Genomic DNA, 60,948 nt, shown 5'->3' on the forward strand with positions numbered 1-60,948 from the left:
ACGAATGATATTAATAAGTTTATTTCTGATATTTTTTTTTTCTCGTTACTGGCAAGTCTAATTTGGCAAAATATTTTGAAACATTTATTCTTTTTTTTTAATTAATCTTAAAATTTTGTTGGTAACCCACAGTTTTCTATTTCTTCTTCTCCTTTTTTGTTGTTGAAGAGGAAAATTGTTATCATAAAGTTTGATGAAAATTTTCATGAATAAATTATGAGATTTGTCAGCATCGATACATGCTAGTACTTCACTCCAGTCAACATTATACAGTTAACAAAAAACTATTGATCATTGATTCATTGATTTTCCTGGAAATGTAATATTGGGATGAATGATTCTTAAGAATTGCTTTCTTCTAACAAAAAATTGGCATGTGATCAGTTTTTGGAGAATAAAGCACACCCGAGATAATATCACTTTCATATGTTAATATATTGTCAATAATAGATTGAGATGTATTAGTTACACGAGTTGGCAAGTTAATTTTGATATAAAAGCAATATTGTGCAATTGTATTCATTAAATTAATAGTGTTATTTGAAGTCATATTCAATAAATTAATATTATAATCTCCAAGTAGATATATTTGTTTGTTTTCTTTTGAAAGTTTTTGCAATAAATCGGAAAAATATTCAGCGTATTGACGATGATTAGATTTCGGGGGCCTATAGATTATTCCAACTATAATACTTTTAACCCTAGGTATATTGATTTCAATGAAAATAGATTCACACGAAGAAGATGTCGGATTTAGATCATTGCGTAATTGATAGAGTAGTCGTTCATCTAAATATACTCCAACGCCTCCTCCTCTACCGTCTTTTCTATTATTATTGACAAAGTTATAACCATCCAATATGAACCGATTTTCGTTTTCTGTGTTTAACCAAGTCTCAGTTATACCTATCACAGTAAAATTGAAAGAAAGACTGCTCAAGTACGCAGAAATTTGATCGAATTTGTTCCTCGAGTTAAAGTGGATAGCACTGAACTGTACCAAATTAGGATCAACAGATTCCTTGAAGTCATCGTCGGAATAGTATTTGCAATCATTTACATATTGTTGATCAAATTCTAAATCGAGAATAGGAGCAGAATCATTTAGTCTTATATCTTCACTTACATCTTCAGGCATGCGACAGTTTCGATTTGATATCCATCTTTCCCCATATAATCCCTGATTTGGTTCCCTTACCGATGAGGTCCATGTGTTGGCAAATATGTTTGTATCCACAAAGATCGTGTGTACGTAGCATACTTACCCCAAGTTTCTGGTAGGTCTGTTGTCATCATGACAATCCCCGAAACTGTCCTCAATATTAAATGTTGATAGCCTCAAAACAAGGAGTCTGTATTTGACAGTAAATGCAGGGAGATGTAAACTGTACTATTATTTGTGGGCTCCGTCCATATGGGCTTCTCATTTGGATGAATCCTGAGAAATATCAAAATTCAGCTTGGTTTCATGGAGCAATTGATAATCAAGTGTATATCAGCACGACCGGTATGACGTATGTGTATAACTGTACTAAATAATTTGCAAATCATTGAATATACACGTATTACTCATCGTCATACCGTTACCATGCATTCCTCGGATGTCATAAACCAGGTGAGATGTTTTGTGGATTTTGACGGAAGATAATCCATCAGTTCTAATCAACAACAACTATTAATTACGTCAATTGTATATACTACGATATGATTGTCTTGTTCATACATTCAATATGTCGTGAACGTTAATCTCTCTGCCGCTCTAATCCATCCTCAATTAAGAATTGGCGCCACATGAGATCATAGTTTATCATACAGTGAAGTTCCCAATACAAAAAAGATTTATTTGATACATTATTCATACATGAATAATTTGGGGAGCTCAGAATGATGTACCAATTATCGAAACGATTTGTATTACTAGCTTTTATTACTTTGCATTTACTACTACATGCCACTCATGATTCAATATGAGGCGTTGTGTTCGTCAATTTCAGCATTTTCGATCAACCAAATTGTACTCGATTGCTTCCATATTTGAAGCACTATGAATTTTTAGTCAGTGAGGATTCAGAAAGCTTAACTTGTGAAACCTATATGAATACGCCAGCTTAATTTAATCAAAACTTTAACGTAGACTTTTACTATGATTCTTAGTCAAAGTTTAATGATTTGATGGTCAGATGATCATCAAATCATTAGAAATTGATTAGACAATGTGATAAACCTTTGACACAGTTACAATCGGACAAGATAAGGAGATTTAATAGGTTTAAATTCATTAGAACTCAAAATTCATCCTTAAATGAGGTATGTGTAAAATTTGATTAAACTTGAGCTTTTATTTAATAATGTCTTAATTGTCCCTTCGTTAGTTGTATATATTCCCATTTTATTATTTTTTTTTTCGAAACCCCCAAACACATCATACATCCAAATAAAAGTTTCAGCCTCCAAATATTGAGGTGGGGCTGTAAAGGATACTAGGCTGTTCATTTTCCATTTAAGATAACATGTTTAACATAAAATATATATAGATTTATAACGAGTTAATGAGAGAGATAGCTTTATAAACATGATTAAGGTGAATCTGTACGACGCTAATGGAGTAGACTGTTCCTGATTTTTTGGTCCGACTGGTCTGGTTACCTGAAGCCGAAGAGCATTTTTCGTCAGCTTGTATTCGTAGATATCAACTCGTGGGATGAGCATAGGCATAGCAGCTCGCATACATAAATCATTGTTCACAGCAAACGTTTGGCAGTTTGATTTACCTAAGCAACTGTTATATAATATATATATAAATATATATATAAATATATTACGAATCAGATGCCTCAGTCCAGGTGATAGGTTACTCAACTTTTGAATCCTTTACACAAGCATTGTAAAAATATTACAAGAAGAATGTTAATAACCATGTTATCAGTTATCAGAGGAATCATTCTGGATAGAAAATATGTGGACGTAAAAACAAGGGAAATAAGACACATCGACTTTGAGTATATGGGAATGAGACGTGTGACTAGGAGTGCAAATTTGTGAGAAATGAGATAAAACTAATTGATATAATTTGAATAGTTGTTGATGATAGTGAATGTCACATGAAATATTTTCCCTCCGAAAAAATGGCATTCGGTATCCAAAAATAGTCTACTAGATATTCTTCGTTTGGGCAACAGCTAACGACCATATTCCAAATATTAATGCGACTGAACTCTCGTACATTTCGCCTGAAAACACAGGCGAATACTCACAATAGTACATCGTAATAAGAATAAGGAAATAACATCTGAACTTAGTAATCACGTATAAGTGTAAAAAGGGAGAATATGTTGATGATAACAACTACTTATTTCGTAAGCACTTCATCCGGGCTTTTTATTCTTTGTTTTAAAAACGTGGTAATATGAATAAGGAAATAGTAGTAAGTAGAAACACGTTAGATAAACAAAAACGAAAATGAATAACGACTCTAATCATTAACTTGTTACAAATGTAAACCAAATTATGGTATGCAAACACCCCCAACCCCCCCCCCCCCCCCCCCATGTAACGATATATAACGCCATCAACAAAATAGGGAGGAAGTTATTTTCTGCAAAATTTGAAGAAAAGAAAGTTTCAGTATATTTTTGTTACACTGTATTTATTATCTCACTTAAGTTCCATTCTAATTAACTAATGATCCTCCTACTGCGTGTATTTTATTTTACACAATCAGTTACATTACGCTAAGCGTTTTGTTACGCGGGTTTCTTTTATCATTATCTTTATAGAACACCAACTATTTTGGCGACGCACACAATTGCTAAATTGACATTAAACAAAGTCAAGAAATCAAATTCGACGTTACAAAATGTTCAATAGGCATTATAAGAATTTCCCGCCAAAGAAATGACCGGAAGTACTTGAATCTTTGGCAATAGTCATCCCAGGACATTGAAGAGTGTAGTTTTGTATTACTCCTCTTTATATGAATGACAAGTACTCTTACGCTGACATTGTAGTGTTTGTTGGAGGGTAGCAGGAGACAGATCAAAGCATATGATACCAACTTCAACTCTTTAACAATAAAATTTGGCACGTAAAATTAGCTGGCTCTGAAAATTATGTGCATAGTATGTCTCACAAGAATCAGATTGAAATGATGAATTGTAGTTGATTCGAATTTGAAAAAGAAAATGTCTGTTTCGACAACCGAAAATGCCCACGACTTAATGGTGTTCTAAAAGTTTTGTTTTTTAAAATATGTTTCGGTTGCCAATTAGGCATATCATTCGATATTAGAATGTATAGCTTTCTTTCAGATCACCAAGTGAAATAAGCCTCGGTTATTCGTCTGACTGATTATCAGTCCAATTGCATCATTGTTCTCCAAACAATTAAGTTCACAATACAAACTGCTTTAAAAGTCCCATCACTGAAACGAACTTTTTTAATAAAAACGAGGTAAACACAAAGTGAAAAATGACACATTGCTCATATGATAAAATACTGTAGCTGCCTGTCTTTAACCATAAACGAATAGAAGAAATGTTGACCGCTTCCACATATCCACGGACAATTTGGGAATATAACAAGAGGAAATTTTCGTTTAAGGCAGCTCAGCCAGTATGACCAAAGTGCGGAACTGCGCTTATGAGTTTTGGAATTAATTTGATGTCCTGATTTGATATTAATACATAGGTATTGCATCGGATGCCACAAACTAGGTGAGACGTTTTAACGTATAAACGACCTAAAATATAAGAGCGAATGAAGGATGCTAAACAGTCACTGTGCGTCCCGCAAAAAAAGGAAACCCGTTTGCAAAGATAGATTACCCCATTCTTAAACATGTTTTTACTATGAATTTGATACTTATGGTAAGAGTTGAATTTCATCTTTAATCTGAGATGAACACCTTAGCAGAACATCCACGCATGGCATATTACAAATAATGAATATTGAGACAGCAACTCACGTATCAATATGAATCGACTCTCATTTCAGGGATAAGTGACAGATCCTCAACAAAGCATACAAAAGAAATGATATTGAGCGAATCGTCGAATAAGCTCGGTTGTCGTTTCACGAACCAACCTTGGCCATTATGTTGTTTTTTGCGCAACCTGATTTTGACATTAAAATTTCGAATTGGTCTTGCTCATTGATGGGTGACGTATTCGTCACATATTCGGTATCAAAATGTAGAGAAATAACTAAAGGGTGTAATAATGTAAATGAAACCTCATAATCAATTTGCGTCTGAAAAAAAGGATGTGGGAATCCCTGTTTTTTTTTTCTGGGACGCACTGTCTATATATATATATATATATATATATATATATATATATATATATATATATATATATATATATATATATATATATATATATATATATATATATAAATATAATTGTGATGAGCAAGGACCTAAACATTGCGTGGGTGCTTCAGTGAGTAATATATTGGCGAAGAAGCTCAAAAAGCATTGAAGCAAGAGACGTAGCCTGGATTTTTCAACTTTTATTAGTACAAGCTTTCGGCCATTTAGTAGGGCCCTCTTCAGGTATCGTCAAGTTTCACTGTAAGTGCTTAACCAGGTGGGTGATGTGTGGGTTCTCTTGCTTGGTCTGACCAAGCAAGACCAAGCAACTGAACATTGTAAAAAAAAATCAATTTCCGAGCCTCTAATTTCTAGCATAAGTTATTTAAGTGAAGGAATTCATTTAGTTGGCCCCCAAAAACAAATAAATTAAATAAATTAAAGTTCAATTACTTTCATGAAAGAGGACTTAGCTACTAACATAGCAAGATAATACCGCACCTGCAAATTGCCATTTCCATTTGGCAATCGGGTACAACATAAAATATATCGCAGCCCTGTGAAAAAGGTGAGTAGTACGGCAATGAGTGTTGTTACAACTAATGAAAAGGTTGTCATCTCAATACAAATTTTAATATTTAACGCATTTATTCCAATAAGTAGATCTACTCATCGGCCATTTTAATATTTTTTTTGTGGGGGCAATTTATTTCAAAATTCCGGTTTGAAGTATAATTATACTTGTAATGCTTATTCTGCGAGGACATAGTTTAATACTGAAGTAACTTTCGATCATTTACATGCAGTAAAGAGCAGAAATTGCAACTTTCGACGTTTTGAGACTGAAGTAGATTTTAGTGTATATTCAGGAACTATAATCAAAACCATACAAATTTTCATAAAAAAGTAAGAAAACGTGTCCACACATCGCAAATACACACGAGTCAGCAAGTAGACATGTACAAGGGGGAGTGGCAGTTTAAACGTCGCATGTTTCGATTTCTGGCAGTTATCTGGCTGAAGGCCCCCTCACACCTAACCGAATTGCCTGAAATATGCTTTGCGATGGCTGGCGAAAGGCACTTTTTTTTTAATCGTTTTCAATGGTAACTAATAGTAAATCATGTTTACCCTCCGTGTTTGGGTTCGTACAACTTTTGAACTAACAGCTGTGATTATTCAAATTCGCGCGGAAATTTTGATCATGTTTAAAATTTCCCGACGAATTGAAAAATCGTTGGTCATCTGTTTGAATTCGCATCTCTTATCTAGTCTGCGGTAATCGTTCGTTTATCGTTCGTGTGTTATTGTCGCGCATAGTTCCTCATCGCGCTTTTGCGAAAGTGGACCGATATCTAAAGAACCCTTAACGAACCAACACGATGACAAAAACATTAGTTACACCCCGATGAGCGCATATAAACGCACAAGAACGCACGATCTATCCCCTCGTATTTGTTTCTAATCGCACGCCATATCAAACCATTGCTTACTGTTCGTTCTTCTTATTGGGTTTATCAATCCTTCGCTCGCCTTCGGCTGCAATTTACTCAAAGAGGTGAACCAAAAAATCGATATCCTTCGCATGTCATATTTATCCTTCGCTTGCCGTTCGTTGATAAAATTTGACAATTGTTACTGATCGCATGATTTGACGGAAGTTTTATTTGAATTCGTTGAATTCACGTGCCTTTCGTGCATTTTTCCCATTCGTCACCCTTCGTCATCCTACATTCGGTCAGGTGTGAGGGGGCTTTATAGCCTTTAAAAACTAAATGACGTTTTAATATGCTTTAATTTACCCAATTAAAGCTTAACTTTTGGTATCCTCTAACAGGTTACTCCGATTGCGTGGGCGATATCTTCATCGATAAAATATGTTCCGTTCGTGTGGTTAATATGACAAACATTTAATTATTTTATACAATAATACAAACTGTGTTGAGTATGTTATTAAGGAAATCTAAATTTGTAGATGACATAGGGCCATTCAGTGAGGATTTCGAGATAAAAGCAATACAAAATTAAAAAAAAGGGTAGGTCATTATATTTTCTACTAGCAAATGATATTACAATGTCGATGATAACATTTAGTAAGACAATGTTCAAATCAAGTCAATCTTGCAAATGGCAGTTGGGGCAAACTGTACTATTTCATTTAGACTGAATTAATTGCAATGCATTGCTAACCCAAGCCAACATATAAAGTCGAGTTACTGTAACATTTCACGTCTCAAATTAGCAGCACGTTCACTATGACCATAGTGGAGCGTTGCGCTTAAATAATTGCTGAAACTCCAATATCTGCTCGTATTCTACAATCACAAATTATATACTAAGCAGTCGTCGGATGCCACAAACCAGGTGAGACGTTTAACAATGAAATAAATATTTGCATTGCTCGACACACTTAAAATAAAATGTTCAGTACTTAGTAAACCGACATCAATTTATATGTGTGAAAATCGAGTTAGAAGATATTAGTTGAGCAGCTTAAAAAATATCAAAGTTCCCTGCAGCTGCCTTACCATTAAAAGAAGTTGTCAACGTTTAAGAAATATATCTGTTCGGAATAAAACGTAGGTATTTAGCTCTGAGCACTAAAGCATTAACCGTTTTACAATGGAAACAGGCCAGTTATTCAGGCGACTGCGAATGTCTGTACGGATAAGTTAACACACACACAAAAAAAAAATTGACATCCGATCACAAAATTACTTTTGGTATAAGAAGAGAGCATCCTACATTGCTCTACGTATCTAAATCTAAAGTCCATTCGAATACACATTGCCTGTCTGCCACTGCTACGTGCATGACGAATGTGTTGCCTTTCTGGGTTCGGGCTTGACTATCCCTACTGGCAAGTCTTCGAGAAACCCCAACTAAATACTATTCAAGTACCATCTTTGTCTTCTTATCATGTATATTGCAACTCTAGAAGGGAGGAAGCGAAGTCTGTTTTGTACAATCACATATAGTGTGTGTAACCCAATCTCATGCATTTTTGGGGCGGTTTTTTTTTTTTTTTTTTCGGGGGAGGAGTGATTATTTGTTGTTTTTTGTGTGTTTTTTTTTTTCTCTCTCTCTATTATATAATAATAGACTCCGCACAGGAAAAATCGATAAAGGTGAAGAGCGACACAAAAGAATGGGTGAAAAGAGAGAAAAACTCGACATCCATTCTTGGAAAGTTGCAGCACCAAATATGAGTCTTAAAAATAACCCGTCGTTTACACACGTTGTATAGTTTCTATTCAGGGACCAGTGACAAATGATTTCATTCGAATTGATAGTAAGCTTGGTATAAGTAAACGTATTGATATTGAAAACGGCCAAGCAATGGCAGGGTAATGTATTGAATTTCACAATATTTACCCATCCTACTTTGTTTTTGGAAGCATTTTCAATTCATCTTTGATAAGCTCTCATGATCAAATTTCACCCCCCAAAATAATCGTAGTCTTGACCCTCTAAACACTGAGCTATTCCGACGCCTTAGAAGACAGGATGTGGGCTGATTCTGCCCCACCCCTAATGATCTCGGCATAGGATAGTGACGAAAATTGGCACTCGCGCTACCCATGGCATAACTTACAAAACTGTAAAATCTAATACCTAGAAACTTGTCATTGTTAATTAATTTTGAGAATTTATGCGTGAAAGTTTTCTCTATCTAACTGAATAAGGCCCCTTTTTTAATTACTATTTACTGACTCTATCAGATTGTGATTTAATGTACTTAAAAAAATATATTTGATGATTATTTTCTGATGTATTTAATTGTTTTTTTTTATTTCTCATGTCTTTCTATGTGTTTCGATTTTTTTATGGGAATTGTGGGGTTATTTATTCTGATCGTAATCAAAATTAAATTTATAGAGTTAAATCAGTCAAAGGTGAAATAATGAGTTATTGTTTGAAACGCTAAATTGCATTGGAGTTAAACACGAATTCGTGCTCTTTGGCAATTTGGGGTTTGTGCACTTGCGAAAGGTTGCTTGATGTCGAAACCTCGTACACGGGGGTCGCAAAGTTGAACTCAAAATTTTCGCGAGACATACAAATAAAAAGTCAGCGAAAGCGCAGTCAAACAAGAAAAATCGCAGAGAATCTATTTTGAGGGGATGATACAACCCTGCTGTATTATAAGGATTGACACCAAGATCAGTGTGACCGAAGTGTTCAATTGCGTTTACATGGTTTAATACAATATAGCCAAGCAAAACTGCACGTATCGTTCAGTGTCACAAAGATATCAAGCTTTCATCGCATGCCACAAATCAGGTGAGACGTTAAAGATTATACCAACATCTTTGTTTTTGTTTTGAACACCAAGGGTGTTTTCATTTTGTCAAATTATTTTTACCATGATTTGTCGTTGATTAAGTGTGAGAACTTGTAATGAGCGGCTGCTTGTGGTATTCCCGCGCGAAAGACGCGGTTCTGACTTTTGACAAGGTTCCCTGTAAAACTGTGGTGTTAAAACTGACATCAGTTGTATATAGAGGACTACACCATGAGGTGTTAAAATTACACCCTAGAGATTGAACATAGCACCAAATAGCGTAAATGTAACAACCAAATGTGTAGTAATAACACTGTCACCGGAGTAAATTAACGTGTGTGGTCCTCTATGAACACAGGATAACACCACAGTTTTTGCTGTGTACCCTAGGCTCGAGCATGGACGGCTCACAACCTGAATATAACAGTCATAAAACTAATAACCCCACCCCTAAAAGAGACTAAATTTGATGACTAATTTCATGTAAATCTTATTCTCTCTGCTCAAAAATAGGAACATGCAATTATTATACAGTATGATTATATATTTGTATCAATCAATCTGGAAATTAAAAAAATATTGGAAAAGTAATGTATTTAATGCATTGGCGATACCCTAGCAAGCATGATGGACACAACATTATATACCAACTCCCTTGACTGATGATTATAAAGGTAATTCGACTGTATACGTGTCGAATACACTACATTGCACAAGACGCATGAATAATGAATACGTCGATAGTACGGTTTTAAGAACTTTGTTGGACTTTTTGTGGACTCAACAGAGTTACAATTGTTGGTGTATTCACCGAGGCTGTTCCACATTGAGGAGCGTGCATGCACATTGGATCTTACGCCAATGACTATTTTGCTAAAAATTGGAACGGGGAGAATTCGTTTTGAGGGAAAATATAACAGTAACATCTGCAGCCCTTCGAAGACATCACATTAACTTCACATATATGTTTCTAAATTTCTTGTAAATATAAAACTGTGAAGCAAATCATTAATACATAGGTACATCCCAGCTCAAACAGTCTGACCAAAGTGACCACTTGCGCTTACAGGATTGCGGACAACTCAAAGCTGCACGTTCACTTCACTGTCAAACAGATTCCAACATTTGCATCAAATGCCATAAACCAAGTGAGACGTTTGCACTATTAAAATAATATGAACTTCACATGAATGGAATTTAATAATAACTGCCATATAACAATTTGGGATATTTGAGCCGATTATGTAAATCTACCCCAAATAGATGACTATCCAATCAACGAAGTCTAGTTTTCTTTTCTTTTTTTCTTGTCAACAAGTTTACAAGGTTACAACAAATCAAGCCATTCATCATTACCATATTACCCATCATCACCCAGTTGTAACTCGGTAAGATATGGGTTCCATCGGGATGATAACAGTAATTTTTTGGACTTTGAAAATATCGCTGGGATTGCTGTAAGATTGTTGTTATCACTAAAGTTTGCAATGTTATAACCAATCAAAGTCATTCAACATTACCCTTATTACCCATCATTACTCTGTTGTAACTAAGTAACTGTCGGTTTCATCAGGGTAATAACAATAACAAGTAGCAACAGGAATTATAATTTTGGTAATAGAGTGGTAATAACGGTAACATTTTGAGTTACTCAAATTTCCGGGTGATATTACCGGTAATATCCGGTAAAATTGGTAATTGGTTACAATTTGCCCAGTGGGTCCTTAGAAATGTATGTTAAAAAGCAACCTAATTTCTTTCATGTGGATGTGATCATAGAATATGGTAGGTCTACTTGAATTCCAGGTGTCTTCAAATTTCATGAGTTTTCTAACCTGACAGTAAAGTTTTTCGTTATCAATTTTCAATTTTCATGGATTTTGAAAATAAAGCTGAAAGTGAGAGTTAAAACTGAAAACCTGTTTGCTTTTTAGCCGAGCATCTTTTGAACTTTCATCGTAAATGTCGTTTGGAAATCACTGTTGATGAAGCCCTTTTTCAATATGCCAGCGCGTTCAGTATGACCAAAGCGACTAATTGCGCTTACGAAATATGGCATCTGCACGTATGCTTCATTGACAACCAATTATATAGCATTCCTCGGATACCACAAACCAGGTGAGACGTTTCAATCAACACATATGTTACTGCAATAATTACTTTTACCCATGTCGTCCTTTTCTGTAAATTTTAGAATGTTCAGTCTCCTGTCCTTTCACCACCAAAGCACAAGGCTGCTGCTGTCTTTGTTTGTTTGTTGTTGTTTTTTATATTGGTGGGCTCCCCTGTTCCCAAGTCAACGCATACGAAGGTTATCTATTGGCTTACGGGAAAAATAAAGTAATAAATACTATATCTCATCTTCCCACTTTTTCTCTCCTCCGTCAAATTCGTTATTCATTTTAATTTTAATTTGGTATACCTTTAAACGTTGGTGGGGCAATAATCACCTTGGGGTGTTTTTATCATTCGTCCATGGTGGGGTCTGTATTAAAGGGGAATCCAGCCTTGGCCATTAAATGTTGTGTTCGGAAGGACAAACATAAATGAAAGTTTGAAAGAAATCGGACAAGCATTAAGAAAGTTATAGCTGCTTTAAAATTGAGATCACTAATAGTATGTAGATTTCAAATTGGCAACTGGGTAAGTAAATTATGACAATGGGCAAGGACAACTTTCCCATAGGCCATGTACTTTATTATCAGGGATTTGTGGTTTTCTCCTAAGTACCCATTCCCCTGGGGCAGTAATCTAAATATAACCCAGGTAGTATATTGTTTTATGTCCTCATGAAAGAAAAATATAATTTGAAATAAAACTTTTGGGAAAAATGACATTTTAGCCATAATATATATTGGAGTACATAGAAGAGTAGTCCTTGCCTTACATCACTATGACATCCCATATGCGGCCAATTTGAAGTCTCCATGGGTATAGTGATTAACAATATTTACAACTTTTACAAATTCATAACTTTCTTGTTGTTTGTCCAATATTGTTCAAACTTTCACCTATCAACTTGTCTTATTTATCTCTTTCTTATAAAAACAAGTTTTTATTTGGGTTGGATTCCCCTTTAAGACAATGTAGTACTCAAATTGAATCAAATAAATTAAAGCAATGTACTGGCTAACATTGACTAAGTTTGGTTTACATGGAGGGCTAATTTGCTCCTGAATCTTGTCCAATTTCGGGTAAATATGCTATCACGTGGGGGGGGGGGCGATAACCGCGCCGAGCCGCCGCTTGGCAAGGTTTTTTTAGTTTACAAATGTGGACCCCTCCCCATTCACGCAAGACATTCAACTTGCAAGCTTCTTTACACCCCCCCCCTTTCTATTTCTCTCTCTCTTTACCAAATGTATAAAGGCAGCACACCCAATCCAAATATTGAAATGTTTAAGCCGGATCCAAGCCGCTAATATATTAGCCTGGGCCACGTGGTCTACAGGTCTAATACTCCAAAATAAACATTTTTTTTCTAAAGAGCACTGCCAATAATAAGGCATTGTTTTATTTTGTGACGTCTCCCCGAAGAACTTAATTGATGTTTTTATTAAATTGATAGTCGGGGTCGTCTTCGTTCTAAAGGACTAATGAATTGTGAATCACACAATCATAGTCTTTCACTGCATTTTTTCACTTACCGTCTTCGGCACAATTCTATGCAATGATATTGCTTTATCTTGTTGCGTTTGTACTTGCGAGCATTGTCACTATGTAGTTTTAAATGTGGAAAATAAATAGATCAAACCGAATCAACCAAATACAAAGTATGTTTGTGACATAGACACAAATGAATGCCGAAATACATATATACATGTATATATTAATTTTCATTGACTAGTAAAATGTATTATCACAGACTGATGAATACACACACACACACACAGACAAAAACACTGAATAGAAATATGCAACGTCAGAATCTCTGTAGAACCCAGTGATAAACAAGAACAGCAACCAATGAACATATTTTAGAAAATGATAAACCCAATGAACCCGGAGATATTCCTGAACAATATGCAGGCTTCGTCAAGGTCAAGCTAAGAGTGGCAATTGAAAAATCATGGATATATTTATCATGTTCATGATGTTCATGGAATTCTACTAGTATCCGACGTAGTTGTCAATGCTAGAACTGTAGCACAATGGTTGGATCTTGACTCAAATATCCCAGCTCTGCCAGTATGACCAAAGTATCTAGGTGTGCTTACAAAATTGAGTGGCACCGAAGCTGCACGTATACTTCAAAGACAAAAATAGCATTTTTCGGATGCCACAAACCAGGTGAGACGTTTTTTTGCATCATTACGTATTAGTGGCGTTCAAGTGTCTTCTTCAGGAGAGCGAAAAAGCAAAGCCTGGAAATTGCATGTACTACTGTATATATGTCAAATTTTCTAATATTATGTACCTGCCACATACATGTAACAGATCTACACAGGTCATCACACAGTTTTCCCTTCGGAGCGATGATGTTTTTATTAATATTTTAGCTGATTAAATTGTAAACCACAACGTTTTATGTGCACCAGCGCACAACCAACTTGAACTGTCAAACGTACATGATAAATCAAAGTGTTTGTTTTCCTTCAGAGAGTCAAGCAAACTAAACTTTTTTTTTTTACCGAAACTCGTTATGTCTTCATTGTGAAATGCATAACATATTGGCCTCATTTCTGTTTTTTGTTAAGGGCATATTCAATTTCTTCATTAATTTGTTTCCGTATTTAATGCATTTTGTCTTAATTATATGTATCTGATGTGTTTCTGCTTTCCCTAAATCCCATAACCCATAAATTTGTACTTTCAATAGCATTGCTGTATAACCATATGTGCGATACATGTAAACTTACTGATATATATAAAGTGTGTTTATTTAGATATAATGATAAACAGATTCATCCTTTACACATTTGCTGTCTATCAATTGTCAAACGCGCAGAAAGTACTCCAAAACGCAAAATGATACCTAGCTCGTAAGTTAAGTTGCATCTAAATACATTAATATGCCAAGGACGACTTTTCACATTTTGTTATATTCGTTATAATATACATACTTTACTTTGAAGTTAATGTATTTGAGTATGTGAGTGTGTGTGCAGGTGTGTGTTAGTGGGTGTGGGTGCGATAGATGAAACCATGATTCAAGAGCTGTATTGACGAAATCGAGTGCATTCAGAACTCAATGATGCGAACTTATAGTGAGTATCAAGAAAATATCGCATACTATATAATCTGGAAAAGGGTGTTGGTTTTGAAAGTGCCACGTACCCTCTGACAGCCGTGGCGCAGTGCGTTAACATATTCCATAGCGACAGCTCAGGCAAAGGTGCACACTCGAATCACTATCAACGAAAATTCCAAGTGAACGTCGGATGAAATTTACAAGGTGAGACGTTTGACTGAGAAATTCAAAGTCTAGCATGGGATGCACTGACTGGCTGTTCGCACTCATCACACTAAAATCATGTGCTTCTTTAGAACGTAGCTTATCTGCAATATTTGTTATGCTATTGAAACTAGAGAAAAAAGATGATAACGTAACAACTAATGTTACGACGTGTTATCCAAAGTATGCTCACGATTTCTGAAACCATAGATGATCGCCACAACCAAATAAACGGCACCGACGCAGTGACAACAAGTCATTCACATATATGTGCACACCCACAAGAAAACACGCACACGTAACCCTACCTGCTTTCTTCTGGATAGTGCCTCTTGTCTTCCCCAGTAGGCTAAATGTCATGAGTTCCCTCGTCCCTCTTATCCATAATTTGCAGTTTGTGTAGGTATAATCTGATAATAGTCCAATCAATCCATCCCATATTCACTAATCTATGTGACGAAGACTGCCCCTGCCTCCTTACATAGAAGGCAACAGTTTGACTTGATGTTGAATACCATAATGATAAAGAAACCAACAACTCTAACATGTCTAAACAACATTTATGCCACAATTTGAAATGTAGGCAGAATTCACAGTATCCGTAATATGTATATTCTCGTACAGGTTTTCTTTTGAAGGCTTGAATTAAAATGAGTTGTTTTCAATTAAAAAAAAATAGCTACGACATGTATACATCTATAATAAAAATATATCCATTGGATAATAGAGTCCCACCATTTATTTAGATTTGTTTTTGCGTTTGATACCTTTTTTAACATTATAAGTTAGTGACAAGAAGGAGGATAATGTTTACTTCTTGTGTAGACTTGTTGTTCCTTTTCGCCCCCCCCCCCCGAAAAAAAAAAAATTCCATTTGCTCTATAACATGGGACTTTTTTCAACTTTCAAATAGTATGAGCTGGTCGGCTTCGTTGGCAGGCCTATATGTTTATAGTACGTGGCAGATGACATCCCAGTGGGTTTATTGTACAATTTGAGACTTGGATAACTTGCAATACCGTCGAATTCATTATAAATATACGGTGAAAAAATTGGCATATTATTTCTGTTTTAGCTTGGATTCTAGTACACTTCTCGTAACAATGAGCAGGCGGAGTTGCAAGAAATCGCAACGAAGAGAAGAGCGTTATCTCTTTCCAGCCAATGTGTTCATATGCCTTATTTGCCTTATCTGCTATAAAAGTCATTTGTCGTTATTTAATCTCCTAAGTATGCACAAGCTTCCAAAGACATGCTTCTCTGCACTTCTTTAGTATGTCAAAATTTGCCCTTTGGTGGAAAAATATCAATAGCAAATGCACAAAAATTGGCACCTTTCAGTTTATATTTCGTGATATGAAAATAACCATAATCACAATTTGTACTCCTCTTTAAACATTTATTATTCCAAGTGAAGTGCATTAAGGAATTACGACAAAATACAAACATATACATAATATATATATATATATATATGTATATATATATATAATGATAATTATGATATCTCGGGGGGAAATGTTGCAGAGAAGCATGTAGGAATGGTCTTGTGAAAAAAACGATACTATTATGATCCCCAGTAAATTATTCAATTATGTTCGCATTGCCAACGTTGTAACTTAAGTTTTCTTTTACAATGGGCAGGTCACCTCAACTGCAGTACACCATACGTTCCAAACCACGCCAGAATCCAGGATCCTCGCTTGAACTACCAATTCAGAGACAGAGTGACTGTGACTTGCGACGCCGACCAATCTAGCTTTACTCTGCAATGTCATAATAAAGGCTTGTGGAGTGGACCAGACGTATCTTGCCCAGTGCCTCCACCATCACCATCAAAAGGTAATCCATCCTTGATGATTTCCATGTTGTCATGCAAATGAATAGTTGTAATATATATAACACTATTTTTCATTGGTCTATAATATTGTTATGTAGTATGAATTTAAGTTCTTGTTCAGTCATTCACTTTCACTTGTTTACAAACTCCCCAATGTCATCTAAGAATTCCACAACTCCCAATACCCTTTAAATCCTAAACCTTGACCAGAACAGACAAACCCTCAGTGACGTCAGCTTACTTCAAGAAACAAAAGTTCTAAGAAGTATGACTCACATTTCCAGCCCCAGTCACTTGCACAGAACATCACCACACCCCTTAATACCAGAGAAAGTTTGATATACAGTTACCTGTAGATCAATCAGAACAAATTTAGATCACTCCCACCTTAAATTGTTACACCCCCAAAACTAATGATACAAATAAGATATCTTGATTACAGAGATAGAGGATAATACTAGACCCACACTCATCCATATAGACTGACTGACTTCAAGACTTAAACGTCCATCCAGTATTTACTTCACAATCTCAGTCTGTACTGATACTTCTAAATTATTTTATATTTATCGTCTCTTGTTATATCCGAATCTTCATGTACTTCGAACTGTAAACTAAACTGTAAATGATGATTAAATACCCAGTGATTTGAACTGTATAACTTTCTCCAAAGTTTATTCATTACTCTTCCCTTCTAAATTATAATTACCGATCACAACACGACAATATGTTGCACTAATCGCTTTGAACATTATCAAGGAAATGAAGAAAAATCAAGAGTATTATATATATATATATATATATATATATATATATATATATATATATATATATTGCAATGTAGTTGAATCAACACTTCAATAACAAGAGCAGTTAAGAATGTTACGCACATTGTGAAACCTTGTCAGGAAGCAGTGCTTTAATTTACAAAATGAGATCCCAGAAACAGACACTGTATATAAGCAGACTTTTGATATTATCAATGCATTTCAAGTTTATTGCATTATATTATAATTGAGGTATTGACTATTATGATTGTATCTTGTATCATGTGTTCCTCACTTCCGAATACGTCCTCTGGGAAATATGACTCGGCAGGATGATGAGGTTAGAAAATTGCGCGTGAATTTAAGTTTATATAGCGGATTTAAATACCGTGTTGGAAGCAATGTCAACATAAGTTTTGAGGAGGTCACTCCAAGGTTAAACGGCTTCGGGGAAAGAAGGATTGATAATGGCATTCAAGTAAAATAAAATAAGTTGACCATGTAGCCACTGAAATCATAATCCGTTGGTTAATCGAACCATCAACAATTTAATATTAAATGAATTACCCTATCCTTCGCTAGAAACACACTGATGCAAAGAGACAAAACTAACAATATAATTGATGAGCCTCTTGATACGCCATTTGTCTTTAATGCACCTATGTCTGAATCGTGGGCCACGACTAGCTAATGACTACAGTGGATTTTGGATTGTATGTTTTGTATGAATTATTTGTAATGATGTTGTACAGCCATATATACTTTGATGCTTATACAATTTTACCAAAACAGTGCTCTCCTGCAATGCCCCGGTAGTGCCTCCCTATGCCACCATTGGGAATTTTCGACTATCCTACAAGCCCGGGGACAGATTGAATGTCACGTGTGATATAAGGGGAGAACCGGTTACATTGGAATGTGATGATGGCTTATGGACAGGACAGAATGTAGTGTGTGATTCCCCCGCCCCAGGTAAGTTCTTACATGAAAATAAAACTATTTACTTGAAAATATTATGCACACACACCGAGACATACACACACACTTACGAACCTACACACAGAGGTGTTGTGGCTGAGTGAATACGACTACGGACTATCAACCAAGAGGTTTGGAGTGTGTGTATATATATGTGTGTGTATGTGTGTGTGTGGGTGAGAGGGTGTGTGTGTGTTTGTGTGTATGTATTTATATTACGTTTTGGCCCCTAATTGCTTAAGAATTACAAAAAATGGTATGTACGGCCTATCAGTTAAATGGCAAATTTACATTTATTTAATTCACAGCGTGCAGTCCGCCGAACATTCCTTCGATCTCATATATTGAAGCTGTTAAACCACGCTACAAGAATGGAGACCAAGTGAATATCACATGTAACGATAACTCTGAGCAGTTCGTCTGGGAATGCCAAGAAGATGGTTTGTGGCGAGGAAGGTACATCACATGTGCATTCAATGTAACACCTATTGCAGGTAATTACACACATAAAAACCAATGTCCACAGAATATTTCGAACTTTAGCAATAGTTTTGAAGAGCAGTTTAGTTATGACTATGGCAATGTGACAAGCATTCAACCTGATTACTTATTTTCTCTAAGTTATCTCCATTCTTCCTACAATTAAATTCATATTTCAATTACTAAGGAAATACCTGAATTCTTAGATTTAATCCCATGGGAAAAACAACGATATAAACTAGCAAACAGCACCGAAATTTAAGTAATAATTCTTGCTATACTGTATCTTAACAATCATTGCGAAAGAAATGAATGATAACTAATAAGTTGACTCTGGTTATTTAGTATATCTTAAAATGATTGCTATGAGTTGTTACAATCCGAAAAGAACAGGAATTGATGGGCTGTAAGAGGGGCTGCAGTGCATCTTGGAGGCACTATTGAACTTACCTAATGAAAGCTTGGAAAAGTAAATAATGTTGAAACGAATATTATAGAAGAGATGAAATGAGGGTTTTGCACAATCAAACTTAAAACCGTTCTTTAACATTGCTTGCATTAATAAATCCTGTATTTTGAATGTTTTTATCCTTAACATGTCATATTAATGTATTCGTTGCCGGTTTTTACCCTTTTAATAACTTTTGAGAGGGAAATGTTGTGTATTAATGCTGACTCATAGACATTTCGTTGGTAAATTCGTGAAAAGTTCAACATGTAGATTGCAAGATGCTAATATAATTTGTTACTTCGATTTTGCTTATTCTAACATGTATAGGTCCGAACCCAGGACCTCCTGCGCCAATAAGAAACCCACCAAAGGAAGTTAGTGGCAGAGAGTATTTTATCACCGGCCTACTTGTAGTAGCTGTCATTTTGTTCGTTCTGGTTTTAATGAGTTTGGCGATGTTCTTCATTTTCGTTAGGAAGTGAGTTTTTATCTTGTTGTTGTTGGTCTTCTTCTTCTTCTTATTCTTACTAAATCGAGTGACCAATGTATGAACCTTACCCTGATCTTGTTATCTGCGCACAATATGATATACAAATGAAAGAAAAAAATTATATATATATATATATATATATATATATATATATATATATATATATATATATATATATATACCGTATATACATGCATTATGTATGTGTATACATATGTATTGTTAATTGTTCATAATCTTAGATAACTTGTCTAAATCTTGGAAATGCAGTTGTTAGAGTGCCGAGTATGAAATATTAACATCGCTTTTTATAGAGTAATGTCTCTTATAGTATAAAGCTCTAGAATGTAGTTTATTTTTTTAGAATTGAATCATATGATATCATTAATGAATCCTTACGAATGAAAGTATTTTTCGTTTAGATAATTTATTATCTACGATTTCAAGAATAACAAGGAACTCTTATCTTACCTGAAGTATACACGTTATGTGCAATACGTAAAGACATCAAGGATGGTACATATTCGCCCTATATTTTTTTAAATACATGTAGCAGGTGTTAACTTTTCAGTGAACCCTTCATGCACTGGGGCTTCTGTAACTTGGGAATGATGTTGATTGTCATATAAGTCTTTCACGAATCTATTCATATGTTACGCAGGAATTTGAATACGACTGGTGACCACTTTTCGTGTCATGCATTATAAAACAAGACAACAAATTGTGTTTGATTAGAAATTTATAAGAGCTTGTATAGTAAATGAGTTAAACGTGATGATGTTCATCAGTTGGTTTAATCCACGTAGCTCCACACGTGTTTTTGGCTAGTGCTGCAAAAAAGTTTTCAAAAGCTCTGATGTATTACTTCCTCTATTTGCCGCAGTGCAAGATACCCTAAATTACCTTTTAAAATCAAAATTTTAGGGCACTTGCTCCCATTCCTGTCACGTTTCGAAAAAGAATAAATGATTCAAACATTTGTCTATTGCTAATGATAATTTTAATCCACAACGATCAGGTTTTACATTAAGCTGATATGGGAAAAATTTCAGAATCTGAATGAGAATATACGAAATTATCGCCAGCCGTCCAAAAATTCGTGCTTAACTTACAAGCAGTTTTATTATTTAAAAAAAATTCTTATTATCTCTATTTTTTTCTTTTAAATCGTATAATTCAGTCGTGGATACGGCTTGGCATCATCATCAAAAGAAGCTCTCAGTGAGAAAGCTCGGGGGCCTCTGCCAGATGTTCCGGAAGGATATGCGAATTATGTTGCTGGCGAACAATCCCTCTACGTTGAACCTTATCTCAAACAAAATGGAGATCCAAACCCCAGCTACGAAGTCTACGAAAAACCAGTTTGAAACAATTGACCGACCTTATCCTCTTGTTGAAAAATGTACAGAGACATTAGGCAGAATTCGATTTATGTTTATCAATAGAGGCGTTAAAGGAATCCCATCACTTTCAAATTATAATGTGAAGCGTGTGGGCTTTTTCGGTCTACAGTATGTTTCTTGTACAACTTATGATTTTTTTCCTTAGGAGTAAAGAATACGCTTGGTTGATGTGACAACGTCCATGTTGGTAATAACATATTGATCATCGTTTACGGTATTAGTAAAATCATTAAGAAATTTTGCTTGATTTATTTTCATTATTTAAGTTTCGTTTATGCGTGTTATCCTTGTAAGGAAAATGCTTTCAGGTAAATCCAATTTGTTGAAGGTTTTTTTTTTTGTTTACACCTCGCCGTATATTAGAAGTTGATGTGTATGGTATGTAGCATGTTAAAAGAAAATCGATTGCGAAGTTTACTTATATTCTTACAGTAATTGTTATGATATAAAAAAAAACAATTTTATAGCTTGCCAACCTTCTCTCATTATTTATTAAAACAATATTTTAAATACTACTTGGATGTGGAAACATGTCGTAATCGAAGACTCTCTGTATGCCTCTGAATATGGAAATATGATAGCACGAACAAGAAGCCTCCGGGTTACTTTTGGGATTTCATAGATTATTTGATTGACTGTCTTTGTATTAAAACGAAAAGATATGTTTGTGAGAACAAAATATAAATATATTCCAGAATAAATTTGAAATGTAAATTAGAAATGTGCAAGCTTGTTACCTGTCTGCAGTCCTAGTTCTTCATGTGTTGGAGTGAAACACGAATTCAACCATTCGTATACATACTGTAACTCATCAGTCAACATGGTCAAGTCGCTTGCCATCTTTCTGTGTTGTAATTAAAAAAAGAATAAATAAATAATAATAATAATGATATTAATAATATACATATATATATATATATATATATATGTATATATCCTCAAGCAGAGCACGTTCTTGGATGTTCCGAGGTACTTACGTTCGTATACATAGTTCTGCAAATTAAAGTTTCAGTACTCATCTATTTGATTGTTCGTTCATTTCAATTACCCTTTTATTAATTGTTTATGATTTCTTCTAGCCTTAGAATGATAAATGGCTAGAATAAAATAGAACCCACAATCGTAGTGATGCGAAGCGGGATACGAGTAGAGTAAATATGTTTGTTTAATAATATGTCACACCCCTTCAGTTTGAAAAGAAATGTCATTTCAAATTACCCTGCAACCAAGATTCAATTTGATAAAGCAAGCCATCAAAAAAAAAAATTGAAATGTCCTTCAATCTACAAGCTCTTTAAATGCAATAAATATATCAAATAATTCTGACTTTGTCAGGAAACAATATGAGCAAACCCTATAAAACTAACATCATACTTTTATGAAACTTCCTAGATCTCGAGCGACAAATTCGAGAGTCTTGTTTGGGCAATAGAGAGTTTTCGCTTTACAACGCACGACAAATTCAAGGCAATATAACATGTATTGCCAAATGCCCTTTATTACAATGGCAACAAAGAAGTCTTTGTCGAAAATTGGTCAATCAAAAACAAAAAAAAGTTTCATGTGGGACTCTGGACAAATTACATATTTGCAATTTTTAGTCAGCTACGAAACTTTGGACGAAACCGCTATTCTGGTTCACTAAATTTTCCACAAAGACCTCCCAGCTGTTTTTTGTCATTTGAGGGCGTTTCCAATACATTTAAAGTGTTATTGAATCTGTCGTGCGTCGCGGACTAAAAATTTCCTAGTAGCCGGATTTCGCTACAGGAGAGCCACATAATAACAACCATGAAAAATATAACAATACTGATCAACTAAATCGATATCCTTCCTGCACATGCAAGCAAGATACAATTCAATGTTCGTCTGTGAGTCAATGACGTCATTCAGACGAAACAGCGTTTGGTATTGTATGAAAACGAAACAAAACCCTTAACCTTGTATGTATGTGTATGTTCGACTGATTTGTATTACATATTTCATGAACCGTTTCGTATCATTGGCCCGAATTCACAAAGGTGGTTTTGAAAACCCACGTTTGAGTCCATGGTTTATGCAGATTTCCTGTATAAATTACGCTTAATTTAGCGCATATCTGGTGCGTGTATAAAAAATGTCAAATTCTGATGCGCGCTTTTGTCACAGTGCGCCAAATTGAAGCCTGTTACCATGGTTATATACGCTATTTTATTCATGAGTCCACTGTTTGAAGAGTGGACTCATGAATAAAAACAGTGGACTCATGAATAAAATAGCGTATCTTATCATGGTAACAGGCGTAAATTTGGCGCACTGTGACAAAAGCGCGCATCAGAATTGGACATTTTTTATTCACGCACCAGATACGCGCTAAATTAAGCGTAATTCATACAGGAAATCTGCATAAACCATTGACTCAACCTTTGGTTTTCAAAACCACCTTTGTGAATTCGGGCCATTAAGTCCCGATTGATTACCCTGAGATCTTTCATTTTTCCCTACTTGGCGAACTCGTGTTTTACCCCAAATATTGAGTTGCGAGGACTGGCTATTAATGGTGTAAGCAAATGGTTATAGATCTGATGATGATGTTCATAATGCTGACAAAGATGATGAGAGCGCTGGGTTTGTCATACTATTGGCGTGACGAAATATATAAATGTATATAGTATATATACATATATATGTATATACTGTATATACATATATATATATATATATATATATATATATAAATATATATATATATATATACAAACTAGACAACAACGGATAACGTGGTTACTTTGTACATTCCAATGGTACTGTCGCATAATAAAGTTCATACTAATAAAGTTGACAGTATATATCATAAAGATGTAAAGTAACAACTTATTATTGAAAATCTACTATAAACTCTTTTGATTCGATATAATATTAAGATAAGTGGTTCTAAACATATTCTCTGAACAATTATAGATAGTGGTTAGTAAATTTTCAAAATTGCTTTAGACAGGTTTAATTCATTCAGATAGGGTTAAATGTACTAGCGTAAACAAATTGCCTAAGAAAAGAAAGACAAAATTGATGAAACATTACTTATGGTGATTATAATTATGATTAAAATGATAACAGTAAACACAGCAATGAAACGATATATTAACCAAATTTCATTATAGGGAGTATAGGACTTCGTCACTGGTGTTGTATTTTTAACCTCATTATCATTCTTTGCTCTGACATGGTACCTACGACATCCGTATTAAACACAAAGCATTGTACGTTTTTCAATATGACATTCCTTATCAGAACTCAAAAGTTGTTTTTGTCATGCTTTTATTGTGGCACACTGTTCGAAAATCGTGTGTATTATACATGTATTTATGCTCAGATACTCAGATATATGGCAACATAGAGCAACGTAGTATGTTAGCTAAAAATGGAAAATGGCCCTATTAATAATTTTGTCACACTACATGAAGTTTATATAAAATAAATTGAATGCATATTAAAATCACTTTAATTCGTTACTTTCTTCTTTTTTCCGGTGTACATTAATGTATAGTATGTAGTAGCAGCAGCAGCGGCAGCAGCAGCAGTAGTAGTAGTAGTAGTAGTAGCAGAAGCAGCAGCAGCAGTAGCAGTAGAAGTAGTAGTAGTAGTAGTAGTAGTAGTAGTAGTAGTAGTAGTAGTAGTAGTACAGTATGCATGTAGTATCTATTCAAAACAAATCAAACACAAACAGTGGTACAAAGCATAACATCATAGAACTCAGAATGATAGGTTTGGGTCCCCAGTGAAGCACAGCTTGTTGACGGGGCCCCTTTACATAGTGGTATATCACAAAAAGTAACATATTTTCAATGAGTATAACTTAAGAACATATGATGTAAGAATATAATAATTGAGGGAGGTTATAACATTCTTATGTTTCTGTTTGCCCAGGGTCCCAGCCTTAATGAAGCAGGGCGTTCCCCGAGCATCCTACTACCTCATCAAAATGGGTCCAATATTGTGAATACATCAAAATTGCTCAGGAAAAGACGCCGCATCAAATAAGGAGGCGCCCTTAGGAAACCGAAGCACCATCCTTTTCTATTCCTGTATAGACAACCTTAATAATAAATGCACACATGTAATCCCCACCCCCTTTATTCACAGGTTACACACACAGACATGGAGACACTCATTGAAACTCATTGCAATCTACCTTATGATTTATGCAGTCATACCGGACTGCAATCTATCGAAAAGGGTGTTTTTTATACATTGTTTTTAATCGAAACAGAATCATGTTATTTCTAACGTCTACCCTTTTTACACACGCTAAAATTTCCTTAACCCCGTACTATAGGTGGGGCTAAATTGCTATTTAGCCCCACCTATAGTACGGGGTTAAGCTTAGCCCACTTTCTTTTTACACAGCATTTTTGCAAAGTGGGCTAACCCCACCTTTAGTACGGGATTATTTGGCCCTGCAAAAAAGCAGGGTTATCCCAGCAATTGCGGTGCTAAGAGCGAAAGTACGGGGTTAAGATCGCTAGTGTAAAACGAAAGTGGGCTAAGCTTAACCCCGTACTATAGGTGGGGCTAAATGGCAATTTAGCCCCACCTATAGTACGGGGTTAAGGAAATTTTAGCGTGTGTAAAAAGGTACGAGTGAACTACATAGGCGGATCCAGCTTTTGGCGAAAGGGGGGGCGCACTGCCGAGCGGCGCACATATTTTTGCACTTCACCGGCGCCATAAAAGAAAATGTTGAAAAAGGGGTAAAGTCTGACCCTGTCAAATGCTCTTTTCAAAATGTAGGTTTTCCAGTCATGCCATTTTGCATGACCACACGCAGATAATATTTCCGGGGGGGGGGGCAAGACTCGAAAATATGGTGCACATCTCACATTTGGAAATTTTTCATAGTTTTCATGAAATGTTAAGGAAAAAAATTGTTTTTCACAACAGCAGATCGCGAATGTGCCTTCCCCCTTGCTGCGTACGACCATTTCCTGAAGTCCACTTAAACATATCTCATTATAACAGAAAATATACATCAATTTAAACATATAATCTTTTTAAAACATATATAGAGAGAGATTGAAAAACTTATTAAAGAAAGAAACAAGCAAAAAGTCACACAAATTATGCATGTTATGTGCGATTTCAAAATCTCGTGCATTAACCCTTTTATTGCGATGAGGCCAATACTTTTGTATATCAATAGAGATACAAGTTTTTTTTAACTATATGTATATATATATATACACAGGGGCGTCGATCCTTTTTTAAGATTTGGGGGGCAAAATCATGAATCAACTTTCCAAAGGCGCTCGATATCACACAAAACAAACAAACTCACACAAACACACACACACATATGCATATATATATATATATATATATATATATATATATATATATGACTCATGATATAGAAACACATATCTCACCAACAAATTAATGCGAGCGCGAAGCGCGAGCTGAAATTTTTTAGTATACTGACATGAAAAAAGGTGCCTGTTTAGGACTGTTTGTAGTAACTCATGAGAAGGATACATATCTCACTACACAGATAATGCGAGTGCCGAGGGCGAGCTGAAATTTCTTTATATTCTGACCAGAAAGCTTGATATTCTATGCATTTTTGGTACCAATGATTAAGATGGGTATCTAAAAAAAAAAACAATAGATGCAAGCGCGAAGCGCGAGCTTAAAATTTTGATATTTCGATCTGAAAAAAAATGACAGTTTAATGGACGTTTGTAATAAAGAACAAGATTATATCCAGCAAAAGATTATTGCAAATCGAAGCGGGAATTCTTTTGACGTTTAGTCCTGAAAAAGGGAAATTCTATTCACCTATTTAATCATGAAAAGTATGGGGTTTTGCTACAGAAATGATGCGAGCGCGAAGCGCGAGCTGAAAATTTTTATATTCCAATCTGAGAAGCGGATAATTTAAGCACGATTTTAAATAAAGAACGAGTTGTGTAGCTCAATCTCAATATACGACTGGTTGCGTAATTATACACTCCCGGTACTAGCAACGGGTTTTAGCAAAGTTTTGGGCTAAAATATCGAATCATCTTCATAAAACACTATAGTAGCTGTCTTAAACTAAAGGCCATAGAGGTGGCACAATGTGGAATGTGTAAAGAAGAAAAGTGACTGACCTTCTTTTTATTAAAGCATTGAAAAATAAGATCAAAATTAAAGGATTTGCTTTTGCTTTTGTATGATTCTGGGATTTTTTTTAATTAATTAAAAATTTCATGACATCATTCATTCTGTGGGCAACTGCCCCGTCCAGTCCACTCTGTAAGGGCATGCGATAAGCTTTGTTATGACCATTCAACAATAAAATGTATAACCAGGTTCCGCTGATCATTCTTGACCGGCGCCGATCTAGATTTGGTTGGCAATAGGCCCTTCTCATTATTCTACCGGCGCCTATTTATTGGAACCAGGGGACGCTGATTATTCTTGACCGGCGCCGATTTAGAACAAGTAGTGCTGATTAATTTTACCGACGTCACGTAAGATTCAGGCAGCGGCAATTCATAATTGACTGGCGCCGATTTAGAACCAGGAGGCGCCGATTATTCTTGACTGGCGCCGATTTTTAACCAGGTGGTGCTGATTATTCTTGTCCGGCGCCGATTTAGATTTAGGTGGAGCTGATTACTCTTGATCGGCGCCGGTTAAGACTAGGCAGCGCCGATTAATAACAAGATGGTGCTGATTATTCTTGACCAGCCCCGATTTAGATATAGGTGGCGCTGATTATCCTTGATCGGCGCCGGTTACGAACTCAGGCAGCGCCGATTTTTCTTTACCGGCGCCGATTTATAACCAGATGGCGTCGTTTATTCTTGCCCGGCGCCGATTTAGATTTAGGTGGAGCGGATTATTCTTGACCGGCGCCAGTTATATGCAGGCAGCGCACTGCTGATTATTTTCAACCGGCGAAGTTATTGGGAAAAGGGTAGTTAAAAGAAAAGATAAGGAAGATGATATGATTGTGCTTTGCTGGGGGATAGTCTTTCCTTACTGTTGCTAATATTATATCAGTGTATAATTTTTTTAAGAGGCGCCTTTTCTTTTCTTTCCTTTATTTTTATTTTTTCAAGCAGCGCCTTTTCTTTCTTTTACTTTTTTTTTTTTTTTTTTAGCGGCGCCGCTCAAATATTAGGGGGGGCGCGCGCCCCCTGCGCCACCCCCCTGGATCCGCCACTGAACTACTTGTACTACGAATAATCGACAAAAACCACTAGTCCGGGGTTAGCGAGTTTCGTGTCTGAAAAGCAAGCATTCCTTATCCGGGGTTAGCAATAACAATTTGGCATGTGTGAAAAGGGAAAAAAAATAGTACGGGGTTAAGGATAGTACGGGGTTAGCGATAGTCCGGGGCTAAGAAAATCCTGTGTAAAAAGGGTAGACCATTCTTTAACATAATCTATTATAAATAAATTCAAAGCAGTATGGGTTTTTGCTAATGGCTGATGGATTAGGCATCCTTTTCATGAAATCATTCAAAAATATATTCCGCGAGCAGAATACATTTTCTAATCTAGAAAATGTATAGATCATGGATTCTGTTTGTTTGTTTTTACTAAGGGAAATAAAAACACATGCAGTCATTATCGTGAAAAATAAAGAGATTCAGCAACAAAGAGTAGAAATTATTTTTCTTATTTATTGTGAGATTCATGTAGGTGAAAATTCTTCACACTTTGGTCTCTGTGATAAAATCCGATCGAAATTTACGTAATGGAAAGCTAGGTTCTCGACAACAAGGCAGTGTTTCATTGCCAAAAATAGACAATTACAGCAAAGGGCATCGGTGTCCCGCTGAAAAAATTAAGGCCTTGATGGCTAGTACTTTTCAACATTATTAATCAAATAATTCAGGACATAAGACAGCAACTCCTCAGTTTGTTCCCGATAACGTATTTCTACCAATGGCAATAATTTTACTCTAGATACATTTTGAAAACAAGAAGAAAACAAAGAAAATAAGACATCGTGTACAAGTTCCTCTTTTTTCGGGGGGGAGGTTGGCCTCCAGTGGAAGTATATTAAGAAAGGCCTTACTCAGTGACAAAGACTTGGAATTGAATGGTGCATCAGTCAAAGATTGAGCTTACCTTTCCTTGGCAAAACATGGGATAATGACATTCGGGCTGTCTTCAACATCAATAAGTTTATAAATAAATTGTTTGAGGTAAAATTTACATTGCAATGAATAAGGTGGAAGGCTGCTTGCCCATATGTTGTGTTATTTAAATGTTGGTATGCAATAATACATCACCTCTCAATATTTTGTGTTTTTTAGATCGTTACTTATAATCACGAACCATCTTGGATACAGCCGAATCTTTGAGGTTAATGATTAATTTGTCTTTACCATTGTTATACACCGATAGTAGTTCCCAAATAAACAATTTCGCTTAGTAGGTACAACCCTATTCTACCACACCAACAATGTTTATATCACTTTCACAGTATTATCTTAAAATTAATTGATGCAGTATACTTTTTGTGTTTTTTTAACCGCACCAAGTAAAGCAGGCATTAAGCTCACCTACGGACCTGATAAGTATTCAGGCTGGGTACAGGTCAAGTTAACAATTGGCAATTGGATACGTTGTAATCATAATGATTGGTAATTTTTTTTTGTCTCTCATGGCTGTTCATCTGAGATAAATCTCAATCATTATAAATTTGATGTTATACATCTATATTTGGATGCACTGCATAATACAAAATAACTTATCGTCCATTCATGAACTTTTGATATAATTATCCAAAGCAACCTTGCAAGTTTCAAGTGAAATTGGTACCATAATAACATATAGACCTGATTAGTATTCAGACTGGTCCGTAGCAAGCTAGAAAATGGCAGTGAGACTACAATGGCACAATTACATCTTGCCAAGAAGTGCTTCGGACGAAAATGAGACCTAATTAAGATCTATTCAGTAAGCCAAGTGACGCAGGCATTAAACTCATCTACGGTCCTGATAAGTATTTAGGTTTGGTCCAGGTCAAGCTAACAAATGACAGTAAGGATATTTTATGATTGGTAATCACTTTTGCTTTTTCCTCCCTGTCTGCTTATCTGTGATAATTTTCTAGCACTAAATAATGTAAATTGATGCATCTGTCGTCACACTACAACATTATCTAGCGTCCGCTTAGGAAATTAGAAATTGCGATGCAAACCAAGGTTTAAAGGTCCAAATTAAAATGGTATCATACTCATCTACGGTCCTAATACATATCTAGGCTAGGTCCGGATCAAGCGAACAAATAGCAGTGATACTAAGATTATACAATTACATCGTGAAAAGGATTGTTTCGGATTAGTATAAGACCTAAGTTTAATGTGTTCAGTAAACCAAGTAAAGCAGGCATTAAACTCATCTACGGACCTGACAAGTATTCAGGCTTGCTCCGGGTCAACCTAACTAGTGACAATTAGGATACGTTATGATGGTTGGTGATATTTCTTTTCTTCTACCGTGTCTGTTTGTCTATTATAAGTCCAATAATCTAAGTTCAATTCATGAAATCGGAAATTAGCATGCAAACCAAACTATGCAAGTTCGAAGTGAAAACTGCGCCATATTCATCTAGAGACGTAATAAGTATTCAGGCTTGGTCTGGGTCAAGCAAACAGATGGCTGTGAGACTAAAATGACACAGTTACACGGAAGAGCTTCTGACCAGTGTGAGACCCAATTTGAATATGTTTGGTAACCAAGTGAAGCGGGCATTCAACTCGTCAACGGACCTGATAAGTATTCAGGCTGGGTCCAGGTCAAGCTAACAAATGATAATAAAAATACTTTATTATTGGTAATCAAGATTGTTTTCTTCTGTCATGTCCGTTTATCTGTGATAGTCATGATAATTGAGCATCTGAATATAAAAACGGCCCAAGTCCAATTTTTGGCGTAATTGGCCCTACCCACAAGTAACGTGAATATTGATGTTCATACAAATGTACACTTATTTTTTTTATGATGTTCTCTGATGTCTTTTGGCTCAATATACTTTTTATTGCGCTCATTTGAAAATATCCAGCTTTTTTCGATTTCCTCGACATAACTTTCTACGGACTTGCCTTTTTTACAGATACTCAATTCTCTGTCAGTCAATATCTTCATTTGATACATCTTACTTCAAAAATAGAAAACAAAAAATAAAATCAACGTTTAAAGGTCCAGGTAAAAATGGTACATACTTACTTATGGTCATGATAAACATTCAGACTAGGTCCGGTTGAAGCTAATTAATGGCAGTTAGTATAAGCTAATACAATTTTATTTTATCTGTGATAATTTCTTTCAGTGAATAATTTCATACTCATCTACGGTCATGGTAAGAATTCAGAAGTCCGGGTCAAGCTAATGTTCCCATCACTTCGTTTTGTGAAATAGGGAGAATTTTTGTGTGTGTATAAAAACAAAAGGGCATTAAAACTATTTAAAAATAGCAAAATCAAACGCAACCGCAAATACATCTCAAGAGCTTTACGTTTACCTGTGCATGGTTAAAATACATGGCTTTCTGGTATTGCTCATTGTTTTCATTGTCTAATAAATGCATATATGTGTGTATATATACATAATTTTTTCAATCGTGCGGTATTGTTCCTCCTATGAATATGTTTAGTAAATAAATAATGCGGGCATTAAACTCTCCAGCGGACCTGATGAGTATTCAGGCTGGGTGTACGTCAAGCTAACAAATGGCAGTTAGAATATTAATCACATTGGTCCATACTTCAACATGTTCAAGTTACCCGATCATACAAAATAAATTGTCGTCGTCAGGAATCTCTGCAATTCATAATTTTAGCAATGATCATTTTCATTTGTTTGCTTACTTTTTATTTAGGTATATGCCTCCCCCAAAAAAAGTAATAATAATAAGATAAGATAGATAAATAAAAATGAAAATGAAAAAAAAACATGACCAAGAAACAAGAGAGAAAATAAAAGAAAATGTAGTAGAGAAGGGTGACATACACTGTATAACTGTATAACAAAAAATCTGTCACAAAATTTGATATTTATATGAAACAATGTCGAAATTGTTGCTCTCTCGCTTTGCTCTCTCCCAACCTATTACTGATCTTTGAGCGATACGCCATATCTAGCCCCTCATTTTTTTTTTTTGGGGGGGGGGGCTCATTACGCCACTGCTGATGGTGTGTACGTTTATGTCTGTGTTTGTAAGGATTTTTGTCTTTTCATAAAATTGCAAACAACATTAACAAACAGTATTTCAATACCTCCATGACCGTATGCATAGTTTTCCCAGATTTGGTGGGTAAGGTTTGGGGTGGGGTAGCGGGGAATGGAATTCAAGAAAATATACAATTAGGGACAAACAACCGTGTTACGTATCAGTCGTGGTGTTTGTGTGTGTTTATGTGGGGATGGGGAGAGGTGTGTCTCCTGTTGCGTATGGAATCCCATTCGCCACGCGTTACTCGTGTAAAGCTTCTTTTCCAGACTCGTCTTCATTGTCTTAGGACCTAATCAGTGCGCATACTAGGTACAGGTCAAAATAGATAGTAATGAATATGATTGCATAATGTATCATGCATCAAGGTAATGACGTCAGTAGATTCTTAGTTGGGGTGTGTAGTTTGCATAAACGCTGGTTTCCAATGCCTCTAAAATTGAGATCATGATATCAGCTGTAATTTAGGGTAAATATTGTATTTGAATCAATTATGATAATACATTTTCATGTAAAACCATTCCAGAGCTATTTGACCTTTACGATATTCAAAATTCTGGCGTGAGAATAACTTCCAAATTCTGAAACTCTATTAAAACCTCATTTCAGTATGTACCCCATCCCCTGTATTAATATTATTGTTATTGTTTAATTTTAGATTTCAGATAAATGAACTGGAATGGAATTAATTATCCTCTTGAAACATGATAACGACTCAACCACGGACCTGGTTATTCTTTTTCGAGTTAAGCAAAAAGATATTGTAAGTGTCATAATTATCAGGAAGGAAATTGTAAAACTGACGTATATTCCAGACATAACATGAGAAGGATGTGAACGAGTCTTTTGACAGAAATTAATATTCTTATTTCCGGATCAGAAATCAATTTGATTTGTATATTGCCAAAGCAACGCCCCCCCCCCCACCACTCCATCCCTCAATAATGGGTCCCGGTAGTTTCACTAGATTGCGGCTCGTCGACGGACCTAATCATATTCAGGTTTCGTAAACGTATTTCAAATGGCAGTTGGGGTTGTTAGCATTGCTGATTTCCCTGATCTCAAAAGGGTAATGTCCGTTACTCTGGTTACATATCTTAGTCTCGGGGATCTCAGGTGGTGGGAACTTCTTAAATATAGCCGCACGTACACTATGACATTAGTGGAGAGTTGCGCTTATCGTTGCAATTCCAGAAAATGCTTTGTCACTTGTATCAACATCTTTGAATCATCGGATGCCACAAACCAGGTGAGACGTGTTTTAATATAAAATGAGAGGTTACTAAAGAGCGTTGACGGCTTGGGTTTGGTTTAAACATGACCAACTCTCCGTTAAATGTGCTGGTCTGACAAAGTGCGATTCGCAGGCAATCCAGTTATTGGGCATATAGATCTCAAGAATCCAAGAGTCCCCTGCTTGATGGCACAACTTCGTCTGGTTACTTTCCGATCTGCTGATCACACATGATAAATCTGAATCAATATCGCTGAATTGATGATGGCAGACATTGAATGTTGTTAGATTCAGCATCTAAATGCTTCTGACCAACGTGGTGAGATGAGACTGAAAATAGTAAAATTTTACTTTCTCTTCTTAATTTCCAAATATAATTTGAAAAAATAGCAGGGTCGACAAGATTGTTAGCCTGACTTTGCATTTTATTGGCAACATAGTTATCTCTCATATTGTAGGAAAAATCCGTTAAATCATTGATAAAATTTTTTTTATTAAAAACGTGTTCACATGTGATGAAAAGGGAAGCGTTCCATCACAGTTGGTTGTCCGACAATTACTATTCCCTGATTTTATTAGGCTGGCATGGCTGGGGTACACAATTCTTATAGGAACTCTGTGATAAACATACATACATTTCAGGTAAAACTTTCGATGTCCTCCAGAACGCTCTCAAAAACTCCCTGGGATCTGTATCAATTGAAACGTGTATGATATGCTACTGATAGTAAAACATTCAGCATCACGTATGACCCAAGTGACAAGCTGCGCTTACGAGATTCAGAACTCTAAAGCTGCTCGCTTTTGACTGTACAAGTATTTAAATACAAGAACAATTGTTAACAAATACCACAAACCAGGTGAGACGTTTATAAAAATAAATGTATGTATCACTAAACACGTGGCAGAGTGTTGAGTGGCATTTGTTCTGTTAAAACATCACCTATATCCTATTTGCTGTGCTTGTCTGGTGGAATAGAATAATGTCAACGATTATACTTCTGTTAGTTTAATAATAATAATAATATGCAACATTTATATAGCGCTTAATTCAAATGTTTATAAGCGTTGCATAGTATTACCCCGGATTTAGCACGGCTACCCTGATCGGACGCACGAGCATTCAAGAAATTGTTTCCTACTGGGTACCCATTTACTACACCTGGGTGAAAGACGCGAGTGCTGCGGTGGGATTTGAACCCCGGACCTCGTGGTTAAAAGTCCGGACTTATCCACTAATCCACAACACCTGTACAGTTTATACAGTCTATAGTTACAAAGATGCAAAAGGGTTGTACAAATCATTTAAGTAAACACCTCAATCTCCCTCAGGTTCAAGATCTATGCCAACGCTCTGAATACACGTACGAAGTTAAAAAATGCATTAAAAAAGTATTATTTCACTATGCCACATTTATCAGAATTTTAAAATTGAAATTCTGGGATAAGATATACCTTTCAGGTAAAACATCCGACATGTCCTCAAGAGCGCTCTCAAAAACTCCATAGGGTCCATAACACACGAAACGTTTACGATAATTATGTTACTAATAGTTAAATATTCAGCATCACCTACCCTATGACCCAAGTGACGAGATGCACTTACGGGATTAGGAACTACAGGGCTGCTCGCTCGTGACTGTACTAGTATTTAAATACAAAACAATTGTCAAATGCCACAAACCATGTAAGACGCTTATTAAAAGAAATTTATATTACTAAACACATAAGAGAGACTTGTGCTGTTAAAACTTCACCTACATCCTGTCTGCTGTACTTGCCTGATGGAATAGAAGAATGTCAATGATTAAACTTGTGTCAGTTTATAGTTACCAAGGTCCAAAAGGAGTTTCTACATCATTAATTAGTTTCAACTTGTCCATCGAACACAAGGTATGGGTCAGTATGGCTTAAATGGTAGATCTTGCGCAATTTCGTTTAAGTCAACACCTCAATCTACCTCAGGCTCAAGTTCTATGACCCACGCACTGAAATAAGCCTAGGAAGTAAAAAATACAATGAAACATTATTTCATTGGCTCATATAAATATCAACATAGTAAAAAGTCAACATGCTGACCTGATCTTTTATTAGATTGACGAACTACTCCGCTGTCATGATGTAGTCAAGCAAGCTATCGCCAACCTTTCCTGCTCAAGAAATCGCATGACTGTACGCAGCAGAGAGGGAGGGGCAACCACCTCTCTTACCCCTCCCGATTTTTTGGTAAAATTTACACTTTTTACTGAAAATGTTGGCAAATTCCACCGAAAGTGTGCACGAAGTCCTTAATTTTGACTTTAGAAAATTTTAAAAGCCCCCTCAGGACAAGCTCAGTCGCTTTACTCACTCGCTTCGAATTTCTTCGAGAACTGTTACAATCTTCGGGGGGGGGGGGGATTCTGCGTACGGTCATAGTATGTAATGAAGTTGTTTGTGTAAGGGTTGAAAAAACTGAAGAGGGTCAGTGTGAAGCTCTATTGGAATGTCCCTTATACCCCTTTCATATTGCGCTTTTCACCGGCGAAGTTCGCCAGCGAAGGGGAAACTGTCCAGTAAGAAAGGTACACAGGAGAACTTCGCCGGTGAACATGGTGAAGTTCGCCGGTGAAAAGGCCAGTATGAAAGCAAACCAGATAACTTCTCCTCCTTAATAATTTTTTTCTCTCCCGAAAGTCCCCTGTACCGAGATTCCGCGCGCGATAGTTGCAAGCTCAGCTGAATGCTATGGCCAAGTAGATACCCTCGAACATAATTTTTTTTACTAACAATATTTATTAAAAAAACACTTTTTACATGTATAAAATGCGCTAAAATATAAAAACAAGGTGATATTGTTTGTTTTAACGTAATACTTCCAAAATATGTTGTAATTAATTTTCTTGATACCTTTTTGTAATAGGTAAGAAGTAATGTTTACAATTTTCTTTCGTTTGTTCTGCAATCGCCCGTTGACTTTCGCCGGGGAAGAAATGTCAGTGCGAAAGGGTACATTTTTTTCTTCGCCGGGGAAGTGAGGAATGCGAGGCGGAGAAGTTCGCCGGTGAAAAATGAAGAGGGCAGTATGAAAGGGGTATTAAATTCAGCACCACGATCCCTATGACCAAAGTGACAAGGTGCGCTTACGAGATTTGAAACACTAAAGCTGCTCGTTCAATACTCCATACTCATCCAAATATCAAACATTTGTCGGATGCCACAAACCAGGTGAGATGTTTGAAGGGAAAGATGACGAGGCCCTTACATTACCCTTATCACGGACTTAGGTCCATGCCCTTATGAACATTAAAAACATGTAATTATGTGTCATCGCAGGAATATTTGAATACGAATTAACATTGAATGTATAGACTTTGTGTCCCTTAACATTTGGAGCTGCAATATCATGCATTATGTCAACGATGACAGCACCATGTGGTGAGGTTTAGAAAAGTTGATCAATATATTTACCCAATGGCTGCATTGCGATCAGCAAGTAACATTATGGTTTTTCTCCTTTCAAAATCGTAAATGAAATAAATTATTAATAGACTGATGTTACTTATTTTTAACTAGATGTCAGTTGTGGTAGTTTTAGGTAAAGCAGATACAGTATACATGGTAAACGCAGCTCGTCTTTGGGCCTCATCGTTTATTTAGGCTTTGGAGGCATCAACATTACCAACTTTTGAGTTTCAAATGGTGATGCACGCAGGCATAACGGTCTTATGTATTTAACCTTTTCTCCTTCATCTTTTCATTTTGAATTTTTAGTATTTTGTTAATATTCCTCCTCATATTCATTTTTTTTGTACGAATACCGGTCCATTTTACAAATATAACAGAGCCATCGTAAAAAATACAAGATATTTCTGCCTCGCTCCTCAAGTGAGTGAGTAGGCTAACAACTATCGATAAATATCTTAAAACAGTACGAGAAGCAATACCAGGTGATTTTGAATTTGAAATAAATAACACCCCCCCCCCCCATTAGATACGATGATGAAAGTTTTATCATCTGAAAAGTGTGCAAATATATATTAGCATTCATCCTTTACAAAAAATATGCACTGATTATCAAGATCATTTTCGATTGACATTCATGAAGGTTCTAAATTGAATCGATTAATTAAGCAATGGTGCCCAACACGTGTCGCGAACATTTGTCTAAGGGTTGATGACTGCATCTTTAATAAAATGTTATTGTAGTTTTGTGTGGGTTTTGTTTATTACCGGCTCGATAACTATGACCCTCGTGTTGAGGTGCACTACAACTTTGCATACAACAAACTGCATGTTTACTCCATACACAACCAAATTCCAAGCATTCGTCGTGTACCACAAACCAGGTGAGATGTTAGAACATTTGGCTTAGATTCACGTTGTGTCATTTTTTTCCGAAGAGTTAAGCAAGAATCCCTTCTCGATTAGCAAAGGTTTATTTACGGATATAGCTTATTTGCATGATGGCTTGTCGGAATCGGCTAACATTCCTGAGAACTTATATGCTTTGAACCTTGGTCTACGTTGTATTTGATATTATTAATATGGAAAAAATGTCTAGTGAAGACAAAACAAAACAAACATACATATGTCTATGCTGACACTTTAAGGTGGCTTTTGCTAGGATGTCTGTGTTTGACCGTTCAGTTCTGAGGGCCTCATATTTCTAACATATCTAGGACATGTGACCTTTGAGTTGAAACATCCAAAGGTGAAAGTAAAAACTAGAATTTTAATTCGTCACGAGGACGAATTAGGTGATCTGTCTCTGATTTCATGATCACGAAGACAATCAGCATGTTTGTTGAGATCAATATGATCATCATGATGAAAACTGAACTTACGAAAAGAATGTGTTGAATGCTCTTGAAAAAGAGGGAAATGAGAAAGTAGTGTGAATAAGTGTAGGTCATACACATATTGTACATGTACATATTGTACATTAAAAGGGATTTTAACCTCTTTTATTGTCCAATGTTTTATTTTATATACACTGTAATGGTTCTAAAGGACAATTTGTGAAAAAAAAAAAATTATCATATTCACCCCTGGGCTCGAACCGTGGACCCTAGAGACGCAAGTCTGATGCCTTGCCAATTGAGCTACACTATTTCCCATAGACTTTACACATAAGCAAATTAAGAGGATCTCAAATCAAATTTTGCAAGTGAAATACTGGCATGTTCCAGGCATCTGATCGGAAAATGGAGACCACATTTCCAATAGCTTTGAATCTCAGCTACAACTTACTCAAGGCTCGAAGAAAATAGACAAGGAAAATTTATGATATGGCTCGCGAAATAGAGGAAAGTAGAATCCAGTTTTGAGAAAAAGTCATTTCCCATAGAGATTGCACACAAAATGAGCGGAAACGACATGCCTCTATAACTTGCCATTTTTAAGGGTTATCCGTTACTTTGAATGTAAATATAGCCATCACATTAAAAGAGTATGTCTTCTGCTACAATATATAAGAGACTGAGCGAAAATTGACCAACATTTACGGAGTTAGAGTCAAATTTGGATAACTATGATGACGTCATAATTAGCAAAATTGAAATTTTGAGTTCCGACGTCATTTTGATGACGTCATGATGAAATTAAGGGTCAAAATTGGCATGAAATCATATTTCCCATCCATACTCTATTCGAATATGAAAAAAATTGGGGGTCAACGGACATCCTGAAGAGCTATAATGAATTTTGTATAGGCATGTTTTTGCACATTTATTGTCTATGGTTAGTGCGCGCGCGCGCGCGTGCTATAAACTTTGATGGAGGCTAATTCAGTTATTACTTGTCGTAGAAGGTTGATCAGGATATCAAATTACTCAGAATTATATTATTGATGAATTGATATTTAAAAAATGGCGATCCTATGTTGCATAGTGCTGTTACGCGCGAGAACGCGCGCGTAACCGTGCGTGCGCGCAAATTTAGAAATGCTTAAAATGACCTGAATCATACCTTACTTCGGTCAAAAAGTGATTTTGAGCATTTTTAACTTTTGACCTTTACATGACTTTTGATGACATGGACTGTTGACCCTTGACCTGAAGTTAATGTGATGTAAATATTGTTAATTTTGATAATTAATAATGAAGATAATGATTGATAATGTGATTTTACAAAATGGTGTCTAGACAACGTCCTGACGACTTTTTGACCTTGAACCTGTTTCGTACAAATGACATGATAAGGCCCCATATCTGATGATATTTTGAAGATAATTGATGATGTTGATGTGAAGATTTTGGTGGAACAAGAAAAGGGTGGAAAAATAAAAATTAAGAAATAAATAAATGAATAATAAATAAGAAAGAAAATTTGTACGAAATTAATAGTTGATCTGTCGATTGACAGATCACCTAATTAACAGATGCCTTTGAATTGTTTAAGCATATTAAGCGGGATGCTGGTTTGCGACTCCATGGCGGAGTTGATCATTATTCTGGCGTCGTTGAACATTTTATTTTCGGCCGTTGGGACTCATGAAAATTTGCAGCGCACTCTTCAACTTTAGACGTGGATATCGGCAAGCATGTGTCATTGGTTCTTTATATAAAGGGAGCTCAAGTGGTATGTCATAATTACCTTTGCACATACTTGCCAATTTGCCCACTTGACAATTGACCCAGCAATGCGCGTTATTCCTTTGACCACAAAAAAGCTACACGTTTAAACACCATCATTTGTCAAACAGATTTGTGAAACTTCAGATGCCACAAACCAGGTGAGACCTATAAACTACAATGAAAAAAAAGTAAATTAACAAAGCTACAAATTGTTCAAAAGGTAAAAGAGCAGTTCCTCTCAAATTATTTTAAACCATTGGTTTGCATTCTTCAAGTGATGATAATGTGTGGGTTTTTTTTTTTTTGAGGATCGGATGCTGCTCAATCATCGTCGATATCAGGATTGTCTTGACCATATTGATATTTCCGAGTTCACGACACGCTTATTGTCCTTTACCCGTCTTGCATAGGCTTAAGAGCGAGCTTTCACAATCTTTGTCCTGGTGAGTAAGAGTAATAGTTGTCCAAGAATATCACCGAGCATTGAGAGTGAGTTTTCGTGGTTTTTCTTGTCGGTTCAACAAATGATACGCGTTAATTTAAGGAGATGTACAAAAATAACAGTTGTTCATTTTTTTTGCACACGAACAGAGGTGAGGATAAGGTTTATAAACTCTTTCATTTACTTAGAAATACCTGATAAACTATTTCATTCACATTAAATTACGATATAATCTCGTTCGTTGACTTAAAATTACTATTTCTGGAACCTGAATGATGTATGTTTACAAACAAACTCAAAGCATTGGTCAGATACCACATATCAGATTACGAATTCCATTCAATAGCAAGGACCAAAAAATATGCAAGTACGAGAAACATCAGAAATTATATCACCAATTCATGACAACTATTGGTGAGAGGTTAAGCGTGTTCAATATTCGACATCAGCATGATCAAAGTGGTGAAACTTGGGCCACTACTATTATGATGATTTCGAAACACATTAGCTGTATTGTGCCCCAAGTCTCAAGTCTCTAAAGTCATTCCACATTTGATATAGCTAAGGGGATTTGCAAGGATTATGTTCGTTTATATTATATTTGTATCTACCATTGCTGTTAGAATGAGACACAGTTTGCGTTATGGTGTTTGGTGAGGAATCTGGTTTTTTATCTGCTAGTCCTCAGAACGATATCCTCAAAATAGTCTGAAATTGGTAAAAGTTCTGCAAAATTTGAACACATTCGTCAGACAGAAAGTCCGCAGAGACTGCTCCACTTAAATGCAAAGTTATTGCTTTGGTTATATATTTAACAGTCCCCCCCCCCCCCCCCCGCCCCACGAGCCACACATGTATGTCCGAAGTGACGAGATGCTTTAAATGAGATTGAAAACTCTGATACTATTCGTTCATCAACTTTAATTCCTAAAGATACCAAGCATTCTATATTGTCAGATGCTTCAAATCTATTTACTACTTCATTTATTATGTAATATATCTACAGATTCAGATTCATTAACTTATTGTCCTCAATGGAATTCATTCGGTTGGCATTACAAAGTATACATACATTATTTAAAATTTTACATATATTATACCGCACAATAATATACATCATGCACGCCATATATGTCATTATTTCACTTATTATATTGTTACATTATCATATTATTATTTTACATGTATAATCACTTAAAGATTTGTTAACTGGTTGAAGGAGTGAAATTTGATGAAGTACAGGTGACTGGCGAAGTGACAAGATATGGGCTTATTTAGTGTAGTTCATTATATTTGCGGATAGGAAGCGAAACAAAGGAATTAAGGAAGTGTGAAGTACGTGTTTTCATTGACCTGTACCGTTTCCTGAGCGCATGGGAGTATAACATGGGTGTAGAGGGTGATTATCATTTTCTATTATCTGTGAGACATGTTTCAAGATCATATTATTGCATTCATTTGCCAGATTTGTCACTTCACCAGTCATCTTGCAAGCATAGTTTACTATTTTCTGTATTTTATTAGGTCACTTTCCTGCACCCACCGAACCAAACAACACAGCTGAAGAGCTTGACACTTTCAATTACGGATTTATAGAATAGTTTCAGAATTACCCTATCAACATGGAATGAATTAATTTTTCTAAGAAAGTACATCCGTTGCATCCGTTGCTGTGCCCTATGAGACTTATAGCAGTTGGAAAATAACAAAAATAATATTTTTTTTCTAAATCTCTTTACAGGAGCAACCAACTGTAGCGCCCCATCCATCCCAGCTCATGCACACCTCACAGACCGCCGATTGAACTACAACTACGGTGACAGGATTACTGTAACTTGCAATACCAGCTCGGATAGCTTCACCATTCAGTGCCACAACAAGGGACTATGGAGTGGACCCCACATCTCATGTCCTGCACCTGCATATGCAGTCGGTAAAATCGAAGTTCTTATCCAATATTCGTAGAAGAAAAAGCATGAGCAAGACATGCACATATCACAACATGCAAAAGATTAGCAAACAACAATTGTACTATCAATTTGTTATCACAAAAATTAGTAACAGTAAAGAAGCAATGCATTGATTATCCTCTAGGATCTTATCATTAATAAACATGTAAAGCACTCTCTTTAATTTTCTTAAATGAAAAGATAATCCCATACGTGAGCTTTAATGTAGCTTATTACGGCCATAAAGTGTTCGTGAATTTAACAAAATTCATTCAACATGATTATTTCAAATAAAATAGATAAATTTAGAAATGCTGTAATCGATTAAAATAATAATTATCATCTTTTTCTTCGAATCTTTACTGTGTTGCAATAAAGTGGAAGCAGTCATGTTTCTCTTGCCCGATAGACCTTGATAATAGATCATGCGTTTTTTTTTTCTTCCTAAAATCTCTTCCAGGTCTTCCAGATCTTCCAGCCAAATGTAGCGCTCCTATAATTCCGAGGTACTCCGCGATTCAATCACTTCAGTTGAGCTATAACCATGGTGAAAGAGTGACTGTACAATGTGACAATAGCAGTGTTCAACCCTTTACACTTCGATGTAATACCACAGGGTTATGGATTGGCCATATGCAGCAGTGTCCTCCCCCGATTGCAGGTGATTAGTTACAGATCCTTCCATCTAACGCCTAAACCAAGATTGATGGAAAGGTCAATCGGTAAAAAAATTGCAAGACGTCAATAAAACCCAAGTAAATTAACACTATTAATTGACAGAGGTACATTCGTTAAACTACAGTAAATACCTGATAATATTTCCTAGGATTTGCATCTTGTCTATCAATGATTTAACTTTTTACGTGGACAGAAATGTCGATAATGTATTTTCTCTTAAAATGTTCGTATCAATTACTGACTCGAGTTGCAAGTAAAATAAATGTCCACCAGTTTAACGTCATGTCAGCCTTTTGAATTCCACATGTACTTACAATGTGTATTTAACATTACAGAGCCGGTACGATGTAACAGTCCGTACATCCCGAGGTATGGGTCAATTGATAACCTTCGTCTGGACTACAATGTTGGCGCCCGTGTAAGAATCACATGTGACAACAGTACAGACAGCTATAACATTCGGTGTAGCTCTGACGGATTCTGGACGGGAAGCGTTCTTTCTTGTCCGGCACCAATTGAAGGTAGTGACATGATTTCATTCAATTTCACTCGTTGTTTTATCGTCGATGGTTTGTTTGTTGGTCGGGAGCAACGGAACCATATACTTCTTTATGTCAACTTAAGGTGATAATCACTAATTAACTTACATTTTCAGCCGTTGCTTTTTTTTTCAGACCCAGAGAAATGCAGCGCCCCTTATGTTCCAAGGTATGCAACAATCCAGGGCCTCAAAATGAGCTACGACTTCAATGAACAAATAACCGTAACGTGCGACAACAGTACTACAGAGTTTACCCTCAGATGTGACGTGCATGGCCTTTGGAGCGGTCCAGTAGTGTCTTGTCCAGAACCTTACAGACGTAAGAACTTAAATAAATTTGGGTCTCTGATTGATTGCGTAATATCCATACGTAAAAGTTGTTTGAAATATTTCTCTTATTGTGCACCTATTTGAAATATCTTGTTTTCTCTTTCTCTCCCCCTCTCCATTTTATTTAAGTAGGTACATTTTATTTAAGTAGGTATATTTTTTTATATTGATGTCCGCTTTGTTTTGTTATTTTCATTTTTTCCCGACTTACTATCTCTGAAATGAAATCGCGTTCTTCGTGAACGTTCAACATTCATGTGCTTAATACAATTACTTTTCTTACCCTGAACCTAACACAATTTTCTGAAATGTATGTTTCCAGCCCCTACAAGGTGCAACGCTCCTAGCATTCAAAGATATGCATCAGTTCGGAATCTTCAAGCATCTTACGACTTGGGCGCCAGGGTAAATGTAAGATGTGATAACAGCTCGGTTCGATTCACACTCAGATGTCGCGCAGGTGGACTCTGGGAGGGACAGGTAGCAAATTGCCCAACACCTATAGCAAGTAAGTCTGGTTTGTGAAGAATTGAAATTAGGAATATACTTAACAAAATAACGTATGTTACATGTAAGACAAAATCGGAAAAGGCCCATGAGCATTTTTACAGAGTACAAACTTTTCACTGTGTCATTGTATTTTGGAAATCATTCAATTTATAGAGATTGTATGATTTATATTAATTTGTATTTGTGACTTTGTAATGTTTATACACACACATTCATACCATACTCTGGTAACCATGTGGTAAATACAGGGTTACCACAAATGTTACTCACATGTGTTGCACACTGTGTTAAATAGTGAGGTTATAGTGTGGTCTTTCCATATTTCCAATTCTTATTAAAACCACGACATTTAACTTTTCTAACCGTCAATTATGTCTAGACAATAAAACTCGAACTCTTTTTCACTTGGTAGCGCCCCTTACGTCCCAAAATAACAGTAACATTTGACAACAGTGCTACATAGTTCACCATCAGCTGTCACACGCCTGGCCTATGGAGTGGCCCAGTTGTGTCTTGTCCAGAAACTCATTGACGTATTTGGACCAATTCAAAGTATTTGTTAAGAATTCCGAATCAAAATGTCTGCAGTTGTCCATAAAAATTGTTAAATTGCCCATTTCTGATCCATAATTCGGTATCATTATCAGATAATGGAATCATAACGTTTAATGCATCCCTGTAATGTTATTAGTATCTTAAAATATACCATGGTAGCTTGTTTATAACCCTTCAGACGCAAGACTTTGATTCAATGAAAATCCCTGTGATTCTCGTCACAAATATACGTTTCAATGATTATTCTCTATCTGGAATTCAGTATATGGTGTGTATAATGCTAATACGTAAACATACACATCAGTAGTTCAATGTGTCGTAGTATTTGGAAAAATAGAAAATTTTCTTTTTCATAAGACTCTTTATTTTGTATGAAATCCATCGTGAAGTACATGAATCGTCTGTCGGAATGATTTTTTTTCGAATTTGCCTACTTATTTATCTGGTAATATTATGATTTTGGATCTTGACTATCAAAGATTTAATGTGATTAGTACTTAATACATAAATAAATGTTGTTAAAGGATTTCCATTTAAAATTATCTTATAAATTATTAGCTCGAGTAACATGTCAAATTAATTATCTAACGACTATGTCATGTCCCCATTGCATAAGACATCCTTTATTTACAATGTGTTTGTAACATTACAGAACCGATACGATGTAACAGTCCGTACATCCCGAGGTATGGGTCTATTGATAACCTTCGTCTGGACTACAGTGTTGGCGACAGTAGCAGGATCACATGTGACAACAGTGCAGACAGCTATAACCTTCAGTGCAACTCTGACGGATTCTGGACGGGAAGCGTTCGTTCTTGTCCGGCACCAGTTGAAGGTAGTGATATGTTATTCATTCAGGTTCACTCGCTATTCTGTCGTTACTGGTGATTGTTTATATGTGGGTTGGATTAAAGCTCGGACAACGGATCCGTAACAGTCTTCTTACTTCATGTCACCTGATATTGCTCTTACATTTTCATTTTTCTCCCAACAGCTCCGGAGAAGTGCAGCGCCCCTTACGTCCCAAGGTATGCCACAATCCAGGCCCTGAGGATGAGCTACGACTTCAATGAACAAATAACCGTAACGTGTGACAACAGTACTACACAGTTTACCCTCAGATGTGACGTGCATGGCCTTTGGAGTGGTCCAGTTGTGTCTTGTCAAGAACCTTACAGACGTAAGACTTTCATTCGGTTGGATGGAAATGCCTGCGATCGTTGACAAAATAATTGAATTCCTCTTTTTGATCCGAAATTAAGATTTTTGATAAATCGTTATCAAGTTTGATACATGGATTAAACAAACATATAGGACATGAACATGTTAATTTGTATACAAAGCACCTTGTCACAAAACTTCTAGTTAGCTTTTATTTTCCTCGTACTAATGTATTGTTCCCATATGACACGTTTTGCTGTTTTGCTTCTAACCATTTACTAAAAATGTTGTAGTTATAGCAGTTAAACATGAAACAAAAATCGGTTGGAATAGTACAACGCTAGTTCGAAGGCACAGTGTGTTACTTTTGTAAGGATGTTATATACTTTTATAAATCTTTCGAGCAGGCAACTGGACTAACGTAATGACTGAGATCTAGGGCCCACTCATTATCATTGAATCTGAAAATGGATTATTTTAGAATTAGTGGCTCGATTTACTGGTCCACATAAATGTTCAATGGTTATGTCATGTCACCCTTGAGCAGGAGCCGCGGAAGCGGGGCAGGGGCTTCAGCCCCCCCCCCACACTTTTATTCCAAAACCGTGTACAAAAACGTAAAAATTACCATAGGATTGTGTTTTTGAATGGACAGCCCCCCCCCCCCCTCCCCACTTTGAAAACCGTTCCGCGGCCCCTGTTAAGTATGTGTTACATTTTCTTTTCCTCATCACAGAACCGGTACGATGTAACAGTCCGTACATCCCAAGGTATGGGTCAATTGATAACCTTCGTCTGGACTACAGTGTTGGCGACAGTGTTATGATCACATGTGACAGCAGTACGGACAGCTATAACCTTCGGTGTAACTCTGGTGGATTCTGGATGGGAAGCGTTCTTTCTTGTCCATCGCCAATTGAAGGTAGTGATACCTTTTTAGCCAATTCAGTAGATATTTGTTTTCATTGTTAATGATTTATATGTGCGTTGAGGTAAAGCAGATCCATGAATGCACCTTACTTTTTTTTTTAATCTCAGAGTGGACATGCAAGGATTCGATGACCGGGGTGATACAAATATCTTTAAAGCGTTTAGAGACATCGTTCCGACGTGTTAAGCGCAATATAAATGTTGAATATTATTATAAATCCCTATTGTTTTGGTATCTTTTAATTCTTTTCTTAACAGCCCCAGAGAATTGCAGCGCCCCGTACGTCCCAAGGTATGCCACAATCCAGGTCCTCAAAACGAGTTATGACTTCAATGAACAAATAACCGTAGTATGTGACAACAGTACTTCACAGTTCACCCTCAGATGTCACACGCATGGCCTATGGAGTGGCCCAGTAGTGTCTTGTCCCGAACCTTACAGACGTAAGAATTTAATTCAATTCTTAATTTTGTGAAGCTGTTAAGATTGTGTATCATAATCCCTGTGATTATTTACAAAGATGATTCAATGTTCGTATTCTAATTAAGAATTTAGCCTTTGGAATCTTCAAAACATAATATTGGCATATGAAAGAAATTCAACGCATCTCTATAACTGTATTGATATTTAAAAACGTATACATTGTTGTTATATAGTTAGTTTCAAGAAGCATGTATATCGATGTTAGATTTTTGTTCAATTCTGGGGATTAGTTTTTTTCTTCAACATTGTAACGTATTTTTTTATTCTTATTCAACATCACTTTTTCTTAGACGTTGAACTATGTCCTATATAATCTTAAAATGTGTAGCAAACATGAATAGCATTTATTTTGATTTTAATCATTTTGTTTCCACAGCCCCAGTGCAGTGCAGCGCCCCTTACGTCCCAAGGTATGCCACAATCCAGGACCTCAAAATGAGCTACGATTTCAATGAAAGAATAACCGTAACGTGTGACAACAGCACTACACAGTTCACCCTCAGATGTGACGCGCATGGCCTTTGGAGTGGTCCGGTGGTGTCTTGTCCAGAACCTTACAGACGTAAGACAGTAATACAATTATAGAAACAATCTTTCTGCGATCTACCTACTGACCTTCAGGAAAGAAGACAGTAACCAACAGTGTGTTCAAGATGTGGAACGCCATGTGAAATCACCTTCACAATATCAAATTTGAGTATTTGAGTAGTTGAACTATGTCCTAATGTTAAAATGTGTAGCAAACATGAATAGCATTTATTTCGATTTTAATCATTTTGTTTCCACAGCTCCAGTGCAGTGCAGCTAACATGAATAGCATTTATTTCGATTTTAATCATTTTGTTTCCACAGCCCCAGTGCAGTGCAGCGCCCCTTACGTTCCAAGGTATGCCACAATCCAGGACCTCAAAATGAGCTACGACTTCACTGAAAGAATAACCGTAACGTGTGACAACAGCACTACACAGTTTACCCTCAGATGTGACGCGCATGGCCTTTGGAGTGGCCAGGTGGTGTCTTGTCCAGAACCTTACAGACGTAAGACATTAACCAATTGTAGAATAAATTGTTCTGTGATCTACCTACTGACCCTCTGGAAAGAAGACAGTAACCAACAGTGTTAATGATGTGGAACGCCATGTGAAATCACCCTCACATTATTATATTGGAGCATTTCAAAAGCATGAATCACATGTTGACATAGTCAATCATGATTGCGAACACGCTGTGAACAGTCACAGTGTACAGATGTTCACAATGAAAATATCTTCACACTCTTGAATTTGAACATTTTAATAGTGTAAATAAATATGTTCGCATTGTGTTTTTTTCCAGAAGGGTATCGGAAAAGTACATGGTTTTCTTGATTTTGATACATATCAGTAGTTCAATATGTCTCAGTAATTGTATTTTTATGTTAAAATGAATATTTAAACAGAGAGGCTATATCCATTCGCATTAATTGGTTCAGAATCAAAAGTTTGTAATAATGACAGAGGAATTAAAGCAGAGATGGGATGAAACAATCTTTCTAGTTTATTACACATATCGTCCAATGCACGTTTAAGTGATTAGCTTAATCGCTAAAAAGGCTACAGGAATTTAAATTATAAATGAATGGAGCAATCTCACAGCGACACACAGGTCCCGGGGGATGTTCCAGTAGACTGGGGTTATCTGAGCACATTGTGTGTCTGTGTGTGGCCGAGTGGGGTACACGCAGACACATACCTTCTTCAGATTATCCCCGTTTGCCGGGACATCAACAGAATGGTTTGTGTGTGGCTGTGTGATTTTTATCATTCATTTCATTTTTTAATGTTAATTTCCTGTAGCATATTTGTGACTGAGCCTATCACTAAGACGTATCCGTGAAGGATATGTGTAATAAACCGGAAATTTTGTTTAATCCCATCGCATTTTCATTTGTCTTTCTTTTGTCATTTGGTATTTGTTGTTTTAAAAAACATGACTAAAGTTAATATAATTTTTTTTTTTCAGTCTTAAATTGAATTGATACGCTAAGACTAAGAATATCTCTGATAACTATTATCCTATCATTCCATCATTTATTTATTTTTTATTCACAGCTCCCGTAAAATGCAGCGCACCATACGTTCCACGATATGCAACAATTCAAAATTTTCAAATGAGTTATGACTATAGTGATATAATCACTGTGACATGTGATGGAAGCACCACTCAGTTTATCATACAGTGTGACACAAACGGTCTATGGAAAGGACAGGCAGTAGATTGTCGAGAACCTCCACAAGGTATTTAATGATAAATTCATCAATATTTTACGGCAGTAGTCATTTATTAGAGTTAATACAGAGTCATTGTATTGGTAATGACACTGAGTTCAGATAAAATAATAATATACTGATTTTTTTTTCTTCTTTTTTTTGGAAAGTTTCATTACACATTTACATTATTTTCCTTTATACCTCTTTTGAATCACAATAGGTGTTATGAAAATCATCACGTTTTTATACACATAATGTATTAAATTTTACTGCCCTTTGTTTCCCCTAAAAGTATCATGGGCGTATTGGATCATTTCCTTTACTGTGCATATTCGCGATAACTTAGAGATGAAGACAAAACATGATACTTGGGAAATCTATTCTAATTTATATTTCATTTCACGTACATTTATTTCCCCCATTTCCAAAACAGTTCCAAGACAATGCAATGCTCCTGCTATCCCAAGATATTCAAGTATTGAGGGACAACAATTGGTCTATAATGCTAATGACGAGGTAGTTGTATCCTGTGACGGAGGTAGTTCTCAGTTCACCCTTCGATGTAATAATGCTGGAATATGGACTGGACCTACCATCGTTTGCCCTGCGCCTGATCCGGGTATGGTATCTCTTTACTACTTTAGTTGTTTTTCCCCCGAAATAAAGTCATGCTTATTTTCATGTATTACTTTATAATTAATTTTCGCACAAGGCATAATATAGCTGAGTTCGCAAAGGGCGTACAACGTAATTCTAAACCCCAGAGATGTTTATATTACAAGTGAAACTTTGAAACTTAGTTTTAAAGTGTTTTGCGCGCCTATGTATTGCCACCGATACCTCCCTTGTAAATTGACTATTCTACAATTTTTAGAAAATTTCAAAAATCACCAACGGTACCAATCTTACCCTGATGTAATAGACAGTAAACTGTTTGGAATTGTACGTCGTTTTACAAGCCCGTTGCTTCAAGAACAACAAAAATTGTTTAACCATTAAAATAGTAGTTGTTAGAGTGACAAGAATAAAATACGTACTTGAAATTTTAAACGGCGTATTCACTGTGTATTACACCAAGTTTAAATTGCTTGAATAATAATTGTCTAGAAACAGAAATCATTTCTTTTTCCATAAAATCTTATTGGCGTTCTAAAAACATACAGGTGCCACTCATCAAACCTTCTGTAGTGCTCCGGTCATTCCCCGTCATTCAACCAACCAGAATCTTCGTCTCTCATACAAACCTGGCGATAGGGTTAACGTGACATGCAATGAAGATCATAGTTCTTTCCTCTTGGTATGTCGAGAAGGGTTATGGATTGGACAAAACATAGTGTGCGAGGAACCAGATGTAGGTATGTAAACCTCCACATTAGCGAGTTTTTCTTACAAGATGCTGTCACAACCCTCCGCCGTTAGGCACCGTTAAGCAATGTATTAACTAATAACTCAATAGCAAATACTAAACTATGCTTTCAATTTACACCCCCGTTTTCGCAAGAACTATTCATGATTTATAATGAGCGAAAATAGATTAAAATATATATATTCAATGATGACCAAACCCCGCCTTAAATTTCGCTAGCCACACCCCCTCCCCCCTTCCGGTGTTTTGTGTATTGGATCAAAAAGGCTAGTCCTATTCTTGTTACACAGTAACGAGTTTTAGAAATGCCACACCAGAACAAATTCAATGAGTACTGTGGATTAAACAACTACGGACAGTGTATATAAATTGATTAAGTGAACAACAACTTTTTTATTGTAACTTCCATTCTGGCTTCCCCACTTCTCTGTAGAATGCAACCCACCAATTATACCAGCTGTTTCATCTGTCAAAAATTTAAAACCTCGCTACAAGGTTGGCGACGAGGTCAACGTTACCTGCAACGGCGACTCTGATTGGTTCATTTGGGAATGTCACCGGGATGGCAAATGGCGGGGAAGGGCCATTGATTGTCCTATTCCAAAACCATCCCTTGGCCATGTTAGAACCGTTCCAGGTATGTATTTGATCAATGCATTTGGCTTTCAAGATTATGAATTACCATAACATACCATGAATGGACATTTATGCTAAAAAGTAAATTTTGTATTAAAAAATCATCTTCACTAATGAACTCTAGTAAATTTCATTGTAAATGCAATTTGTTTACATCAAATGAATATTTATTCTTCTTAAATTTCTTGATATGTAAAAATTTATCAATAAGTATCCATCACTATCACCATACACTTTGCTTAAAAAACATCTCAATACATTTACATAATTGAGAAGTTTCGCTTTTTTCTTTACTACCCGGAAAAGGGAAAACAGTGGTTATTTGAGTGTTTAACTATAACATAAAGCACCAAATATGATATGGAAAAAAATAAATATTTTGGTGTTTTGTATAGGAAATGCTGCAGATAGAAAAGCTGAGAATGAGAGCACAGGTTTCTTAACTACGGCCCTGCTTGTAACTGCGCTGATCGTTTTCGTTTTGGTGCTGATGTCAATGGCAGGTCTCTCGATCTTCGTGAAACGGTTAGTATTACGCTAATTTATCATTATATATATATATATATATATATATATATACAGTGCGTCCCACAAGAAACGAAACCGAGATTTATCATAACTTAATCACAAATACAATAGACAAATGACCTACCATTTTAAAGCTTAGAATCTCCTCTTTCATCTGGTATTACTTAGATAATTCCTCATTCACGCATGAGTGAGCAAAAACAATTTGAAGAAAGGATACCAAAAACTCATTTGGCGGGCCGTATCTGGGTTTTAAAAAGAAAACCACATGATTAAAAAGTTCGATATCTGCTCTTTAATTTGATACCTTAATCACAGAAAATGGTCAAGAAATAACAAAATTCTGGTTATTTGAAATAAGGCTTGAATTTCAATAATTTCATAAAATGAAGAGGTTTTACAGGCTAGCGTTCAAACTCTCTCGACATTCCGTTTTGTTGACGATCAGCCATGCATTAAGTCTTTTGTTAACGTGCGATAGCTTCTGTGGGAAGCCAGTGAAAACACGTTAATTTAATGAAATTATGGAAATACAAGCATTGTTTCGAGGGATCATAACTTTTTTACTTCTTGACCATTTTCTGTGATTAAGGTATCAAATAAAAGAGCAGATATTGAAGTTTTCAGTCATGTGATTTTCTCTTTGAAATTCAGATACCCCCCGCCAAATGAGTTTTTAGTATCCTTTCTTCAAATTGTTTTTGCTCACTCATGCGTGAATGAGGAATTATCTAAGTAATATCAGATGAAAGAGGAGATTCTAAGCTTTACATTGGTAGGTCATTTGTCTATTTTATTTATGATTAAGTTATGATAAATCATCGCTAAATCTCGGTTTCGTTTTTTCTGGGACGCACTGTATATATATATAATATACACGTACAACTTTTGATTGCGCATTGCGGATTTACTGCACCGAATTGAAATGTCATACAGTTGTAGGTTTATGAAGCAACCGCTGAAAATAATATAAAAATAATTTAATGGGACAAATATTTTAATTATAACTATTTGTAAGCAATATCATAAAATTAGACAACGCTCTTTGGATTTACTTTGGCCACTCCCCGAAAACAATTTCGATGCATGTTTTTGCAATATTCCTTCGTTTGTATCATTTACTGAAAAAAACATAAAAAGTGCCTCTCAACACACAAATAAATTGCCAAGGTTGGTTTTATCAATCTAAAAAAAAACATAAAAAGTACCTCACAACACACAAACTGTCGAGGTTGGTTTTATCAGTCTATATATACAATAACGTACTAACTTTTTTTTCTTTTCGTTTTTCTATTTCTCATGGCAGTCGGGTCCGTTCATCCTCAAACGAATACCTGCATGATAAGAGTGCTGACCGGGGACCACTCCCCGACGTCCCATCGGGATACGCAGGTTACATTGCAGGTGACAAGTCATTGTACACGGAACCCTACCTCAAACCAGACCGCAACACTCATAACTATGAGGACTATGATTCCCCACGTTAAGCTATCTTACTAGAATCGGCATTGGCGATGACAATACGTTGAACGAAAAGATAGAGAAGAATGACACATAACATGATTACAAAACGGAATATTTACACAAAGAAACCAAAATTATATAATATTTTTTTTTTCTTCTTCTTCTTCTTCTCTATAAGTACAGGCCACCGTCTGGCGTATTGTCGTTAATTGTGGTTAATATCTGTTTTGTTTGTGGTGTGTTTTATTCCTACTATTCGGTTTTTTTTCTAAGGTACAAGACACGAAGAAATTTCCTCTTGATTTTTTGTATTAATAAATTTTAGAAGTAACTCGCATTTTGTTGCCATGTTTATGAATAATTATCTTATACATCAAATCTCCAAAATAAGCTATTCCGATTAAAATCAAAATCATAAATGTTAACAAGGGCTTCATATTACTAAAGTAATCGAATATTAAACCCAAATTCAAATATGAGGAACAAAGATTTGGACAATCTGAAACAATTTTTCATCAGGTATGCATTGAGTTGAGTCGAAATGAAATAAACCAAACTTGAACTTGCTTTTTTCGATATAAGTGAAATAAAAATAAAATAATTACGAGTATTGATCTTGCTTTGTATGTGCGTTTGGATCTCCTGTTGATATAAAGACATTGTAAATATGCGCACATTAAAAAATTGTATCTGAGTATTTCAAACGATAGCAAAAAAACTATTTTTATACCGTAATGTATAGTAGTTCTTTTCAGATGAACAGTCGTAATGACTGTCATAACATATATTCATTGCAATTGGCTGGGGAGAATAAAAGCTTTCAGAAGATGTGTTGAAGATATCAAGCTATAATCAAACTCTTTATTCATACAGTAATCAGATGCTAAGACACGATAGTTTTATATATATTCAAATATTAGTTCTTGGTATGCATTTATCAAGCGCCTGTAACTTATTGCAATATCAATTATAACTGTTGATATTTCCTTGAAATATGTTTTAGTCAATATTGGTTATAGTTGAATGTTAAATATAGTTTTCTAGAGGTAAAGGATTCGAAAGATATTTTTTTTTTAATTACTGTATTGCACAAGTATCGGGCCCATTTAAAATGTGATTTCTATATAATCTGGAAATATGTTGTACTTCTGGAATTGATGGAATTATGAGAGAAACAATTAAAATAAATAAGAGGAAAATTGTAGTTCATTGAGTCGTGATTTTCAAGAATGCGTCGACGTAGCTGAGTAAAATTGATATTCCCTGAATCATAACTGCATTTGAACAAAAATCAAATTAGGAATTAAGTTTTCAAATTATTTGAAAGCGTAACATATTCATTTCCCGTTTCTTCACTTCCAAACCGGCAGATGATATTAACTGATATGTTATAATCATCAAGTCGCCAAAGCCTCAAACTTTTGTCAGATATGACTCGAGGAAAATCAATTGATACAGAAATATAAAATTGTATTAATGAAAAAAAAACATTGTAATAAAAATTACTTAGCTTATTAATCTCCCTCCTATCTTTCACATATACTGATGACGATAACGATAAATTCATGATGGACTCATAACGCGCACAGAGACTTTAACGCAACTTTCTACCTGTATTTCATCAACACATTTTGGCGTACTTTCGCAGGCGTCTTCTGTTTGTGCATGTTTTTCACTTTAGTCAAACCCTTTCGTGTGTTAAAACGTTGACGTTTTTGCAGTTTATCATTTCTTTTTTTTACGAACTGGACGTCAAACTGTCAGACGGCAGTTGGAATCAACTGTTCTATTCGTTTATCATAGAGCCACAAGTCAAACCCAGTCACTTTATCATCAGCTTGGACTCAGTAATCTCTATGATGGAATACCTTCAAATATACCACCTCGATCGACATGACAACAGTGTTCAGTTGTGCTTATGGGATTACGCATCTCCGAATCTACACATTATCTACTACAAAAACATACCAAAATATTCGTCAGATGCCACAAACCAGGTGAGACGTTTAAAGATGATGTTGTGATCGTGAACAAGTAGGAGGAACACTCTTGGTTCAATCTCGTGCAATATAATCTTTAGCTTAAGTAATATGATTTGGTATCCATGAAGACCGCAGTCGGGTTATGTCAGGTAGGTAGCTGAAACTAAGAAAAAGAAAATAAATAGTAATAATAATGGAATTAGCATTATACTTACCAGAAATATCTATAATCAATTCAACAGCGTTGAAACGGCACCATTGTTCATAATTGTTCATTGCTTATTATTGTAATTTAATATATTATTATTATTTATTCGGACATAAAAACATACAAAAATTGTACAATGTAATTACAAAAATACAATTTGAAATTGGATAATGGAATATGGATATCGTAGAAATGAAAGAAAAGAAGAAAAGAGTAAGAAAACGGTTTTTCCATGGGCCAGGGCTCGCAAAAGAAAAATTCAGTACTTTTGACCAGAGGCATGCGAGCTCTCATACATTATGTTTTAGTGGTATATACATGACGTTTGTTAGTACATCGTTATAAACAAGCACACATTTTAGTGAGTTTGTACCCATAAAAAATTGTGTATGCCACTGGTGGAAAAGGCCTGAAATCAAATGTCCGACTCCCCTCTCATATGCGAATATGCATTTTGTACGCGTATGACGTCAAAATCTCATGGCGCAGTTCCTCAGAAGCTATAGGAATGCGAAGAAACAAAATAGCTCCGGATCACCAGTGCATGCAAGATATCCAGTGGCTTCAGCCCCTAAAATGGTTGCGCAATGACGTCAATACATAGGCCCGTATTCTGAATTCAGGTTTAAATTAAACCCTGGTTTTAAGTTGTGGTTTAACTATGGAGAGCCAGTTGGGGCACAGATCCCTGGCAGTAAAAAATCACTAAATTTTTCTCATTTGACATTCCCATTGTTAAAATGGAGTTTTGAGCCCGTTTTGGGCTGATTTGAAGCTGGTTTATCATAGTCCTTTATGTTCTTTATATAAATCCGATAGAATATGTAACAATTCAGAAAGGCTTAGTCGACGTCAAGCTCTCTAATGTATGTGAAATAACCTGTACTTTTCCACTGGATGGACTTCATATTGGGCTAATCTTCTGAAGCCAGCAATCATTTATCATCAGCTTGAATTCATATCGGCCTAACTCTGAGGACGAATCATCAAACCCTATCAATTTGATTAAAGTGTACAGCTGCAATTACTGAATTAGGCTCCTTTAAAACTGCATGTATTCTTCATACTCAGCCACTTTTCAAGCATTCCTCGGATGCCACAAACCAGGTGAGACGTTTGATATTGTTTCAACTATACATGTAAACATTGTTCATCTTACTTTTGAACTGAAGGAGAGATCGGTTTTAAAACAATTTCTAGACTAAATATTCCATGGCGTATTCCCACTTGCCGAACGCATCATACTGCAGTTCTCCCTTGGTTTCTGAACGGAAATAAGAGGTTCTTGGTAGTTTCGGTCGCGTTTCGGGGTGCAGTTTACCGATGGTTAGAACTGCGAGCCAACCGATATATTGACAAGCGCCTGCTGGTTCGTTAGCGAGTTGATATAGTTGTCTAAAACAACATGAATCCCAAAACGAATGAGTGGATTAATGGGGAATATCGAACGATGTTGAAATATTCTGCTTGTGGCAAAATATTATTACGATGATGGACAAGATCTAGACAAGTCAGGGCAAAGAATGTGCAATATGATCATGCGCCAATATTGTAATTTGAGCCAAAAACATTCCACTGGCGGGATACTCTCATATGATCCGTAGAAACGGGTGAATGGAATATATCGTCTAGGTGGTTTGGGTGGCAAAACAAATACGTAACGAAACATTTGACACTTGCCAGAGTAGTGTATGTATTTTGTCCATTCGTGTTGCATTCCACGTTATCTAATGTATTCTGATCAAATTCTAAATTAATAATATTAGAGGATTTTTTTTTTGATTTCCTGCATGGATGCTACGGAGAACGGATTTGATAAGGGTATTTGATCTAGGTCACTGGCGTTCTTGTTATCTCCTTGAAAAAAGAGGGAAAAAATGTGGATTACTATTCCTCCACATGCAAGATCATTCATATCACCGACTTATGTTGCAAGATGGATAAAGTGGGTATGTTAAATGACTCCATACGTTAACTAAAAATACATTGTAGATCACCATCAATATTAGAGAGCATGGATTAGACTATAAACCTATAATACCCAGAAACTAGAACGTTTTAATAGGAAAATAATTATATTGCTACTTGGTAACATACTTAGCGTGGTAAATGATTTGGTGTTTTATCATTTAAGTGGGCCTATATTACAAGTCTGCACAACTCAGAATGTTGTATTATTTTGGGCAAATTTGAGTAGTTGAGGATTTGACTTCGCGCTATCAAGGCTGCTTGTCAGTTTCTCTTTTATTCTAAAACATATGTTAAAAGTATAACCTTATTGGTAAATCATCTTAATTCACAATGTAGTTATTGTCTTTTATATTAATGTCGTCCCTTCATCTAGTTACTTGTATGTTCTTTGCACGCTTAAATATATTCATATCATCGCCATAAATAACCTTTGAGAAAAGAACATACATATGTGACAAAGCGACGCAGCCGGGCTCAAGTGGCATTTCTCTTCCATGGCGTCGAACCCGATGTCATATTTGGAAACCGTAGTGAAGATTCATTATGTTTAGTAAAACTTCGGAACTGATTTAGGTTAAATTTTCTATTTTCTTTCACAATAAGGAATAATTAATTTGTTGATATTTTACTCTCAGGTGTGATTTATCTTTAACCATAGTTCTGTTTTGACATCTATCAGGGATGCTGTACTGAGGGTTCTGAACTCCACAAAAACCCCTTAAACTTTAAGTCAGCAAGACAATCATCTATACTCGAGTATCTAAATGGCGTTAGATGATGACACACTTGCTCTTACGATAATTGCGACGGGCTTAATTTCGTTTAACTGTCTAAGATGTACGGTTAAGGTTGGGGTTGCAATAGGGTTACGGTTACGGATAGGTTAAGGGCAGGCCTAGGGTGAAGTGTTTACCTTGGGTTTACCCAGGGTCGGAGTTAGTGTTTCGATTAGTGTATGGAATTAAGAGTGGATCAATTGTCCCCGGATCAAATGTCATGGAGGCGATAAATTATGTAACATATGGTGGCGGTGTGTTAAGCATGCATGCTACATATCAATGGCTTTGAGTAAGTAAAAACTCTCCAGAATATCTACTTCTTATTTGGAAATCGTGAAAGAAATTACTTGACTTTATATTGATAAAGGACTTCATTTTTCTTAAATCATTTTCATGTATGTACCAAGCTTTTGAATATATGAATGTATATATATATATATATATATCCTCACACACATATATATTTATATAAGTGTGTGAAGAGTTTGGTTGCAAAAGGGGTTAGGTCCACTTTGGACCATTCCAAGAATAATCTTGTTTTTTATTCTCACTTATTGCGATATTCTTATGATAAACTAAATTGGCATGATGTACATAATGTACTACCCTATCATGTGAACACAACATTGGGTATATAAGAAATCAACAATTTTTATTATATATACCAAAAAAAAAGATCATTGTGGATTTAACCCCTTTTGCAAGCAAACTGAAATTAATCCAATCTCTTTTGAATAAAAAAGTTTTTTTCTTTGCCACTTTTATTCACGTTTAAATATGAATTTCATATTTTCTGTGGTATCATCAGAGCGACTAAAATCAATAGGGTTTGAGACAGAAAACAATAGCACTTATGAAAAACGGGCCTAACCCCTTTTGACAAATGAGCTCTTCAGAAGAGTTTGGTTGCAAAAGGGGTTAGGTCCACTCCTAGAAAATCATTTTTTTTTATTCTACCATATTGCAATATTCCTATGCTAAACTAAATTTTCATGATACCCTACAATGTGAAAACATAATTGGGTATAAAAGAAATTTACCTGTCTTCATGTTATTTAAAATATTCTTTAAACAAATATTTGTGGACCTAACCCCTTTTGCAACCAAACTGAAATGGACCTCACCCCTTTTTGAAAGCGGGGATTTTTCTTTGCCATTTTTGTTCGCTTTTTAATAGGAAATTCAACTTTTCTTTGGTATTATCTTATAGTGCTGTTACTAAAAATCTAAACATTGAGACCCCCCCAAAAAAAATCATATTTGATGAAAATGAGCCTAACCCCTTTTGCAACTGAGCTGAACCAAAATATTGGGTTGTTGATAGAAAATATCGGGCAACAGGGAAATTGTATTGTAACACATAGCCGATGAATAAGAAACCATTACGGATAGAACTGATCATATGTGACCAGTAATCGTGTACCCCAACAACAAACATATAATAACCTGCCATGATACGCCGCTATTAAATGTTCTCGTGAAGAACCAACAATTGCTCGGTATAAACTCGATACTGCACATTGGTGTCAGCGCGAAAATGAAACATATTGTTTTCAGGGGCTCTCAATGCCCACAGCTTAATTCCACCAGAGCAGCGAAAGCCGATATTTCCACTCGTCATGTTATGGTACATGCCATGTTACCCAGACAGAGATAAGGCGAAAACAATCAGAATAATGTAGTCATCAAGCTATTAGGTGGCATTTGGGACAATCTGAACTATAATGTCTAGTCCACGTCCGACTGGGCTACGTATTACCTGAAGCCGTCGAATATGTGTCAT

General features: G+C 35.8%; 2 protein-coding genes and 1 long non-coding RNA gene across 3 annotated transcripts; all 3 read left to right on the plus strand.

Annotated features, from left to right (window-relative positions):
• Positions 1-16,624: 16,624 nt before the first annotated feature.
• On the plus strand, positions 16,625-21,361 carry LOC135157963 (complement C2-like). The gene is made up of 5 exons (XM_064115174.1): positions 16,625-16,715; positions 18,388-18,567; positions 18,882-19,067; positions 19,832-19,982; positions 21,175-21,361. Exons 1-5 carry the CDS (start codon positions 16,625-16,627, stop codon positions 21,359-21,361), a joined length of 795 nt encoding a protein of 264 aa, XP_063971244.1.
• A 23,427-nt stretch (positions 21,362-44,788) lies between these two features.
• On the plus strand, positions 44,789-49,106 carry LOC135157964 (CUB and sushi domain-containing protein 3-like). The gene is made up of 7 exons (XM_064115175.1): positions 44,789-44,819; positions 46,057-46,242; positions 46,402-46,587; positions 47,305-47,490; positions 47,757-47,942; positions 48,359-48,544; positions 48,835-49,106. The coding sequence occupies exons 1-7, from the start codon at positions 44,789-44,791 to the stop codon at positions 49,104-49,106; spliced, it is 1,233 nt and encodes a 410-aa protein (XP_063971245.1).
• A 1,640-nt stretch (positions 49,107-50,746) lies between these two features.
• Positions 50,747-52,085, plus strand: LOC135157776 (uncharacterized). The gene is made up of 3 exons (XR_010296749.1): positions 50,747-50,850; positions 51,395-51,586; positions 52,031-52,085. It is a non-coding gene; the product is annotated as an uncharacterized LOC135157776 (long non-coding RNA).
• The last annotated feature ends 8,863 nt before the right edge of the window (positions 52,086-60,948 follow it).

This window comes from Lytechinus pictus, unplaced genomic scaffold (assembly GCF_037042905.1).
Source record: "Lytechinus pictus isolate F3 Inbred unplaced genomic scaffold, Lp3.0 scaffold_20, whole genome shotgun sequence".
NCBI lineage: Eukaryota > Metazoa > Echinodermata > Echinoidea > Temnopleuroida > Toxopneustidae > Lytechinus > Lytechinus pictus.

What these genes read in the sequence shown, in the direction of transcription:
- LOC135157963 (XM_064115174.1), top strand. Translation starts at nt 16,625, where the DNA reads ATGGGCAGGTCACCTCAACTGCAGTACACCATACGTTCCAAACCACGC. An exon ending in CAATGTAACACCTATTGCAG is followed by an intron (nt 19,068 to 19,831) that starts GTAATTACACAC and finishes TAACATGTATAG; the next exon opens with GTCCGAACCCAGGACCTCCT. An exon ending in TTCTTCATTTTCGTTAGGAA is followed by an intron (nt 19,983 to 21,174) that starts GTGAGTTTTTAT and finishes CGTATAATTCAG; the next exon opens with TCGTGGATACGGCTTGGCAT.
- LOC135157964 (XM_064115175.1), top strand. Translation starts at nt 44,789, where the DNA reads ATGTCGCGCAGGTGGACTCTGGGAGGGACAG. An exon ending in TTGTCAAGAACCTTACAGAC is followed by an intron (nt 46,588 to 47,304) that starts GTAAGACTTTCA and finishes TCCTCATCACAG; the next exon opens with AACCGGTACGATGTAACAGT. An exon ending in TTGTCCATCGCCAATTGAAG is followed by an intron (nt 47,491 to 47,756) that starts GTAGTGATACCT and finishes TTTTCTTAACAG; the next exon opens with CCCCAGAGAATTGCAGCGCC.